Source organism: Limanda limanda, chromosome 4 (genome assembly GCF_963576545.1).
Source record: "Limanda limanda chromosome 4, fLimLim1.1, whole genome shotgun sequence".
Taxonomy (NCBI): domain Eukaryota; kingdom Metazoa; phylum Chordata; class Actinopteri; order Pleuronectiformes; family Pleuronectidae; genus Limanda; species Limanda limanda.
Window position 1 is genome coordinate 8491352 of NC_083639.1, and position 67648 is coordinate 8558999.

At 41.4% G+C, this 67648-nt stretch overlaps 2 protein-coding genes across 2 annotated transcripts; one reads left to right on the forward strand and one right to left on the reverse strand.

Moving 5' to 3' along the window:
• The first annotated feature begins 2560 nt into the window (after positions 1–2560).
• On the forward strand, positions 2561–58094 carry cacna1da (calcium channel, voltage-dependent, L type, alpha 1D subunit, a). The gene is made up of 49 exons (XM_061069107.1): positions 2561–2865; positions 3513–3618; positions 18915–19054; positions 22366–22538; positions 23146–23298; positions 24234–24430; positions 24802–24905; positions 26421–26584; positions 28665–28739; positions 30353–30440; positions 31183–31209; positions 31696–31856; positions 32181–32406; positions 32521–32728; positions 33231–33351; positions 33569–33656; positions 33903–33933; positions 34025–34179; positions 34259–34388; positions 36353–36412; positions 36492–36551; positions 38401–38507; positions 39320–39407; positions 39526–39633; positions 39724–39776; positions 39864–40010; positions 40170–40371; positions 40509–40667; positions 41112–41222; positions 42397–42480; positions 43381–43392; positions 46823–46855; positions 48218–48346; positions 48438–48503; positions 48589–48680; positions 48772–48931; positions 49279–49406; positions 49501–49597; positions 49688–49790; positions 49965–50066; positions 52111–52244; positions 53068–53184; positions 53613–54001; positions 55020–55046; positions 55753–55881; positions 55996–56135; positions 56987–57093; positions 57349–57666; positions 57789–58094. Exons 1-49 carry the CDS (start codon positions 2561–2563, stop codon positions 58092–58094), a joined length of 6420 nt encoding a protein of 2139 aa, XP_060925090.1.
• Positions 58095–61292: 3198 nt separating this feature from the next.
• LOC133000326 (parapinopsin-like) lies at positions 61293–64087 on the reverse strand. Its single transcript, XM_061070225.1, has 4 exons — positions 63757–64087; positions 63217–63545; positions 61873–62115; positions 61293–61409 (listed from the first exon to the last, which is right to left on the reverse strand). The coding sequence occupies exons 1-4, from the start codon at positions 64085–64087 to the stop codon at positions 61293–61295; spliced, it is 1020 nt and encodes a 339-aa protein (XP_060926208.1).
• Between the last annotated feature and the right edge of the window lie 3561 nt (positions 64088–67648).

Here is a 67648-nt window from a genome sequence, read left to right on the forward strand (position 1 = left end):
CTGATCCATATACAGTATATGTTCTGATCCATGTGCAGTGCACGGTGTGATCCATGTGCAGTGTGTGATCAGAGCAGGGTCTGTGCACCAGCGTCGGGGGCAGAAGGAGGGATCGAGCTTCACCCTCTTGTGTTCTTCTCGTCCCTCTGTCTCACTGGCGCTGTGGCGATGAGCAGGCAGCGGACTCTCTGTTGTCTGATGCGCACTCTCCCGTCTCCATCGTCAGCTCTTCACGATCACCATGGAAGAGCCTAATTAATGCACGCAGCCTCTACGCGTCCCTCTCCTCGTCCTGCTGCTGCTGGAGCTGGTGCATGCATTTTAAACCTCCGCCGTCACTGAGACCGGACCTGCGAACACATCACACCCGTACCCACTGGACCAGGACCCGGGGAGAAGGAGAGGAGAGGACCGCGGCGCAACCCTGAAGTCTCCAGGAGAAAAAAGGTAGAGCTCGGCGCATCAAACTGAAGTTAGCCTCTTAGCATAGCTGCCTCTCTGCATGCAGACAGTGATGATGCCTTTATTCCCATCTTTATTTCTAGAGGACAGCAGTTTTTTTTTTATATCAATGGCCACTTTCCTCTCGGCACTGTCATGCTCGGATGAAGAGGAGGTTTTTCATTATTAATCACCCAGACTCATTAGAATAAACCTGATCATGTGGACTGTCCACTGAGCGGAGGCTTGTTGTAATAACGCTGCCAGCTGTTTCTGCTGTCTCCTCTTTTTCTGCTGGGTTTCACCACATCTTACCTCAGTGGCGTCCAAGGGGAAACATATATCACCTCGCCAGATGATGGCTATTCTGCTCATGGAAACCACAGTGTTCATTTTCATGCACGGGTGCACGGTCGATGCAGCCGTGGCATTACTATCCAACCCCCCAGAAGGAAAAAAAAAAAGCGCATGTATTTTACGCATTGTTCTCGCCTCGGCTCGGCAATGAGGCAGAAGAAGCATTTCAGAGCACAAAGGAGATGTAGGTTAAAGTCTGGATTCATCACCAGATCAGCAGCGTCACATAACAGTAACACTCACTGATCATCTGGGTTTTTGTCTCTCAATGCAACAATATAAAGATGATTTCTCCTTGGAGCATCAGTGCAATGTGACCTTTTCGGTTTCTTCCTCTGCGGGGCCTGCTCGCAATTCAAGGACTTACACAACTGATGAGACCAACTGAGAGTGGCAGCTCTCAGTTCACTCATGTGTTTCCACATCTGAGGCCATATTTTTATTGTAGTTTAAGGCAAAAGCTATAGAGAGGAAAGAGGAGCGAATCTGTTTGGATAAATATGTGAATAAAATCCTGCAAGGATCCTTCTGGCACAGGGATGCTAGATTTAAATTATATAAACCACTGCTCTCCTGTTGTGAGAATTATTTTGCATTACTGTGATAATAACAGAAAGAAAATGCACCAGCGTGTTACAGCACACTGGCCTCCTTCAGGGAGACTAACCCTTAAACACACCAATGAAGGCTGTTCAATTTTTTCTAGAGCAAGAGTGCTACGGTTTATTCTTCTTTTGTATCTTCTAAGCATGCTTGACGGGGGACCAGTTCATTTCAATTAACTGTAGAAGAGTTCTTTACGTTATTCTGCCATTTTTTAAAGCATTTTTTAGGTGTGCGTGAATTAAATTCCTCACTCTCATAATGTCTTTTATATATACACTACACAAAACCTTGTCATACAGTATGACCCCAACCATTTATTTGTAAGCCACGTTATATACCTACGTCACTTGACTTCCCATGAGTCCATTCAGCCCAACAATTGCATGTTCAGAGCATCTCTGCTGCACCTCACAATCAGGAAACAAACCTTTAGATTTAACTCCATCTTCAAGATGGTTGAATTAAATTGTCAGTATTGGACTTGGACAAAGACACCAAATTCAATTAAGACAATTTGTTAGTATTTATGTAGTCAATTTCTCAACCAGTGGAAAATGGTGTGTTTTACAAAGTTAATAAATAAATAGACTATCTATATATAACACTTTTCCAGTCTTATCAACCACTCAAACTTCTTTATGGTAAGAGTTGCATACACACATTCACACACACACACACATTCATACAGAGCTACAGTATGCAGCGCTCTTTCCATTTTACACCATTCACTGAATTGAGGAGAAATTCGGGGTTCAGTCTGTTCCTCAGGACACTTTGGAATGCCGACTGTAGGAGCCGAAATATTAGAAGCAGTTGTTCATGATCTATCTGGCATAGCCTTAAAGCAAATCTAATGCATGTAATGGAGCATGGTCAATCAGTTTGTTTCATGAGTGTTCCTGAATCTAATGTTGCGGTTTGAGGACACCTGTGATGTGCTCTGTCATCAAGTCATAAAGTGTGCAAAAACTGATTAATGCCGCCTGTTCTCACCTTTTTCTCATTCTCAGAGGCAAATAATGCCAGCAGCACCAGAGTCTCTCCCCCTGGTGACGTGCCAGCTCATTGGTCAGACCGCTCTGCCCTCCTATAGCCTCCCTCTCTACCCTGGCAGATCCATGCTGCTGGATGCTCCTCACAGAGCCACGCCCGCACCATGAGCGCCAACGGGCCCACCCCAGACCCAGTCCCAGCCCCCACGGCCCCAGTAGCCCCTCCCGCCGCCACCCCTGCTCCGGCTCCGGCCCCGGCCCCGGCCCCGGCGGCGCCCGCTCCTCCTGCCCCGCCTGCCCCAGCGACCACCACTATCCCAGTAGGTGCGTTGGCACAGAAGAAGCGGCAGCAGTATGCCAAAAGCAAGAAACAGGGCAGTAATGCAAACAGCAGGCCACCAAGGGCTCTGTTCTGCCTCAAACTCAACAACCCCGTACGCAGGGCCTGCATCAGCCTGGTGGAGTGGAAGTATCCTTTAATTGTGGCCCTATGTGGGGTTGAGTGCATGTATGAGTGTGCATGAGTGTGTGAAATTGTTATTGTTAAATTAATAGAGTAATCAATTGACCGAAAATTACTAGGCAAATATTTTGATCATTAATAATTTAAGAAATGCATCCAGCAACAACACCAAATATCCTCTGGCTCATTGTGGGGATGTTGTTCTTTTTATTCTAGAACAGAATCAAGTGAACATCTTGGTGATTTGGGTTCTTGGTCAATACAAGACATTTGAAAGCATCACCATGGAGACCTCATCGATGTTCTTATCAATTAGTCAATAAAATAGCTGCCAGACTCATCAATAATGACAATCATTGTTAGTTGTTGTTCTTCTTGTCTAAAACTCATGTCGGATCTTATTTGTAGTAATAATAATGGAGAGAATGAGGTCTCTAGCTCTGCAGTTACATCTGGGGGGTAACATCAATGTAATCCGGTGGTTTTTGGAGCGAGTTTTGGCTCATGACCACCTCATTACTTATCTTGTAAACCCCTGATGTGATTAGTGGTTACAGAAACAAAAGAAACCAAAAATGGTATTAATATGATGCACTTATTCTTCAATGTTCAGTCATTTTTTATCCTGTGTTTTCCCTAACTTCTCTTCTCAGGCCATTTGATATCTTTATATTAATTGCCATTTTTGCCAACTGTATGGCCTTAGCTGTCTACGTCCCTTTCCCTGCAGATGACTCAAACTCCATAAACCACGACCTGGTGAGTGGCCTTATTTTTATGTCTTTGTTATTATCCAGTCATCCATTGGGTGCTTGTTCAATCAGCGCTGCTACTTAAACTCAAAGGTTGCAATCAGAGGCGGACTGCTCTTGCCTTAATGTTGAGCTGGTCTGTTTGAGTTGACATGCTCGAAACCTCTTGTGAGAATTTCGGGTCATTAGCTTTAAACACATGATTAGAAATAATTAAAGATGATTTCCTCTGGTTCATAATCCTCTCTTGACTTTCTTCTCTATTATTTCTATATATTATAGTTACTTTGTCTTTGATATATGTTGAGATTTTACAGTAATGTGACTTTGTGTAAAGATGGTGACGTCATCGGTTCAGTATCTGCTGTGCTCAGAGAAACACCTGACAACTAACCTCATTGGTGCTTTATCATGTCATAGTTTTCCTGTACAGAGGTTTTATTCAGCTTTCTATTTTTAGAAGCTTCTCGTCATTGCACCACTCTGTGCACCTTGTGCATGTTTCCTCCTCGTGTGATGAATTATGGGTGTTGTAGTGTTGTGGTGTTGTAAGCATTGTTCCCAGCTGAGGATGAGTGTGCTCTCCAGAAGCCTGACAGTCACACACAGTGTGGTCCTTAGTTGAGCAGAATTCAGCTGTAGTGCTCAATGATTTATGAGCAGCTTATACGGAGCGTCTGCAGACATCTGATGGTCCTGAAAGCTGCGTCTGAGAGCGGGTGCACATTACACATTGTTGTAAAAGACGGGCGCTAATGTTTCTCTGTTGGTAACACACCTGAAGCCACTGTGCGGGATAAGCTGCAGCCTCAGTGAAAAGTGTGTCTTGTCCCCTTTAGCAAAGTAAAGGTGCGCTGCTTCCCAGTCTGACCTCCTGCAGGGTGACCTCAGGGTGTTTGTTTACACAGCGGTGCTGCATCAGAGGAAAGTCGGCCATCTGGGACATTACAGTGTCTCATACAGAGTTATACAGTACATTAGGCCTGGTTTAGAGGGACGTTTGGAAGAGATGGATTGTCTTGATAGTGACAACTGTTAGGCAAAGGGCACACTTCTGTTGAAATGTGACCTTAGAAAGGTTGGATATTGCTAAACTTATTTGCTGCCCTAATGTTGATATAAATATACTAAGAATAGTGTTTAAACTAAACTAATAGACGTGAGTGTGCATGCTGGACTGGAGTTGTTGGTTAAAATGCAACAATCTGAACCCTTGAATTGATATCAGCATCCATACTGACCTTTCTAAGTGAATCAGACATCAGCCAGAAATTACAGAACCATATTAAGATAAACATCATATTGTTTTGGGTCATGTTGGCTTCTTCTGATGTGCAAAGCTACTCTGAAGCTAAATCGTCTCTGTTTTATATGTGCTTCACAATCAATGTGTTCTAATGAGAACACAGTGGTAGGTAGGGATGTCAATATGTGGAAACAGGTTACAAACTCATGCTGACCCTGGTGTTACAGATAACAGCAGACACTTTAGAAGAAAAACAGCGTGTGTAATCAATATCCAGATGCTGCTTTACCTTCAACATGAAAATCTTTGCAGATTGACTAATTAATGTTACCAGGTTCCCTTTTGGCTTTTTAATCTGAATTATTAACAAATTGTCACTTTGGCTTTTCATACACCTGGTACACTGTAGGTGTAGTCTGTCGCTAAGGTGTAATAACAAGTGTGGTTATTTATTTGATGAACATGGGCGGGATTGTTTATATGTGGAAAGAAGTTAAATGGGTTTTATGTGTTTTAGAAAATGAAATAGACAGTGAGAGTTGTGCAGCTATGGTGTGTGCCTGAACACTGTTAACATTGATTTTCAAAATCAAGGCTTGTTTAAGTTTACTAAAATGTACTTTATAGTTTATACTTTTCATCTTTATTTCATAATGTTAACATGAGGTTTGCTCATTTTGAATCACAGCAGAAAAAGACAGATTGGTGCATCACTGCTTTGACTTTATTTTGACATGTTATGACACAAAGTGCTGCTGTGAACGAAATACATGTTTTACTACAAAGAATAGATGTGAGGTCAAGAGAAGCTACTTTCAGCTGCCCGGCTGCTCTGTTGTGTTGTGAATGGCTGTTAAAACTAAACAGCTCTCAGTGACAGATTACACTCACTTATATGAGCAGAGCTTTGGACTAATTGACCCTGGCTAAGTGTTGACAGGTGCTTATTTCATACTGGACAAACCATTATAAGCTTAAAGAGCATTTTACATTCTTTTTATTCAGAGTTTCAGTTTGTCATTTGTTGAAGGTTCTCTGAAAGAGAGAAAGGCCTGGAAGCATTTGAATATTTACCACCAATGTCCCAATGTAGGAATGAAATGATTCTAAAGCCAAAATGTGAAACCAAAATTCTTTATCTTGTATCTTGACAAGGGAAAACGTAACCATGACCCCCATCTCCAACCCGCTGCCCCCGCTGCAGGTGGAGTTTGTTGAGCTCTCGTTTATGGAGCGATGCATGCGAGCTCGTTCAGTCAGGCAACTCGAGCTGCACCCCTCCAATCATGCGACATACATCATGTGACATACCTCACTCTCCACAACCATCTATACTACACACCCACCTTATCAGGTGGTCTATTTAAGCAGAGAGAAATTTCCCATCATCCCCTTTGCTTGCACTGCTGCTGCAGCATTGCTACCAGTTGCTTCAGCCCCTCCACCCCCCCCCAGCATCCACCTGTAGGCTCCGACAGGGGGGTTACAAGTATTTGCTCATCACTCCCATCATTCCTGTGTAATCATATGGGGGAGTGATTAAGTTGGAGCCTAGTCGCCAAACACTAAACCTGTTCTAATGCTGCGATAAATGTTTGAACGTGAGTTGTCTGACTGAACTGTACTAATGCAATAATATATTATTATGCAGGTATTCACACTTAAAGGGATAGTTCATCCAAAAATTTACTTATCTACTCACCACTATGCAGATGGGAGGAGGGGGGGGGGAACTTCTCCATTCTGACATTCAAATCTGACTCGAAATGGCATCATTTCCACCATGTTTTAAACTTAAATATCCTATCCTCCTCTGGATCACAGTGGACATTTAGACTAAAAACATGGTGTAAATGACTCCATCATCGGCATAGTGGTGAGTCAGCATAGTGTCAGCTGTCTTGACTCAGCTGTATGGGCAGTACTGTGCAATCTTTGTAACTTAATTCTAATAGAGCAGATATAGTTCTTCTCTAAACATATGTGTGGTGGAGGTGGACACCCATTCAAAATTAACTAGAAATGCTGTTTTAAATACTATCATGAACGAGACCACTAAGTAGAGATGATAGGACAAGGTGTTACAAAGATAGATATCAGATACAAAGATATCTTTTGTATTTTGGGTTTTTATCTAACCCTTATAGTCAGGACAGATTTTTAAAGATTCTCCTTTCTGCATATACAGAGTCTTCATTACCTGCTCCATGTGTTTTTCTGCTTACAGCGATTATACTGACTCTTGTCTTGCACTAAAGACAGCTTTACATTGCTTGCACAGGACTTTTTGTTAAATTCTGCAGAGTCAACGTTAAATCACCAGAGGGTAAATAATGCAATCTCTGTCTTTTCAGCAGAGGTTGAACAATTCAATAGTTTGTAGTTGAGTGCAGGTGTGTGCCAGCTCGGCCGTAGTTGTTCCACAGAACTCACGCTGTTCTCACAGGAGGAGCGCTACAGAGCAAAACTCTGAGCTAGTGTTGCTCTTGTCGCCAGCAGGCAAGGCTGTCGGGAAGATTGCCATTTCACATACTGTGCGCCGCCGGCTCACAGGTGGACTGAGGACTGATATGAAACCCGAGGCGAGGTGCTGAGAGGCCTGATGTGTAAAGCAAGGATCAAATTATATGGCAGGGCAGCAGAACTACGCAGGCTTTAACTCGGTGACACACTCAGAGTGGGTATAACTTTCAACACACAGGGACACTGAGAGTCTGATACACACCAGCTGACTTGTGGGGCATGTGTGGACTGTTCGCTCAGTGCAGTGTCACTAAGGATTCTCAGTCACATTAGCTCCTGAAAGCGAAAAATAAGCCTGCTTCTGTTCTTTTGCTCATGCTACACTGTGTAGACAGTGTGTAGGTGCTGCACAGATGCAGTGAGATGAAACAGTGCATTGCTGCAAAGTCATAGAGGCCTTAGCAGCATGAGTCTCCCCGTCTTGTTAGTATGGCTTGGTTAAATGCAGCAGCTCATTATAAATAGAAAGCAATTTCCTCCTCAGGCGGAACACAGGGCAAAAGATTGGGGTCTTGCTACCACCAAGGGGCACAAGTGAGTAACAGGAAGTACACATGCGCACGTGAGACAACAATCTCTGTCAGGATCTCACAGTCATTTCTAAATCTTTTCTTACCTCCCTTTCCTTTTCGTCCTCTTCCATTTGTTGAGTCATTTTACCAGAATAGTAAGAAATGCGCACACATCCCATCCTTGCACATGGATGTCCTTGTCACCCACCTTGTCTGTGGGACAGACAAATCGTCTGCAACCCTCCTGCCTTTGCTTTAAGGTCATTTCTGACTTATCTGAGACTCAACACCCCGGGCAGTTCCCGCTGAAGGTAGCTGAGCAAAACGATGACCTTTTCATGGTGAACATGATTCATAAATCTTATCCTTCGTAAAGGAAACATGCGGCGAATCGCGTCCACTATCATGTAGTGTTTGCCCGTATCATTGTTATTGCATAATGCCTCAGCCGCAGAGCCATTTGTTTTATTGGGGACAAAAAGGACAGAAACATGTAAAGACTGAAATGTGTGTGTACAAAGTGATAGGGAGGTCATTTGGATGCCGTGGCAGTTGGAGTCAGCTTCACATTCAGATGCTCTTACAAATGAGCATGTCAGCATTTATTATCCTATATCATATCTAGATTTGAGGTAATTATGAAATTTAGATTTAGAGATGTTGTTGTGAATGACTGTTCTCCTCATTTAAGATTAACAAGTGAAGCTCTCTTACAGTAATGACGATTAAAATGCTTGTCATCTACCAGCAATGTAATATGTTCCAGGGTTTTCTACTGTGACAGATGGCACAGATCATTCCGTAACTCACATGACAAGACTTTGTAGAACTATTTTACAATACATACAATTACAATTTAATTCCTTATTTATCACAAAGTGATCCATAAAAATATACAATTTCGTCTTGATGTAAAGTTCTGCTTGGGTCGCAAGATTTCTAATTATACTCTGTAAAACTTGGCTTAGCCTTAGCTTTGGCTGGCTCACTGCTGTCTTTCAGCTTTTACTGGCCACAGTATATAAGCACAATCTGTTGACCAACATGCAGCTCTAGGTTCCTGCCACAGGTTCAAATACAGATTCAGGTATCACACAGATTTAGCCTCAGTTTCACTTTGAACCTCACATCAGCAGTAAGATCAGATGGTTTACCACCAATTGACTCTGAGGCCCACAGCTCAACAGCACAGAGGACGTACTATAGCAGCGTGTGTTGATATATATTTACTACGACTACTAAGTCATTAGTACATACTGTGCTCCACAAAATGAGCAACTACAACCTCAGGAGTCATTTCCGATGTAAATACCGACAACCATCATGTTGCCAAACTGGTGATTTGAAGTCAATGCCTGTTGACTGATCACGGTCACGCTGTGCTTCACTGTGACAAGCCGCCACTGAGAGGCTCCCAGTGGTTCATGTCCAACAACATTAGAGGCACAATACAGTGAAGGGTTTATTTTTAAAACATGTTTATGACACAAACTATTAAAAGTTTAGTAGTTAGTTGTTTTTTAAGCTCAAAATTAAAATTAAATTATTCCATTCATTAGTTGCCTTAAAACCTGAAAAATGTCCCTTCCAATAAGTCCAGACCTAACAACAACAACAGAACAACAAATAGCTAAATGACCCAAGAACAAACAGGTTCCTCATGCAGTTAACTGCTCACTTTGCTTTAGAGTCTCTCATGGACAAACTAAGATTAATAAAATATAGGGCTGGGCAACGATTAAAAGTTTTAATCGCGATTAATCGCATGATTTCCCTGATTAATCACGATTAATCGCATTTGGTTACGCAAAATCCAATAATGAATTAAAAAGTAGTGTATAGCGCAATTTTATTTTCAATGTTCTGCCATATGAACGAAAGTGGCATAACATTTGTTGTGCAAACAATTTTAACATTAGCATTTAATACAGTAGCAGTTAAATAAAATATTCAGTGTAAATCTCAACTTAACAATGTTATCAAAACAAATACAAAATTAAAGGTCAATGCCACTGCCAGGGCATTAATTTTATCCTCTTCGTTATGAAAAATGTATACTCCTCCCTGCGTCTAACGTAGTCTGCCGAAGCCTCGCTCCGCTCGCTGTTTCGTTGAGTGATTTGCTGATATCAACTGTGTGTTTTGCATTTAGGTGATATTTTAGACTGGAAGTACTCCGGTGATAAGAAAATTCACCTTGGCAGTGGCTTCAAATTACTTTGGTTCTGTCGACTCCACCGTCTGGAAGAACTTTAAAATGAAAATGGCCATGTAAAAGCTCCGTACCCTTATCCATGGTTGTTTATCCGCCAATTATTTTCTTTTTTCCGGTTCCGCAGCAGTCAGCAACAGACTTTCACAAAATAAAAGCCTGACTTTCACAATAAAACAATAAATAATCAAGACTGAGTTAATGCGAGATAAAATAATTGTCTGAGTTAAATAAGTGATGAGTTAACTCGATTAAAGCGAGTTAACTTGCCCAGCCCTAATAAAATAGCAAACTAGAGTAATAAATTGTAAAAATATAAATGATACGTCAACTGTATTCTGCTGCACTGCCTGGTGTATGAGTATAAACCTTACGTCTACCTTTGTCTAGGAGATTATGCTTTTGTCTGTGTTTGTTTATTTGTTTGTTTGTTTGTTTGTTAGCATGATTACTCAAAAACTGAACCAACTTCCATGAATTTCTCTGGAGGGGTTGAGAATGAACTTAGGAAGATTCCATGAATTAAAATATATATTAAGAATATAGGACAAGATGTTGAATATCCCTTGTACACTTTATATATATATACACATACATATATATATTTTCATTTATATAAATTTCAGAATAGATTTGGATAAATGGGTGAATCCAGGAATTGGTTTCACTTTCTTTTAAGTAGAGAGATAGAGAATGGACTTAAGACACAAGCTGCCACTGTGTCCTTTGAAACAATTTCTTCTCATCACTGTTTGCTACAGTCTTCGTTCATAATTATTGTATATCTAAGTCTATAGGCTGAGGAAGTTACTGACCTGGATTTTCATCAAGCAGTCAGCTGTGTGTGTGTGTGTGTGTGTGTGTGTGTGTGTGTGTGTGTGTGTGTGTGTGTGTGTGTGTGTGTGTGTGTGTGTGTGTGTGTGTGTGTGTTTGTGTGTGTGTGTTTGTGTACTGGCTGGCACAAGCAACAAGGTCTGGACTGTGGCCTCCCATAGAGACGATGGTGGAAGTATGTGTTTAGTCACTTAACGTAACTGCTCATTTGTGGCTCACACTAGCAGTGTCCCTGCTCGTTATCTTGAACGTGTATTTCTGTGTGTGTGTGTGTGTGTGTCAGTGCGAGAGAGAGCGAGAGAGAGAGAAAGATAGAGAGAGAGAGAGAGAGAGAGAGAGAGAGAGAGAGGGGAGTCAGAGCTGTGTTAGCTTTGTGTGGGCAGTGCACAGTGTGTGTGAGTGCATCCCTGATAAAGTTCAGCAGCGGATCTTGTGCGTCAAACAGACCATCTTAAAGGAAAACAGACGATTTACGGATTGATCAATTCTTTCTCTCTGGTTATGTAAATAACTGGTATGAACTGGGACTGTGAGGCAGACTGAACTCCACATTCACAGATGATATTTAACGTGTGAGACATGAACTGAGTGTGACGGCCACAGCCACAGAGCTGAAAGAGAAATATGGTCAAATTCATAGTCTCACTAAATTCACCAAAACACACATATTTAAAGAGTGTGGTCTCACTTCATCATCACAGGCTTTGATAGTTTTATTAATTAAACATAAAACAATTTATTTTAGCATGAGGGGGGTTTCTTTGTGTGAAGTTAGAGTCAATTTTCCATAAAATCTTTCTTTATTCAGAATGAGAATCCTCATCTGATCGTTAAAGCAGTTTTGCAGTTCCTGTATGATTCAGGGTTTTATATGAAAATGGGAGCGTTCTAGTGTCAGTTCGATTTGATCCTGCAGAGGTTTAATACTCTGGTTGAGATGAATCCCATTTTGTGAAAAGTCATCCTTTGTTGTTTCTCCTTTGACAGCTGGGTCCCTGACACTCAGGTTAACCCTGAATCCAACTGGGAAGAGTTGTTAAAGACTAAACAATGATGAGAGTTACCAAACCCAGACACATTGATGGAGACACCTGCACATTTTAGGCAGCTTTTGCAACTGTAGCCTCGTCCACATCTGAACCAAAAGCTGCAATAAGATATAATTTAATTAAACTAAAACACGGAGCTGATTACTTGTCATGCAGTGAAAAGCCAAATATTAAGGTGCTTAAAGTAGGGTTCTTAATTTGTTTCTAAAACACGTTTTTATCTTATTTGTTAAAATCTTCTTAACATCTCGATCCATAAGTCGTCAAAAAAAAAAGAAAAAGGAAAATAGCTGATGACTGTTGCCCTCGCTAGACTGTCACATGACCAATTGTTCCATTTGGACCCAATTATTTGTTCCATTGTTTTGGTTTCCATGGCAGCTACTGTCCGTCACGTATACATCCTTGCATGGACACACATCTGCAAGCATGACTACATGTTCATGCAGATGAACTGTACAGTAACAGAACATTATCTCTCACAAATGAACAAACACCCAAAATGCTGGAGAGATCACAAGTTTTACTTTTGTCATTTGTATTCTGTTGCCTGTGTCTATATTAAAATGTGAAATGGAGAGCGTGGGCTGACCTGAAATGCTTAACTCTGTGTCAGGTGTGTTAGTGTTTAGGTGGCAGATGTAGGCTTTGCAACATTTGCACGATTAGACGACATCAAGAGGAGCTTTGATGGTTTTGCTAATGAGCTCCATTCCCCCTTCACTCTTTAAACTTTGAAGATCTTTTTACAGGCTGATGCAGACTGGCTGACACACGGCTGGTGACAGCTTAGGCATTTTGGGAATTGAGAAAACGGCTCCAGCTTGATTCAATGATTGCGTTATATTCTGTGTGTCGATTGTGTAACTTTAGGGCAGAACTAGGTTATACATCGGCAACAACCTTATGCAACAGATACTCGTGTGATGTTGTGTTTCTTTGTGAAGCTACTTGCTTGGTGTGGTTATGACCTGCACACGTGGGGTTTTCCTCTGCAGTGGGACATCCACATCCTCACACACCTCCAGCCTGCCCCCACAGTGCTTCATACACATAAACCTGTGTGTTCACCACATACGCTATGCTACACACAAACTGTAAACATAAACACATGGGCACAGCTATATGGATTGATAAAGAACAGGGCATTAGAGCTGATGAGCTGTACACTATGTTGTATTTTTTATTGTTTTTGTTGGATTACATTTTTCATGTGTTCAAGTAGAAACAAGAGATGTTGTTTCATTCACTGATTTAGTTTTGGATCGTCAGTGTTATAGTCCATATTTTAAAATGTTTTCCCTTCACGATAACAATTCTTATACCTGAACTTTTGTGTATTTGCTACTGACACTGTATAAAATATACAACAGTTACTTCATTAAATGGGTACAGCCATGTTTTAGAAAAATAATAAGACCTTTATGAGATTGCTTGAACATCACTATTGCCCTCCGCCCTTTCAAATTGGAAGTCTTGCATACAGAACACACCACCGTTTTACTTGTGGGACTTTCCAGCTTGAATTATTGCCAAGTTGCTGACATTTTACTTAGACCTTGCAAACTCTATGCTACCACATACCACCTCTTCTTCACCGCTCTAAAAACAGTCCTTGTCAGTGGCAGTACAGCACAACTGGTGTTTTGAAGCGGCAAAGAAGAAATTGCATGTTGTATCTGGGTGAGACTGATATATTTTAAACATGTGGAAATTGATTGGTACATAGATTTGCGTGCTCACCCATGCTCAGAATAAGTTACAATAAATAAAGCATCTATATTTAAGTTGATGTACAAACTGAATCAACTGGTGGTGCAGCAGACCTTATTAAAAGATGCAAAAGACAAACCCCATGCATAACACACACTGGAACAGCCATCCCAACATAGTCTGCTCACTCAAGCGCACTTACTTACTGTGCAAACCTGCAAGAGTAGGCGGTGAAGAAGCACTAAATGCTGGCTCCCCTCACCCCCCCTGGCTTAGCTGGGTGGCACTGACTGATCTATACAGACAGGAGAAGGCAAGGGAGCTAGGGAGGGATGGAGAGAGAGCGTGGGGGGAGGAGAGTGATGCGGGAAGTCCTACAGAATACACGCGTGCTCATTGTGAGCAGAATCAGATCCGAAATGACATTATTACGTTTCTGTGACACTCAGGAGATATCTGCTCTCAAACTGTCCCTCTGCTGACGGCTGCAGAGTTTTGATTAGTTTAAAGTAATGTGTTGGCTAGTGTGTGGTGTGTCGGTGCTGTTCTACTGTCCACTGTGCTACATATGGCTTGCTCTGACATTGTTATTGTTGCGTATAGTTTGTTGTGTTTGCACTGCCAAGGCGCGCACAGATATCAAACATGCATGTTGTCACTGTGACTCATGTGACTAGGTTCGTCGCCACACGCTCAGATGTGATCTTTCAAATACATACACATGTGGCGATGAGACACTCTCCGACTTAATAAAGTAACTCTCAGAAAATAAGTCAACTAGTGTATTTCCCAAAACACCAAACAATTCCTTCAAACAATTCTTCCTGTATTTAGCCTGTGAGGTACGGTGATGAGTTTTGATTCCCGCGGCCTCACTTCAGGAAACTTTCATTTAAAATGGACTTTATTCAGATAATAGAAGATCATGTTTGATCAGTTTTAGTGACACTGCAAGATGTTCCTTGTCCCAGTCCCTCTCCCTTATATGCACACAATTATATGATACATTTTCCGTGTCTAGTCTGCAGGAGGATGCACTGGGCCTCCTGAGCACTGCAAACATGCGTGTCTGAATTGTAAATAGGTTAACATAGCTGCTGTCTGCCTGGCTCAGTCCTATGGCATGGTCATGTAGAGGAAGGCATCATGAGATGAACTGAGACATGAACACTGACCCTGTGGGAGAGATAGGGGCCTGTTCAGCTGTGAGAGCACAGGAGTATCGTGCATTATGCTGTGTGGTCTCTTGCTCTGCATGAGTTCATTGTGTCCTGTGAATCTGCATTTAGGGACATGTACGTGTGTGTCTGTGTGTGTGTGTGTGTGTGTGTGTGTGTGTGTGTGTGTGTGTGTGTGTGTGTGTGTGTGTGTGTGTGTGTGCGTGATTGCATGATGTATCTTGTTGTGATAATGTGACAGCATAGGAGTAAGTGAGGTGAACATATAAGTGCTGATAGAATGCATATGGTGCAGTATAGTGAGAAAAGAGGACATGTTACAGTGAGTCTCTTTACAGCGCAAATAAATGAAGATGAGTCAGAGATATTTATGGTCCTCCCCAAAGGCCTCTGTCCTCACTGTCATTCTCTCTCTTCCTTTTTTTTTCAACCACTTTATTGGAATGTTATATTTTTTAACATCCCTGGAAACAAACAGGAACAATTCAAAACACACACACACACACACACACACACACACACACACACACACACACACACACACACACACACACACACACATACTGTACACACAGACAAAGGCCCTGATTGTTGCATCAGTGCAGATTCATTTTTTTTTCATCTTGTTAAAAGGTGTCAGATTATTAGGTCACTCAGGCTCCTCTAATTGTAGTCCAGTAATACTTCCATAGTTTTCAGCTCTGAGATTCATCTGTATATTATTATTATTATTATTTTGATTATGTATTTCTTTACTAATCTCGCAATTTATATTTTAACATTGTCATTTCATGACATAAAAAATAATCAAAATATTGAGAGACTATTTTTTTCCAACAAAATAATATTTCCTCTAAAAATCTTGAGAAAAAAATCAAATCCCCTCAACCCAGAACTGGGTGAATCCAGAAGGAAATAAAAAATATCAGACACGTCAAAATATTGTATTCATTATTCACTAAAACATATTTTTTTCCCAATTTAACACGTTACTGCAGCAGCGGCTTACAATCTTCTTTTGGTCTGTAAATGTCTCTGAAATTGTTCACTCGTCCCTCTGTCACTATTTGTCCATCTTTGTATGAATCGCTCTGTTCTCTGTGCTCCCCCCCGGCCTGAGCATGCTCATGTCACAGAGGCAGCAGCCAAGAGCTTAACTCAACCTTTTTACTGCAGTAACAAAGAGGGCCACGTCTCTTATTCTGGGCTAAGTGCTTCTCACAATCTGCAGTAAATGCTTGGGAAAACAAGCCCCGCAGCCCACAGTGCTCTTGCGCTGCGGTTATTGTGTCCACAGAGAACACAGAGCAGAGGATTAAGGACTCCCTCAGGTGGAAGAGGTTATTATGTTTTTAATAATATGTTAGTGTCTGTGCATTTGTCTGTATTGTATATTATAATAATCTATGGAGGTCCTATGGGAAAAGCGAAATGACGGTGTCTTGTACCTTCAGTGTAGAGTTGTGCTGATGGACTGATAATGTAAAGACCAGCCTATAGGCAGAGTTTACATTGACCTGCCTCTTGCATAAAGGATGAAGAGGTCCTCTCTCTTGTTTCATATCCCTGGGGAGGTCCCAGGACTGTCCTAAACTGCTGAGTCACCCTGTGGTGTGTCCACCTCCAGCTTCTCACACATCTCACTGCATTAACATGCACACAACACCTTTATCTAAGCTCTGTGTGGCCCAGTTGTCAGTTTCACTCCCGGCCGACCTCGACCTGATGGCTTCATGTTCCTGTGTTCTCTCTGTCTTTGAAACAACCGCAGGAAGCCACAATGTTGAGTTACATCACTGGCTCTAATCTGTATATGTCTTCTAAACACAGCCATTTTATTTAAATTCTTGTTGTCCCGTTTTAACCTCCCCCGAGGAGGCAATGTTTGTCTGTTGGTTGGTTGGTAGTGTTATTTGTCAGCAGATTAACACAAACTATTTAGGGGACAGATGTGTATGAGTGTGTGCAATTTGGTGCAGTTCCAAATAAAAATCAAAAATAGCAGATTTAAATTTATATCAGCCTCTGTATAGCAAATACAGACACAAACCTACCCACCAACGTGTAGCTGAAATATTGAAATGCATTCTTAGCTTAGAGAGCTTGTTTGAATTTAAGGAGACTGTTGGGCCTTGGTAAAGGTATTCACTCTACTGAGAGCCACTTTGGTTTATTCTCAGCATCACTCAGATACATTGGTGCCTTGAGAGCTCACTCCCTGGCTGTTCAGACTTGTGAATGAGGAATTTCCACCCGTTTCCTGCTGTTTTAGCCCCTCACAGCACAGTAAAGGTTGAGTGGAGATTCAAAATTACCCGCAAGTGTGAAAGTGAGGGTGAATGGTTGTTAATGTCTATATGTCGGCCCTCTGATAGTTTGGTGTCCTGTCCATTGAAAGGATAAGTGGGAAGCACGGACAGACAGAGGGATGGATAGTGCAGTTGTCTTTTAATTTGTGCTTCTGACTTTTCCTCTTCCACAAAGGCACATTTCCCATTCTCACATAGTTTTGATTAATTTCAAGGATTTAGTTTTGTTCATTCTGGATTATGAGCAGAGGGAGAGAGGCTCAGAGGGCACATGCACGTCAGGGGCAACTATGTTCTTTGTAGTGTGTTCTAGAGACAATGTCAAAAAGTCAGCTCAGTCTACTTCTGCTATCTCTGGTTCTGTGAGGTTCAAAATATAAGAAGCAGACATTTCACTGTTCTTATTCAGGAATACTCTTGTGCATCTGTTCAAAGTTTCTCATATTGTGTGAGTATGTGCTGAGACAAGTGTTGGAGACTGTGAGAACCACATCAGCTGAGAATGAGGTCAGGACAAGGTGAAACTTAGCTGCTGTGGTTGAGTAATGTCGTTCAGTACATTAGAGGGACACAGTACGACAGAATGAGTGTTTTTGCATTTCATATTGGTCTGGTTTTTCAATGTAAAAGAAATTCGTGTGACACTCACCCACAATGTTGTAAAGACTCATGCTTGTAATCTTGGACTTGATAAGCCAATGTTTATATATATACATAACTATGTGTGTGATCACATATGTTTTTCTTCTGTGCACCCTTTACTTGGTTCTTAATTTAGTTTAATAATCTAATGTTTTCATAAAAGTTTACATCATAAGTATTTGTCAAAGCGAGGTCACGCCCCTAAGGCCCCACGCTCTCTTTTTACCAGCTGATTTTGCTCTTCATGAATTCTATCCCATAACATAATACTGTATCAGCTAAGATGTGTCCTCGTAACCTTCATCACTGAATCTTCTTCCTCTGACTAATAATTATTTTAATTATCTATTGATCAGCCTGACAATTTCCTCATTAATTTATAATGAATTAATGAATCAAACAATTCAAGGTCATGGTTCCATCCTCACATGTTTTATTTTATCCATGCAGCTGTCTGAAACCCAAAGATATTCAGGTTATATTCATGAAAGTCAGCAATATATATACAAATATATAAAGTGTATAAGTGTACTTGTATACTGGGAATACACTCAGCCCATGTTTACATCAGATGATATTTTTATCCACTTATTTCTGTGTGCTTCCATATATATCCTTCAGTGTTAGTGCCAGTATGTTTTGACCCTTCACAGACTTAATGTAAAGATGGACGAATTGCACCACTTCCTCTCACTGTCCCGAGGTCCCAGATATGAAATCTACCATCTTGTCAAGTCGGTGCAGTAACAATTTGGGGATGGAAGCAATAAATTGATAAAAGCTATCTTTGAGAAGAGTTTATTAGATGTTATTTTGGACTTTTTAGTTTGGTCCATGTCCCATCTGCTAACATGGAGGAGACAGGGTTTATGACCTATGCTCCCTATACCAGGGGCTGATCAAGATGCTTGTCATGTCATCCATCTTTATTTTCACAGTCAATGGGTCCAACCAAAACAATACCCTCCCATGTCCATATTTAATGATAGTCCTTTATGTCTGTATCCTAATAACAATCTGTTCTCTCTTTTGTGTGTGTGTGTGTGTGTGTGTGTGTGTGTGTGTGTGTGTGTGTGTGTCCACAGGAAACCGTTGAGTATGCCTTCCTCATCATTTTCACAATCGAGACCTTTCTGAAGATTATCGCTTATGGTCTGGTAGCGCACCAGAATGCGTATGTGAGAAACGGTTGGAACATGCTGGATTTTGTCATTGTCGTCATAGGGTAAGTTTTCAAGTTCTCGTATTTTTGAACATAGTAAACCTAGTTGACATCCTATCAGATGTGTCTGTCTGTTGACCAGGTTGTGAGGTTTTGTTATGTTAAAAAACGTTCTTGCTCTTCGAGTTCACACTTTCAACACTTGCAGTTTACAGTTTTTCAGAGAGGGTTTCGGTGTTGAAGTTAAAGTTGCTTAATCCTTTGCTCCAAGTGGCCGAGTGCTAATAGAGACCCTCATACACCCACACTATCTGACCCAGAAAAGACAGAGAGAATAAATCAGAGCTTTACCACTACTGGAGTGAGTCACCATGCATCTCTCCATACTTCATCTCTTCTCCAACACTCCCATCTTTCCCTCTCTTCTCTCCGACTGTCTTTTAGCTTCGTCTCTTCAGCTCTTCCTCATTGCGTTTTGATCCCTCAAATTGTTATATTTGATGATTTACACTTCCCCACCTCACTCTGCCCTCGTTCCTGTCTTCTCCTCCCTCACCGATTGTTATCTGCACCCTTACTGCACCTTATTTTCTCTCCTCTCTGTCTTCTTACCTCTCTCTCCCCTCTCTCTATCTCTCCTCTAATGCGCACAGTCCAGTGAGTAGCTGGGTCACATCTCTGTCTGTATGCGCCAGCATGCAAGGTTGAGCTGCCATGCAGCCAGATGCAAAGACGCCTGCTGCTGCTGCTGCTGTGAAGAGTGACTGTTGCTAAATCCATGAAACGTCACATATAAAACACACTGCCAGTATCTGATGTGAAACAATAACTCAAAATCTCTCTGAAACAGCTTTATAAAAGGACAAAGTTCAGTCCACGTCACAACAAGCTTTGATATGATTGTGTCTTGTATTCATAGATTATAGCAGGTCGGTTTATGGTTTTATGGAGGTTAGAATAAGGTTGTCATGTAAGTTTCATATTTAACTTCATGAAACATTCTTCATAGAGAGAAAAGTGTAGTAATGCAAGTTAAAGGCATGTAAGATATCATGTTGAATTTCAGGCCTATTTGAAGTGGAGGTTTTGGACGTTACCGTTGAAATTTAAAGTTTTAGCTCATTAACTGCAAATAATATAAAATACAGCGTTTCCCCCAGAATGAATTCCATCTTTTGCGTTGCACGTGCATGAGTTCTCACTCACAACAGATTCAAAGTGATAGAAACAAAATAGCGAAAGATAAGTTCTCATTTCAGAGAGAGAACTGCATTTCCTGCCACTTGCTGGTACGTACACAGCTACAACTAAAAGTCTGACTGTCTGCATGGACGGTAAAAACTTTGTTGACGGTAGCGTAAGCACGCAATGCCAGTTTGAGCCTGTGATAAAACGCCAAGCTGGAGATCTCTTATGTTATTAAGAAAGGATGTGACCGGCTGCCACAGTTTCAATAATTAATGGGAAAGACCAAAATGTACAATGTGGTTTATTGTCTTTATATCCCACACATTTTTGTTTTGGTTCACTCTCACCACTTTTGTTTGGTGCCACATTGGGCATCTGTGTGCAGATAGACTGACTGTTCACCAGCAGCAAACAGCTTGTAGGCAAAAGTAGCTTAAGAGAAAAAAAGGAGTTGGTGAGGAGGAAAATAGATCTGCAGAGGGATTAAATATTGAACATGGATTCATCTGGAGGCCAGAAACATGCTACTTCATATGATTTTAGGCTAAAAATGATACATGTTTGAAAAGACATAATAGGAGACTTGATCTGATTTCACTGGTGAATCAATCAGATGTATCAGCTACATAAAGTTGTCTCTCCTCAGGTATGTTCAGTTGAACAGTGTTGCCATGTGGAGGCTTTTGATTAGAACGTGATTGGATGAGTAATGAAACCCCAGTGGCAGCCAGTCAATCTTACAGCTGTGACTTAGTGCAACATAAGTCTGAGCAGACTGTGCGTATAGCAGCTTCTTTCCCTGTGTTGAGCCCACAGCTTTGATATGATGTGGTGAGATGGGTTTTCCCTCTTGGCTAGGTGAGTGGCGTCCAACCCACTGCAGTGAAGTGTCTTCCATCATGATTCAAGAGATTTGTTCACTGCTGATTTTAATTTGTGAGCACAGCAGGAGCCTGCGTTCTTGCTCCATTTATCTCTTTACATTGAGGCTGAGATATTTTACTGCTCTCTCAGCTTTGCCCCTGAATGTCTCATGTGTAGCTTAGAAGTATGTTACTTAGTGATAATCTGCTCAGGAAACGTAAGAACCGATACATTTTTTTCACGTTCTCAAAGACACTATGCACTTAATCTGAATATAATCTGAAATGTGGTGGGTAACTCGTTTTAAAAATGTATTTATTGACTATAATTAACATATGTTTGAAACTCGTATACTGTTAATAATCCAAGTGTATCCTGGTGATATCAGTATGGTTTGTGGGTGGCTGTAAAAAAAACTGGTGACACTACTTTCCAGTTTCACAGTTAAATATTACTTTGGTGGTTCAGCAACAGTAAAACAAAGACACTAACTGTTTATTGAATAGAGTGTGAATAGTGTGAGGACACTGAAAGTGTGAGAGAAGATTTAAGTTTTTATATCTGAAGAGAATGATTGATGAATGACGATGGTATTGTAGATTTGATACGATGCACTAATTATTTCGTATAATATCGTAAAATGTACAGTTTTATGTCCTGAGCCCAAGGAGACCAAATTTTTACTCTGCTTTGCAACAAATAACATATTTAGAAGCTATAGTTTCCATTTCTTTTACTTGAAAATTGACTGAAAGGATTAATCAAAATAAGAATAGCACGCAGTAGAGCTCATAACCCAATAGTCCCCTTAAATTCAATCAAGCAGCACCAAATTGCATACACTCATAGATATCAGTTCCCTCAATGTGCCTGATTGTTTTCATCAAGATGTGGAAATTACTCTCTGAGAAATTAGCGACAATGTTTGTACAATGTCCTCTATTGCAATGTTACAAAAAGTGGGGAAAACATTATCCTGGCTCCAACCCATCATCCGGATTCACACATTATATTTAATTGGCTCTTCCCTGACAAATACCACATCCTTTCACCAGGTTCTGTGGAAATCCAGTCAGTAATTTTTCTGTAAACTTGCTTAAAATTAAACAAACCAACCAATATACAAACAAACAGAGGTGATTGATTGATTATTTTTCTGTGGAATGACTAATCCATCAATCGACATTTCTATGATTTCATCTCCTCCAATCATTGTGATTCGGGTGCTGTGAAAATTCAGCACATGGCTCATATGTCAACACTCAGGTTACCGGGTGTCCTCAGGATAATAGTGTGACTGTCTTTTCTTTGTTCTCTGACAGACTCTTCAGTGTTGTTTTGGAGCTTTTGACCAAAGAGGATAAGCCAGACGGTGACGAACTCGAGGAGCATCCGTCGATGCACGGCCATGGAGGGAAACCAGGTGGATTCGACGTTAAAGCCCTTCGAGCCTTCCGTGTGCTGCGACCCCTGCGGCTGGTCTCAGGAGTACCCAGTAAGAACCGGACCCGCTGAGCTCCACACACCAAAACACATGCAACCCACATGAATCAAGCGAGACCCAGTACATTACATTTACCACATATTATTTTGTATATATATTGTTAATACACACTTCTTTCCAGTAAGCGTAGGTTGAAAGGAAGAGTCCAGATGGTGTATGTTCAAACCCTGAGGACTGTTTTTCATCTGGACATCAAAGCCCCAGAGACATAAGCTCTGTGTGGAATAAAAACAAACAAAATCACAGTAAACACTCCTGACACATTGATATGATACATGTGATTCCAGATCAACAGAAACATGTACTGAAACCTGATCAAAGAAGGAAAATGTATTGAAGTAATAGGTCACGCATTTAAAAAGATTTTATATATTTTATTTATATATGGATTGCATTAAACTGCATTTAGACGATAAATAGGAAGACGTTGCAAAATATCAAAGTGTGTGGCCCTCTGGATTGTCCATGCAATAACAACGAGAATAGAGACAGTTTGTTGCTACATATATAATATACATACATATATTATAATTTGACTGTGTATATGTTTGTACAAAGACCAGTCAGGCTTCATCTAATGTGTTCTCTTCTTGCATAGGTTTACAGGTGGTGTTGAACTCCATCATTAAAGCCATGGTCCCTCTTCTTCACATTGCTCTGCTGGTCTTGTTTGTTATTATCATCTATGCTATTATCGGCCTGGAGCTTTTCATTGGGAAAATGCACGCAACCTGCTATATGCCTGGAGCAGGTACGTCCTCATCATTGTCTGTATTTGATTTATTGTATCAAGCTGTTATTTTATGTTTTCAGTAACAGATATAAACATGCATTTCAACTTGATTCTAAAGATAAACAAGCATATGTTTTAATCCAGCAGCATATGTGACCAGATCAATAGAGATCTTTTCAACCTTGTGTCCAAACAAGTAGACACAATTGCATATTGCTCAATCTGAATCAGAGAAAGTCTCAGAAAGGCTTTTTTACCCATTAAGCTCTCAAAATATTATTTAAATCACAAGACATGATCAGAATAGTTCTATTTTCAACACAATGACAGAAAGGACACTTGGGTCCTACAGCATTTTAAGTTCCACTAAGGACAAGGTTTACACAGCCTGTGAGTTTCTGTCTAAAAACACATGCACAATTTGCTGGGATTTTCACAACATCTCTGTTGAAACCTTGTGGCTGATAAAATGAAAGTAGTAGTTCATGAATTCATCCATTCTCTATATCACGTATCCATTGGGGGTTGTAGAGGGGTGCTGGAGCCAATCCCAGCTGACATTGGGCAAGGCGGGGTACACTGTTGACAGATGACACATTGACTCTCATATTCACATTCAATTTAGAGTCTCCAGTTAACCTTACCCCAATCTCAGACAACAAACTGGGATTTTGACTTGAGGTGACAGCTATAGCCACCCTACCGGCCCCGGTAGTTTTATTTTAAGAAGGAAATGCACCTGTTCTGCATTAAAATGTCCCCAGAGACTACTATTATAACATGATTGTGAACACTGATGCTTCGTGTGTTTTACTGTAACAGGGTTCTGGTTCTGTGGCTCTTACCTGGAGATCGAACCACTCCAAAGATTCTGGAGATAAATATTTCTAAAATACCTGTTGTGAGTTGATTCATTCAGATCATTTTGAACTTCTTCTCCTCTCTTCCTGCAGTAATGACAGCAGAGGATGACCCGGCTCCATGTGCAATCTCAGGTCACGGGCGCCAATGCCCCATCAACGGCACAGTGTGCAGGGAGGGCTGGCAGGGTCCCAACGGTGGCATCACCAACTTCGACAACTTCCTGTTCGCCATGCTGACGGTGTTTCAGTGCATCACCATGGAGGGCTGGACGGACGTGCTGTACTGGGTGAGCTCCTCCCACTTTAATAACCTGGCCTTCAGCGTTTAAACGTGCGTTCAGATCAGACACACAGCGGTGATGTGACTGACACGCTGATGAGGAAGCTGCTGATCATTTCCTGAGGCGGCTCTTATCACTCGGACGTGATTGATTGACTAAATGACTGAGAGCATTCAGCAGCTCCTCTGACAACGTGACGCACCGACACTATTCCTGCTAATTGTCTGTTTTTCTTTATCTAAAGAAAAAGCTATTGTTTTACCCGTGTTCTCTTCTTTTCTGACAGTTTCTAACTTACATTTCGTTCTTTTCCTTCTCTATATTCCTCTATCTCTCCCTCCTCTCCTTCGTCCGTGGCAACGCTCGTCTTCCTCCAGATGAACGATGCTATGGGCTTAGAGCTTCCATGGGTGTACTTTGTCAGTCTTGTGATCTTCGGCTCCTTTTTCGTTCTTAACCTGGTTTTGGGTGTGTTGAGCGGGTAAGCACCTTCTTCTCTCTACCGACAGAGACCCTCAGCTTGCCCGCTTGCAGGCTGGAGGTTCTCTGTCCCTTCATGTGTTTCCTGTCGCGTTAACCAGCTGCATTTTGGTTCCTGTAGGTCAATGACGCCATCGGATGGGAGACGCCTTGGATTTATTTTGTTAGCCTCATCATACTCGGCTCCTTTTTCGTGTTAAACCTTGTGTTAGGTGTGCTAAGTGGGTAAGAGGCAACGTCTTGCAGTGGGTTTGCAGTGTGCAAAGCGTGTATATATGCTGTGGGTTGTTGTTCACCCCGCACGGCTTGCTGTGTCAGGAAATAGTCTTAACCCATAATAGAGTTTGCTCTTTGCTGAAAATTCTCCGGATGTGGGAAGTACACAGATCCTGACAATCGTTTTTGCAAAACTAAAAAAATATATTGCGTTAGCCCCATCGAGATAAATGCACATTCTCTCTCAGGCGTTGTCCTCTGTCCTCTGTCGGCGTCAAACTATAACGTCCTCTCCACGGCAACTGCAAAGTGAGCCTTTCCTCCCCCCCAGCCCGCCATCCCCAACCCACCCAACCTCCTGTGAGAGAAATTAATCTCATTCCTCGCCCTTCACTCCCTCTGCGCTCCTAAGCTTTCTCAAACCCCACTTTGCCTTCCCAGTGCTTCAGAGTGGGGGATGGGGTATTACAGTAGAATTAACTCTGGATGGTTGACCAGCAGAGCCTAGTTAAAAAAAAAAAAAAAAAGCCAAGAAGGTTGTCATAATCATCAACTCTCCTGCGGTCCAGACGGCTAATTGAGATTGGCGGGGTCAGATTTCGGAATGCAGTCTTACAAATGCTGCTTTCTCACCTGCTGTCATCCAGTCTTATTGTTGTGTGTCAGGTCAGCTCGTATTCTTTACTCGTTCATCATCGGAGCTCAAATAACCCCATGACACCTATCCTGCCATACATGTATATGCAGAATGTATATAATATCTAGGCCCTGTCTACTGAAGCGCTTCACATATCGCTGTTTCCGCAGTAGCAGTAGTTGTTTTATATAATGTTTGAATTTTGATGTGGCGCAAATGTTGCATGTCTCTCGAAACCATCTGTCCACCTAAATTACCTTTTCTGTATGATTAAGATGCTCGAAGCCTGAAGGATACGCTACTGTACCGCCAGGCTCTAAATATAGCCGCGTGTTGTCTTTCAAAGGTGTACATCTCCCTCCAGTGGCTGCGCTTCAGAAAAACACACACAGCTTTGAAAGCCTGTGTTTGAAGTGTGTGAATATGCAGAGCAGAATCTGGACGACGAGAATTAACAGGAGATACACACACAGGCTATCTTCTGCCAGTGCAGTAAAAGCAGAGGGGTTTTTCACTTTTCGGAAGGACGAGTTGTTTATTTCAATTTTCTGTTTGCTGTGGAAGTTTGTGTTCTTTTTGAGTGTATTTATGTGGTGATTTTTGCCCTCCTGCTGGTTTGAATGCATTTTTGTGTGTTGTCTGTGTGTGCCTCTGCAAAACCAGAGAGTTTTCCAAGGAGAGAGAGAAGGCCAAAGCTCGTGGAGACTTCCAGAAGCTGCGTGAGAAGCAGCAGCTGGAGGAAGATCTAAAGGGTTACCTGGACTGGATCACTCAGGCCGAAGACATCGACCCCGAGGACGAGGCCGATGAGGAGACCAAGCGCAACCGTAAGTGTCCTCTCCCACTTGCTCTTTCCATTTGTTAAGAGTAACGCAAGAGCCCTTCAATACAGAACACTGATCAATATATTCAAATGTTCTATCCACCAGTGTGTATCACTATTGACTTGGGAAAGATATCATTTCTACATATAGACTTAATATGTCCTATAGACTAAATCTGAAATGTGTAGTGGGAGATTTGTAAAAAGAACATGATGGTTCTCATATTCATAACTCAGTAGTTGTTTTTCTCTAAATTCGTGTTTCCTTGTGAGTAATGTGATCTATTTCTCTGATTGCTCCAGATAGCAAGTCAATCTTGTTGATACATATCACAGTTACAGAGGGTTTACAGTTGAAAAAAGAGCCAATGCATAAATCTGACCCTGCACGCAAGTCTTCAGCATCTTTCAAAAGCAATCTTGGAACTGTAGGAAATCCCTGACTGAGGTGGAAGTAGATAATGTAGCTCGATCAATGCTGCAAGTAAAAGATCAGTTGCACTTAAAGAAATCTCTGAGCCCATCAGCTAATGATGAATCAGCCTCTGGGTGAAATGGCCAATATTCTGTAGACAATGGACCGAGACGCCATCTTCTCGCTGTGCGTCGTTTACAGTCCACGAGTAGAACTGGTCTCCACATAAAACACGGATATTAAGGATATAACTTTATTTGCGTCATCAAGTGTTTTGGCCTTGTAATCAACAGGCCGAATTTGAGGTTAGGCAGAGGCTAAAGGTAAATCTGACTAGCTACTGGCTATGACTATGACATCCATGTGGCTGCTCAGTAGATCAGACATCATTACATCTAAACACTGTCCCCTGTCAAACTAGAAATAGAAACTAGAAGATCCCAGTCCTGTCCCTCGCCTACATAGTCACATACAGAATGTGTTTGCAGAGATTAAATAAAGTAATTGCTAAATATCTCCTGGGACGAACACTGTAGCAATAAGAGCTAAAACTGTAATAATGATAATGCAAAAATGATTTATAATATTTGTGCCATAGTCTGTGATAGACTCTTGGCCAGATGCACTGAATTTCCCCTAAATGCTTGGTAACAATTTCCACGCAGAATTTTTTTGTAATATTTAGGATATTCTCTAATACCAGGTTGCAAGTAAATATTACTGGCAATTCTAGATTTTGGACACGATATTGAAATAGAATTTCACTCAGACTACCTCTGCATCTATAAAGTCCACTATAAAATATTTTCACATTAACATAATATTTCGTCCATCTATGAAAAAGAGATCGCCTTTTCTTAGTAGGGGTTAATTAAAACATGTGTAAAGTGTTTGAAGCAGAGTGTACAGACCGGTTTTATCTCCACCATCAATGGACAGTGTAGCTTTGACAGAAATGGAGCATGCTGCGACGCCACTGGATCTTCATCTGAGGAAGGAAGAGAGAAAAAAAAATCATGTTACTTGAGCAGTAGGAAAACTCTTAATCCAAATCCTCTTTATATAAGCAGCACACATGATGCAGAGGAGAAAGTGTGACTGCTTCACCTAAGAATCTGTATATTTTTGTTGCACTGCGCATTACAATCTCCCCTCATTTTAAATGTTCTCCCTGTTCATTCACTGTTGCCTCTCCCACTTGTGTCCTCCTGTAGTCAAACCTCATGTCCTGTGTAAAGTCAAGTGTGAGACAGACGTTTAAGTTTTGCAGGTGAAGGTTCTGTGTTACGTGGAGGCAGGTCCATTCTGCTTTTCAACATCCATCCTGGCTTTCGGTGTCTGTCGACGATGTGCGGGCCCCTTTCTAACATGTTATCATGCAAAAGCTGTAATTAGCGCTGTAACATGTTGGTACAGGGCCGTGTCCCCTGCAGGTGTTTCCTGTGACTAACAGCTCTCCATGTCGTTCTTCTGCCCTCCTCAGTGTCTGCAGCCCCTGTGGCTCCTGCTGCGCTTGCCATTGTTGGATATTGATATTTTGAATACTGTTGTTGTCCTGTGGTGCTTGTGTGCTCTGACCCATTTTGATAGCAGCCCATTCTCGCCCCCCATGTCCCTCTGCTGTGCCGTTGTGTCTGAATGCATGGGCTTGCATGCATTACACATGAAGGGGTGACTCTGGCTGACCTTACTGAGAAGAAGAAAGGAAGGTTTGGGTGGTTCAGCCAGTCGTCCGACACTCATGGTAAATCCTGTGGTTTCCCTCCATTGTTCTCTTGCTATTATGTGTCTGTTTACATGTTTTCTTACATATGTGTGTGAACGTATGTATGTATGCGTGTTTGAAGCACAATCAAATCTCAAAAAGAAAACTTGAATGGCACTTAGTGTGGTGATTACTTCCGCCAAGTCACAACAGTCCCCTTCGAATAATACAAGCCTTATAGATGAAGCCACATTACATTTCTTAGCTACACTTCAAAATTATTTGGCTTCTTATTCCTCCTCTTTCCACCATGTTTCATGGAAACCTGTTAAGTAATTTTTAAGATAGAAATTTGACTAGCTGTATTATCTGATAACTACTCCACTACTCTTTTGTTTTCCATCTTTCAAGTTCAAGTTCAAATGTTTTTGTAATTTTAGCTATAACTTATAAGTCTTGACAAATACAAATTAAGAAAAATAATTAATATAAATCCTTAAAAACATGTTTTAATGTTAACAGGTTCAGTCGTCCATTATTGTGGCTGCGTTCTTCACAGACACATTTTTTGTCAGTGAATAGTCCAAGGAGACGAGTGAAATCAATTTGAAAGAACAGCAGCAAAAAGTCCACTTGAATCTTCAGAATTGACTCCTGTGTGTGTGAGTGAGTGTGTGTGTGTGTGAGTGTGTGTGTAGTATCTCATCACTGTGCCTTACTACTGTGTTAAACCCTCACGTTTGAGCATCAGAGCCTCTCAGTCGTCTTTATTCCTTTTCCCCTCCTGTTTTTTCCCTCTTTTAAAGTCTACCGGTTCTAAATGAAACCATGTCTCCGTTAAGTGAGTGTGACGTGGAGCAGTAATACAGCTGCCACGCCCTGTTGCCTTCCCACGTCCCATTTGAAAAAGCTGGAGCTCAGTATGAATATAGGAAACAGGGCTAAACCCAGATCACTACTCCAGCAGTCAGCACTATTTCCAGAGCTGAGAGCTGTCCTAACACTCAGGAATCAAAGCCAACACATCTACATAAGCTAAGCAGCGGCGGCAGTAGCACACACACCGTGCGAGCTGAAGCACTGAGACGTTTCACACAGTTAATCATCATCCGGCTGCACAGACAGTCTTTGCAAGGAGCTGGCAGTATTTAGAGGGTAGCGTTTCAGCGACAGCTTTAAGAGCTCCGTCCTCCACACCCTGCTCCTTTCTCCACTCCACTCCTCATTGTGTGCATCAGTCAGCTCCGGTAGAGCAGCTGTCCACTCGCCTGTCCCGTGTCATCTCCCCCTCAGCACTCAGTAAATGATACTGATGATGACAATGATGCACAGCCACAGTGCCGCTTAGTGGCCTCCTCCCTGTGAGGTAGTTTTAGAGGTGAGGCTATGGAGTTAAAAAAAGTTTCACCTTTCGTTTATTTAAATCACTAGTTGGGATGCCTTTGTAGACTTTATAGTGTAAAAAGATTTGTACAGAATGTTCTATCTTTCCTCTTCTTTTTGGAAGAACTCCAAACTGATGCAGCCTCAGTTTTATTTCTTTCCATACGCTTCTTCCCCCTGGGATGCTCTGCACTGTGAAATATCTTGTGCCACTGCAAAGTGCATATGATTATATTTTTTGTAAGTGTCTGCTTTATTTGCTGCTGCAGCGAGCGTCCCGGCCAGCGAAACGGAATCTGTGAACACCGAGAATCAGAACGGGGAGGAGGAGAAGACGCCGTGCTGCGGAGCTCTGTGGTGAGAACACACAGCAGCTACATGACCACTGTTATTACACTTAAATGTAATAACAGTGGGGTTACTACTTCAATAAAACACATGGATCACTCACATCACAGGCTCTCAGCACAGTCATCACCACTTCAGGCTTTTTTTCTTCATAGTGCAAGTTACTCTTTTATATTTATGTTGTGTTTTTAGTAATAATGTCCCTGTTTCATGATTTCTTGTATTTACTTCATTCCTTATTTATTTATAGATTGATATTTTTCTCTTCTTAGATTGTATCTAGTTTAAAGTTGTACTTTTATCTTCTCTTTTTTTCTTTCCCTATAGGTATATTTAAGTTGTATTTCAGACATGTAGGTCCATATCAGTATATAAATCAAATATAATCACACTTCACAATATAGGGACTGTGTATATACAGACTTATGTGTTTATTCGGTGTATTGAAACATAATATTATGTATGTTATATCAAATTTCTCAGGAGAGCAAGAAAGGCTTAAGCTCCCAAAATCCTGAAGGCATATAACTGTTGTGTTCCATATTACCAATCCCATGACAAAATAATTATATATTAGGTTAAAGCATCTTACATCTGCATGTTTATATTTTCTTCTTCAACTGCTGTTGAGTGTTACAGGAGGACACGTATAAATGACTAATCAATCTTTTTTTAATTCGCACTAACAACTTTCAATAACTCAACAAACAACCTGTGATTTTAATATTAACTGAATTCTTCTTTCTTTCAGTCAAAAAATTTCGAAGTCTAAGTGCAGGTCAGTGAATTTGTGCCTCAGTGTCTCTGCATGTTGAATGTTGAATAACTACCCCTATACAGTGGTACAGGGATTTAACTACAGTGCGTTAGTGCCTGCGTTAGTTTGTACCTATTTTTTTATTTGTAAGTTTAAGGTTTTATTCGACTCTACCAGAGATGATTCATTAACAGCTTTTAGAAAGTCAGCATGTACCATATGGTATTTTTAGAGAATCGCCTTACACAGTGTTTTTCAGCTCGTTTACTGAACTGTGTGACTTGCAGAAAGTATAGTGATGCAATTCCCTCATGGCCCTTCCCCCTTAGCCCACTGCATCTCGGTTATTAATGGGAACAAACCTTAGTGATTTCATAAAAACAACCGCTGATGTTTAGATTTTATTGTTTAGACATTTTAAGTTTGAAGCCAGAGCTTTTGTTTTTCTAAAGCACTTATAATGGCGTTCTTCTTTGTATTAATGTTTCTCCCTCCTCTCTCCCTCAGTCGGCGCTGGCGCCGCTGGAACAGGTTTTGCCGCAGGAATTGCCGGGTGGCTGTTAAATCGGTGCCTTTCTATTGGTTGGTCATCATCTTGGTGTTCCTCAACACCCTCACCATATCATCAGAGCATTACAACCAGCCGTCGTGGCTGACACAAGTGCAGGGTAGGAACCACACTGCAGTGCTTGTTATTGTTAACTGACATTATTACCTAATTATCTCAAAAAGCTAAAACACAGATATGGGTCACAGTTGTTTGAAATCTGTATATCTGTCTATAAAGATGGACAACGTGACAGATCCCCAAAAGTAAAGCCAGAGCATTTCTATTGCCACCTGGTGGCTAGGTTAAGTATAGCTCATAAATAAATAAATCCTGTGCTTAGTTTAGACGGAATAAAGAGTAAATTTGAATGACATATGTACGTGTTTTAAAAGCACTGATACTTCTGTGCTGTGAAATAATCAATCTCTTCTGTGGTTTTCAGATGTGGCCAACAAAGTGCTGTTAGGCATGTTCACGTGTGAGATGATGGTGAAGATGTACAGTCTGGGGCTACAGGCTTACTTCGTGTCGCTGTTCAACCGCTTCGACTGCTTCGTGGTGTGTGGAGGAATCACTGAAACCATTCTGGTGGAGTTGGAAATCATGTCTCCCCTCGGTATCTCTGTGTTCCGCTGTGTGCGTCTGCTGAGGATCTTCAAGGTCACACGGTGAGACCACACTTTGTTTGTGTGTGTTAGCGTGCGTGTGTGTGTGTGGTGCATGTGTGGTGTTCAGCTAATCGTCTGTCTATCCTCTTGTTTTTCCTCGACCTCTCTCTGCAGTCACTGGCAGTCCCTGAGTAACCTGGTAGCATCGTTGCTCAACTCCATGAAGTCCATCGCCTCCCTGCTGCTGCTGCTCTTCCTCTTCATCATCATCTTCTCCCTGCTGGGCATGCAGGTGTTTGGCGGAAAGTTCAACTTTGACGAAACTCTGACCAAGAGGAGCACGTTTGACAACTTTCCCCAGTCTCTTCTGACTGTGTTTCAGGTACAGTTCAAATTATAAAATTATATAATAATAATATTATATTATATTATAATATATAATTATATAAATCTACAAACTGCAAACATCCAGATTTTGCCATTGGATAGAAAATAGACAAAATGTGATGTATTTACATTAACGCATTTAGAAAGAATTAGGGTTTAAGATTTTACTAACAACTGAAGAGATAACAATAAATGAACAATAAATCAAACAAGCTGAGCTAAGACCATCAGTGTGTGGGTTGTCTGATAAGTAACAAGAAATTGCAAAAATTAACTTTCAAACTCTTCTTTAAAATAATTTACTATTGTCACTAGTATATAGATTCAATCAATCAATCTATAAATCAATCAATCAATCAATCAATCATCAAACATGATTAATAACCACTCAGATTAGTCGTTTTTCTACTGCAACATGTTAAAAAAAGCAGTTGTCAGCACATTTGCTCTAAAACTGTGACATTTGACATTGAAATAAGTATCATGATTGTTTTTAGATCCTGACCGGAGAAGATTGGAACGCTGTCATGTACGATGGCATCATGGCGTACGGAGGCCCTTCGTCCTCTGGGATGATTGTGTGCTTTTACTTCATCATCCTCTTCATCTGTGGAAACTGTATCCTCTCTCACTCTTGCTAACACACCTGACGCTGCTCCAGACGCTAAGTCTAAGTTCATTCATATATGTGTTTGGAACGTACATGAAATCTGTTGATGTAGTGTTGATACCTGTATGAATAACGATACTGATCTGTTTTCAGTAATTGCTAAGTGTTTGTATAGTTACACTCAGGGGTTGAAGAGAGTTATCCTTCACTGAAGCCTTCGCTCAGATATCCTGCTGAATGTCTTCTTGGCTATCGCTGTGGACAACTTGGCAGATGCAGAGTCTCTTAACACAGACGGAGCAGACACTAAAGGGTGACTGCTGATCTCCTGCTAAGTCTTTGTGTGACAAATATGATTTGAATATTAGTTTCAACCAGTGTTTCTGAAGAGAGGTTGTTCTGTCACTCAGGGTTTCAACTAATTCACTGTAACTGCGCAATAATCATTTCTGCCATGGAATTTCAATTTAATATAAATATTCGGTTAACATTGTACAGCAATTTTTCGTATTCTTATCTTAGATTTCAAACATTTACAACAAATATGTGTGTATTTCAGGGCCAAAAAGGAGGAGGAAAAGGAGGAGAAGGTATCCTTAACTTCTTTCTAACACTGAGTCAAAGACAGATTGAGATGTTATGTTCACTGACTCACTTTCACACATCCTGCTTGACTGTAAGGAAGAGGAAGAGGAGAATGATGACACGGCAGCGGAGGAGGAGGATCCAGAGGTACCGTCGGGGCCTCGGCCCGTCCTCTCTGATCTGGTGAAGAAAGAGAAAATCACTCCTATCCCAGAGGGAAGTGCCTTCTTCATCTTCAGCACTACGAACCCGTAAGACAGCATCACAACAACATCACCCACGTCACACAGGCAGAGAGTGTCTGAGGTCTGTGTTTTCTTTGTCCTGCAGGGTGCGCGTGTTTTGCCACAAACTCATAAATCATCACATCTTCACCAACCTCATCCTGGTGTTCATCATGCTGAGCTCCGTCTCACTCGCTGCTGAGGATCCCATCCGGAACTTCTCCGCTCGCAATATTGTAAGTTTTCAAACCGTCCTTGGAAATGTATGGTGATCTCTGACAGATTGTAGCCAAGAATATTGGGTCAAGTGATATTATTGAGAAATTATTTTTGTGATAATAGTAGAAATTTTGTCATAAATGTTTGGTTCTTGAAATGACTTTGCTGGTGCTAATGCATTTCTTAGCTGATTCATTTTAAATTGAATACTTTCAACATGTATACTGACCCTTGATGTAAGTTAATACATTTAATTCTTACCATCATGTCCGTGTTTAAATAGCAGTTCAAGTAAATATTTGATATGCAAGACAAATGGACAAAGGTTGCCGACAACAAAGGTGTTTGAAAAGATTTGAAAAAGTTATATACAATCTTTAACTTTACAATAATCAAACCTGTACACTAGCAATTTAACTATAGTATTGCATAGAGGATGTCACCAGGAATATTACATTAGGTTACGAGTGTGAAAAAGACGTGTTTGTGAGTCTGAACTAATCTTTTAGAGGAGAGAGGCTAGAGCTGCATTTTCTGTCCTTTGCTGCAGTTCTATAAACCACAGTGAGGGTGAGAGAGAAAGAGGGAGAAACAAAGTGAACAAATTATTAAGAGAGAGAGAGAGAGAGAGAGAGAGAGAGAGAGAGAGAGAGAAAGAGAGAGAGAGAGAGAGAGAGAGAGAGAGAAAATACTGGTTTGTTTTATTGTCATTGTCCAACAAATACAGTATTTCATCCTTCCTGCCCTTGTCCTGTGACCAAGATCACTTGTAGATAGTTTTCCAGAACAATACATTCAGTTTATTTGCCGGGACAAAGTTTCGCTCTTGTCAGGACGCCGGGACAATTCTGTTAAATATGGTCTGTGTGTATTAAAAGTCAACGACTGGTCACTTTGCTCGGTTCCTATATAGTCATGATTTAAGGTTTAGATTGCCAACAGCAACACTTTAAATCAAAGAAACGACCAGAGTCACATGTTTGATTGACAGTAATGTTTTTCTCCTATAATTGCTTTTTTCCCAACAGACTAGCTTTTGAACTGCAATGATTTGTAACAGCTGACTCACACATCTGAGAAGTCAGAGTGTCCTTAAATGCACCATGAAGAAGAGATTTTACAAATAGTATCTGGTTTACTCACTGAAGCACAGGTAAAGAGATCAAAATATGTAAAAGACACAAAAAGGAAGGAAAGAAGAAGAAGACTTAACAAAAGTTGAAGGAGTAAAATAACACAATTAAATAAAATACAATGATGTTTGATCTTAGATTTTGTAAAAATACTTCGGTTAAAGACACTTTTTTTTAGCTTCCATTCTGGATTCAAAAGTTGCGATGGACAAAAGATCTAACAGCTAAAAACTGTTATACTATATACTATACTAAAACATTTTGTACTATATTGTAATGAACAACCTAATAATATGTAGGTCTGTGCACTTAAAGGTCCAGTGTGTAAGATTTAAGTGAAAGGGATCTATTGGCAGAATTTGAAGTAATCCTAGTTTTGTTTTCACCAGTTTGTTTCATCTAAATTGTACAAACTGTTATTTTATTTACCCTAGAATGGGCCTTTTATGTTTACATACTTAATATTGACATCAGGAGTGCATCGTCTCTACGGAGGCTGCCATGTTTTTTACAGTAGCCCAGACGGCCTCCTGTTTATATTTTGAGAGCTACAACACGCAAAACAACAGGCCCGACCCCTATAACACAAGGCTGTGTTCTCGATGTGTTGTTTTCTGTGTATTGTACTTATTTTTATTTCATTTTGCACAAAATGGTTCATTGTTGACCTTCAGTTTTGTGCATGGAAAATGACAGAGAAGTAGTGAATTCTCTTTTTGCTAGTAATTAAATATTTCTGTGCCAGAAGATGCTAAAAATGTTCCTCTCTTATTCATTTAGTTTTTTATATCATGTATGAAGCTGCACAATGAACTGTCTTTGTTAAACATCTACGTTGCTTTTTGCAGATACTTGGTTACTTTGACTATGCTTTCACGGCTATCTTTACTGTTGAGATCGTGTTGAAGGTAAATGCCATGTGTCCCCTGTCCGTGCTGTGACTAACCACACCCCCAATAATATTCCAAACGTCTCGTTGCCTTCCAGGTCCTAGGCTATGCAGATTATGTCTTCACTAGTATGTTTACATTTGAGATCATATTAAAGGTAACCCCTTAAAATGACAACGAGAGCCTTGCTGCATTCTCTCCTTGTGTGTCACCTGCCACTCAGTAAAACCTGGCTTGTTTGTTTCCTTTCTCTTATTTACTTTTTTCTTCACGGCACCTCTTTTAAAAAAAATACATAAAAATATTTAAAAAGCTGAAAACTAATATTGGAGATGTAACATTGCACACACAAACACAGACCCAAAGATTTGTCCAAGTAACACTAATCACACAACTCCTGTTGGGGGAAGGAAACATGACATCAACATTACATTCAACTCACATGGGTTTCACGTCATTGGGGCAGTCATCGCTGAAATGATTTTCATGACACAGATATGATGCAACCCTCGGTGCGATGCAACACAAATTTGACGGCTGTTTCAGACATTGTTCAGGCATTGGCTGAAGTTGAGTTAGGGGCAGGGACGCTGGGAGTAGGGGTACTGAGGGGGCTGCAGCACTCCCTACAGGGAGGAGACTAGAACTGCAAGGCGGAAAAAGTAATTATTCCTCGAAGAATATTCATGGACTAAAAATAACATTTTTCTTTTTTATAATATTTTATCTGATTTAAGATAATTTAAGATACATTTATTTGTCCCAAACACATGCACAGACATGCACAAGAACATCAGTGTATTTTCTGTGCAGATAATTTGGCACAAACTGAAAGGATCAACAATTTTATTTAGGGGTTAGATAGGTCTAGCATAAACTTATCCAATACCTTTAATGGCCCTAAAGCTATGGGTTTGCTGTCTTCTGTAATTTACAATATTCTGAAAACTGGAATAAATGGCTGTTGGCCATTGAAACCACGAATGTTATGCTGCCGCATTTAATAAGACTTCTTTATGTGCTTTCTCTCAGGACCCCCAGCTCTGAGTGTCCCTGGTTAGGGGTAATTCTAAGTGGGGGAGGGTGCGGGTTCAAAGACGTAAAGTCAACTCCAGTCAAAGCTAAACGCCATGCCTCTCGTACCGACTGCTCTTCAGATAACCCATAAAAGAGGGGGCAAAACCAACCATGTTCCTGCCGAGCATGGTTCAGTCTGCTTTCCCATGACTGAGTGCATAGAAATGTGGAATTGTGTCTGCAGCCGTTTGGGCAAAAAAGAGCTCCTGCTGCTGTGTGACTTGAAATTCTCAGCTGCTCTCAGTTAGCGCTCCCCTCTCTCCACCTCTCTGCAGGGCTCCACATTTCCATGCACTCGGAAAATTAATCCTTTACTTTTATTATTTGGAGAAGAGTTTTTTTGGCTGGTTTCTTCTTCTCTGCCTGCTGAACTCTGAAGTTTTGGGAGCTGCTTCCCCTACATTATAAATATTAAAGAACATGATGAAATGTGCTTTAACATGACGGTCCACATGAATGTGACAGTAAGGCCATTTCGACTTTCCAATCACTAGAACTAGAACTCTAGCAGGTGGTAAATATCCCTGACGTCACGGCAACAAAATGCATGTTTTATTGCCTTAGTCGATTGTGAAATGAATGACTTACTACTACATTCATGTACTTAGGGGCCGTGGGGGTGGCGATGGTAGATTTAGCCTCCTGTTTCACTGCTCTGAGCTCGCCACCCCGAATCAGTGTGATCTAAAGAGTGTGGAGACGTGTGTGTGTGTGTGTGTGTATGTGTGTGTGTGTGTGTGTGTTTTTGCAAGGTAGTGAGTGCTAAGATAAAATGTTTGTCCTTTAAACGTGTTTGTACCGTATGTGTGTCTGGGTCCTATCTGACCATAACCGTAACCTGATTGTGTGTAATTTGTGTGCGTTGGATTAAATGTGTGAGTGTTTTTCTTTCTCATTTGCCCCTCTAACTTTTTCCAATTTCTCCTCAGATGACCACGTACGGAGCTTTTCTGCATAAAGGTGCATTCTGTAGGAATTATTTCAACCTGCTCGACCTCTTGGTGGTGGGAGTGTCCCTCGTCTCCTTTGGCATTCAGTGAGTACAAACAGGAACCTTTGACTTCTGGCCAAACAGTTAAAGAGGCGGCACGACTTTTAAATAAACTCAACCATAGGGTGTATGTAACGATGGACCATGAATCTCCACTTCCTCCCAGTATCATTAAAACAAAGGCTAAATATCACTTATAGCAGGGCTGCCATTTTGTGCTTTTCGAGTCAGAATCTGTGCAGTAGCGATCAGGGGATGAAGCTGCAGCAGCAGGGTCCCACCAATGCATGTGCTCGCCCAATCTCGAGTCAGTCTCAGCTGTCAATCATAAAGTTTCACCCCGTTTTCGTTGCCTAAAATAACTAATTAACTTGCTGGAAAAAACGAAAAAAACATCTGTGTTATAAGAACAACCTAAAAAGACAGAAGCCATAGTTGAGAAAATGTTAATCGACGTGTGCTATGACAGCTTTTAGTTTAGTTTGCTCTATGTCACCTTTGAGGAGCATTCATGTCTTTATACACAGTTCATGATCTTGACCAAAGAGCTCCAGGAAATACAGAGACACAGGAACAAAATGTAGGATCTGTTGAATCTTGTTTCTCTTTAAGAGAAAAGACAAAACATGTCAGATAACAGGCAATTTTTCGTATCAGAAATCAAGAACACAGAGTTTTAGCTTAAGTCTGATGTTTGACTGAATGTGATGAATGGATGCAGAGAAGAAATTAAGAGATAGGAGATTGACAATAAGAGTGTTGTATTTATTTATTTGTACTTCATTACACAACTTTACTGACTTACTGGCTCTCTTTTAATCACGTGTGCATTACACCCATTTGTTATAATTTTTCAGATCCTCAGCCATCTCAGTGGTGAAGATTCTGAGGGTCCTCCGTGTTCTTCGGCCCCTGAGGGCCATCAACAGAGCCAAAGGCCTGAAGGTGTGGCCTATTCACAAGTTATCCTGCAGCTTGTTCACTCTTGTAAACGCAATCTTAGAGTCGTCTGTTCATTGGGGATGAACCAACCTTTAAACACTTTTACCACTCTGTCTTACAGCACGTGGTGCAGTGTGTGTTTGTGGCCATCAGAACCATCGGTAACATCATGATCGTCACCACTCTGCTCCAGTTCATGTTCGCCTGTATAGGGGTGCAGCTGTTCAAGGTCAGCAGTTACCCAGGATGAGAACGATATTGGATTAACATTATTTTAATATTCAGATTCAGAGAGAAACTTTTTTGTTTTCCCCCACAGGGAAAGTTCTATCGCTGCACAGATGAAGCCAAGTCCAATGCAGAGGAGTGCAAGTTAGTTTTAACTTATCTAGTACAGCAAATTAAAAACATGCACAGTCCTCAATTAGATCTTAACCGTAACACATCACTTTCTTATAGGGGCACCTACATCCTGTATAAGGAAGGAGACGTGAACCAGCCAACCATCCACAAACGAATGTGGCACAACAGCGAATTTAATTTTGACAACGTCCTGATGGCGATGATGGCTCTGTTCACTGTGTCCACTTTTGAAGGCTGGCCTTCGTAAGATTCAAACTTTTTTCTCCCCAAGTTAAAGTCAAATCTCTTTCAAATCAACACCACCTGAAAGCGGCACTGAGAGAAACACACTGATGACATCTGTGTTTCGACAAACCTTTGCCTGTCTTTACACACTCTCCCCTTCATTTCTTCTCCTCTCAGGTTACTGTACAAGGCCATCGACTCCAACAGGGAGAACCTCGGCCCCATTTACAACTACCGTGTGGAGATTTCCATTTTCTTCATCATCTACATCATCATCATCGCCTTTTTCATGATGAACATCTTCGTAGGTTTTGTGATCGTCACATTTCAGGAGCAGGGAGAGAAAGAGTACAAAAACTGTGAACTGGACAAGAACCAGGTGAGAGTCAGCAGCGTCACAGAGTCTGGGGCAAGCAGTACAAATTATGCAGTTTATTTACATCTCTCTTGTGGCTCAAAACAATAATCTAGTTTAGATTTCGGTTTTTAATTTTTAATTTTTTTTTCTCTGTGCAGCGTCAGTGTGTGGAGTACGCTCTCAAGGCTCGTCCACTGAGGCGGTACATACCTAAGAACCCATACCAGTACAAGTTCTGGTATGTGGTGAACTCCACTGGGTTTGAATACATCATGTTCGTGCTCATCATGCTCAACACGCTCTGCCTGGCTGTGCAGGTAAGACGTCAAGTTACATCTCTGAAACCAAGGATAGAAATGGGAACAAACTTCACCATTATTTGAAAAAAAATATATGCATAGATAGATAAATATTTGTCTTTTTTAATGCTAATTAAAGTTGAAAGCAGTGGACTTTCAATATTATTGGGTGAACATAATATGTGATATGATCTTTTATTATATTGGCATTTTGTAGAATATAGAGAATAAAAACATTTTGAATTTGGTGCCCCCTCGTAACAGACTCTTAAAGACGCAATCATAAACGGCAATACAAGGAAAGTGGCTAAAAATGTAAACTTTTAGAATTATTTTAAAAGAATGCTGTGAATGCATTAAAATATAAGTTATTAAGTAAGGAATTAAGTCAGGGCTTTTGAGTGCTATATCCAATTTTTCAAATGTTTTTTTTTCACCCATTCCTTTGTATCTCCTCTGCAGCATTATGGTCAGTCAGCGACATTTAACTATGTCATGGATATTCTCAATATGGTCTTCACTACTGTCTTCACTGTGGAAATGGTTCTTAAACTCATCGCTTTCAAACCCAGGGTGAGTCACCCCGGCAAATACAATCATACTCACACTACTTCCACCAGATCACTAACACACACTCACTCAAACAGAGACAGAAATAATCTCACCGAAAATATTTATATTGTTTATTAAAGAAATGTTTAAAATGTTCTCAGATATTCTCATTCACTTCCTTGCCAAGGGTGACGTCTGCGTAGCTTAGCTCTAAGACTGGAGATCGGTTTGGGTTGTCTGACGTTAAAATCAAATGTTCCTGATTTAATAAGTCAGTTTTAAAGATTAAAGGTTGTTTTTAGTTTGGCTAGCTTCACCACTATGTCTTTATGCTAAGCTAAGCTAATCGTAATCGTGTCTTCACATTTAACAGACAGATATGACAGGGATAATGACCCTCTCAACCAACTCACAAACATATGTATTCCGAAACATTTCAAATGATTCCTTTGATGTTCAATCAAAGAGCAGCATATGAACGTGTTTTCATTCTCCCCTCGACTGTGCCACCTGATCGCCAGCTGTGTGTTGCGAAGAAGGACAGGCTTCTAGTAAGAGACTGAGTGTGGGGTGCAGTGTTGATTTTTTTTGGAATATTAGTATGAGCATTAGCATCAGTCTGGTGTGCAAACTCTGCAGCTCGATCTGTGTAAATTACTGCATTATAATCAGGAGCCCTCCAGCTGAAGAAGGCAGCAGGTTGGTTCCTGTGTGTTTAAAATTAATGACATACTTTAAGTGGATTACAATTTCAGTGAAAGAGCAAGTCACTGTTTGTTTTTGCTGATCTTACCCTCCACTCGCCAACCACTCACTCCACCTCAATCAGGGCTACTTCGGAGATGCCTGGAATGTGTTCGATGCCCTGGTTGTGATTGGCAGCATAGTAGACATTGTACTCAGTGAGATTGATGTAAGTAAGCTCGGCTACGACTCGCCTCGCTGCTCTCTGTGGTTCCTCTGTTCTTCCGCAGCTCTCGATGGCAAGTCTTCTGTTTTATCTGATTTCTCTTAATGCTTTATCTCCTTTTTTCTCTCTTCTTGTCCTCCCCTAACCCTGTCATTTCATTAAAACATTAACTCATTCTCTACACTCCTTTTATTTCCTTCCCTTCCCTGATTCTCTGTTTTCTCTTCATGCTCTCTCTCATTTATTCCCATCTTTACCCCTGCGTGCTGTGTCATGCTCTAACAGCACTATTTCGCTGATGCTTGGAACACTTTTGATGCCTTAATTGTTGTTGGTAGCGTCGTCGATATTGCTATCACTGAAGTGAATGTAAGTATTACAATTTTCTTTCTTACAAGTCGAACTGAAGCCGTATAGAAAAGCCACATGACAATCAACAGTATTATTTGTATACTTGTACTTTTGTCCACCGGTTCAGTCATTCCCAAATATTTTTGTGAACAGATTAACACCAACTCTTTCTCCTCTTCCATTTTTTTTTAAATTTAAGGTATTGTAGATCCCTTAAAGGAGACATATATTCAATTTCAGTTTTCTTAAAGAGACAGGAGCAAACAATGTGTTGTTTCAGACAGAGGCTGAAACGAGGAGCTGCAGCAATGCACAGTATGAGGAAAATGATGTGTCCTAATAGCATGTAAACCTTGTCAAGTAATAACGTAAATTAAAGTTATTAACCAGAATATGAGCAAAATATGTCTCCTTTAGGTGGTTATAGTGTGTTTCTCACAAAGGAGACTTCTCTCATGGGAACCACTTCTCTCGCATGATCAGATGTAACCCACTCTTTAAAATGCTATATTTGCTAAACTAAGAGCATGTCCTAAGCTTGAATTATCATTTGTGTAAAGGCATTGGTAGCTGTTGAAGTGTCATTGGCTTTTTCTGTAAAGCTTCTGTTTGATCTTCATTTATATATCCTGTTGTTATCAGTGAACATCAACACCAAACGAATCTAAAAGTCTGTCATGCCGAAGTTTTGCTTCTGTTAAATGCTTCAGCGTCAGTGTGTTGCAGTGCTGTTAGTTACAGGAATCATGTCAAAGTTTCTGGTGACGCGGTTGATTATTAACCCTGTGACTTGGCACTGAAATTGTGTCTCAATAACAGATGTTGCTCACATTTTCTGAGAACTGTATTTGGTACAGATCAGGATGATTTTTGATGTGGTTTTCTAATTCATACTCTTGTTCGTTTTTTTCCCCGTAGAAACTTGTAGAGGCAAGTATGGCAATGAACAAATATGTTTGTGTGTAACCTGTGGTTTATAACAACTTTATCTTCGGGACCCCCTTGACAGTGCGATGGATTAAAAAACTTAATTAGTCATCTAATGTTTTATTGACTCAGGAAATGTGGACATTTCAAATTTTCCAGTTCAGTAGATGTAGATTATAATTTAAACCTTCTTTTAATATTGACTAAAATAAATTTATGTCATGGCTCAATAAAATAGTGGATGACTACTTCTCTTCTTTAACTAACTACTAAAACACTCCTCTCTTTGTTGCTTGGCTCTTCACTAAAACATCTAAAATGAAAAATAGAATGTGTTGCAATATGCCTTGAGATTCACTGAAACAAAAATGGGAAGGATTTGTCCAAGAAGCAAACAAACACCAGGGACGCTCAGAGACAACATTTCAAGTTTCCTGGGATTAGTTTGTGACAATGGGTCTAGTTGTAGGAGAACCATAGACCGCTGACCACTGCCCATCCTTCCCCTCCTGGGCGCTCTTGTGTCTGAGCTGCAGTGCTGTTTTGCTGGAGTGATTTTTCATGTTTTTCGATGTTTTATGAGTTTGTGCTACAAAGTGTGTGTGTCTGCATGAGTGTATTTAAGCATTAACTTTGTTTAAAACAGACACAGTGGTGTGGTTAGGTTTTTTATTATTCTGCATGTGTGTGTGTATAGAATGTACTTGTACCTTATAGTATGGTGTGATATACATGTGAGTGTATGTATAGATAATTATGTTGTTAAATGTTGGGATCGTTGAATTCACAAGGGCCGACAGTGGTTCTTGTGAGGGATCTGGCTTCGACGTATCATTTGACATGTGTTTGTGGTTTACATTGCATGTGGTTGTTGCTATTTGTAGATCAGATATTATATTGCTCCATTTAATCATATCAGCTGATCTACAATGGGTTTGATTGTGTGATTTTTGCTACTTGCTTGTTGTTGTCCATCTCAGTCATGAGTTGTGTTTACTTTCTCACCTGGCCACTGTGACCTCTCCAAATGCATGCTTGGTAGCATCAACCATTTACCTTATGTTCCCCTAACATCCTTTCCATGTCCCCCCCGCCTGCTTCTCACAGATGGCGCTCGGCCACCCACTCCATTCCCCTCCGGTTAGTTGTCTCCATAGAGCCTTGTGAAGTTTGACCTTTCTCTGTTGCCATACCCCTCAATCGTTACCTCCAGACAGAGTGGCCCTGGAGCTCAGAGCTTGGAAATGTCCATCCTACACAACATTAAGGGCAATTTTTATATAGAATGTGTGAAGCTCAATCTCTAAGAGAAATCTAAATAAAAGTTTGGATTTCTTTTAAAAGGCATTGGCATTAACTTCCCTTAAAGTTGTGTAGGTCGCTTTACATGCAGCTGATACTATGTATCCAAAATCAAGGAAAACAGATCAAATCATTTAGTGTCCTGGATATAAATAAGGATTTTAACCTTATAGGCTTCAGCTATGCTCAGCAAATAAAACTCTTTCACCAGGTAAGATTCATTGACCAACACAATCATCAGCAGACCCTAAAGAGAGACCCTACATTAGCCCTGGTACTATTCTAACACATACAGTGGTTTAATGCAGCTGAGTTTGAGGTTCTTTGATGATCTTGTGTTTGTGTCTCTGTGAGTGATTGTCTCTGTGTTTTGTTCTGTCTTCCTGTAGTGAGCTCTTAAAGCTCAGAGTGGAACTCATGTGTAGCGCAGGTGTGTAGACTCCAGTCAGGTGCATGAACAATCCTACCCTGACTCTCCTCTCTCTCCCTCTACACACACACCTCTCTCTCTGCCTGTCCTCTTCTCTCCTCCAAGTCCAGTATGACGCAGTCTCTCTCTGGTTTTATGCTCTTGTTCCCAGTACTGGCCTCTGTGGTTTCCTCCTCCTCTTCCTCTTCCTCTTCCTCTTCCTCCTCCTCTTTCTGTCTGTCTGTCTGTCTTTCTCTCTCTCTCTCTCTCTCTCTCTCTCTCTCTCTCTCTCTCTCTCTCTCTCTCTCTCTCTCTCTCTCTCTCTCTCCCCCCCCCTCCTGTCGCTCATTCACCTCTTTCTGCACCGGACTGTGAGAGCGCCCTGCTATGGCAGTTTTTTTTGCCGGGCACCGTTGACATGCATGAGTCGCTGCATTGCTATGACTTTCACTGGTGGCTCGTCATCACCCCAAAAATGTCTTGCGTGTGCATTGCAGTGCCCCCCCCCCCCCCTCCCCCTACTCCCGCCAGCAACATGGAAATGCTGAAACGCATGCTCCATCGATGCTGTGGCCAGGATTACCTAAAGAACCTCCTCAAGCTCATTTCTACATGATATCATTTCTGCTCATTCTGCACCATACTGATGGTTTGTGAAGTTTTGCGACGAGGTATTTGAATGAAGCCATATCTGTCTGGAGTACCTCTCTGTGTGCAGTCTTCTGATACGACTCCTTTCAGTGTTGACTTAAGCTCTTTTCCTTTTGCTGTAAAATCACATGAATCATCACACAGGTTGAGTCCAATGACTCCGCTTCATTTTGCACTATTGGACTTTCTCTGTGTACAAAATGCTCGCTGAAGACTTCTGATATATAGTTTCCTTTTAATGAAATGATTTGCAGATCGATAACCTGTGTGTGGTCTTGGGTGAGCGAGTGTGTGGATGAAATTACCTTATTACTTTTATACCACTTCTGTTAATTAAACTCACTTAAAATGATTGTTGGTAAACCGACAAAACTGTTGGTTTAAATCATTAGAACCCAGAGGGGAGTGAGCGTCTTAAATGTACTTCGTCCCTTTGACAGAGGCCATTAATGATGCATTATGCACAAAAACATTATTTATTTTCTATTTGCCTGAATCTGAAGCCTTAACGAGGACACACATCACAAGCCGAGGCTCTGTGAGAATAGTAGACCGTGCTTAAATCATGACATGCATTCACAACATCTGTTATGTCGATCAGTTAACTTCTCATTAACATTGTCTAAAGATCGCCAACGACATCTCAGCCATGAAGTCCATTTAATTCCATTAGGAACGACCATTACACTGGGGCAGTGATAAAGTTGTGTGCCAGTCATACATGTAATCCTGTGTATTAAAGTTACCTCATGTTGTCCGTCAGCCTCACATGCACATAGGTATGTTAATCTGTAAACGTGTTGTGTGGCAGTCTTTTGAAGTGCTAAGATAATGTTGTATGTCTGTCATCATAATAAGTGTAAGAAGACAATAGGGTGTTAATACATGTCTGTCTTTGTCCTAGATAAACAACAAGGCAGTTTTGTCTCGTCAGTGAAAAGAGTAGTGACTTTGTTCTGTCTACGTCTCGACTGACGTCTTCTAGCGTTGTGTGATAAAGACTGAATTTGAAATGTGTGTGAGACCTGTGGCCTGTGTACAAGTCATTAATACAGGTCTTTGATTTTAAAGCCAACAGAGACTCCTCAGGTGGATGAGATGGGGGTAAGAAGCTCCGCCCCCCCCTACCCCCATGACAGGGCCATGCCATGTTTAGATTTGCATTCTTTTCCTTGTTTGGTATTCTCCTATTTTGTACTTTGCATCCTATGATCTTTTGATTATTTTGTTTTCTTTCCTTTCCCATGATAAGCTTTCCAATCATTTTTTCCCTCAATTTTTTTATTTTTTATTCTTTTGCATTTATCCTGAAATTTTCCTAAATGCTTGGAGTTATTTCTAAGGAGAGTGTGTCGCTCAAACGTGACGCTGTGTGTCCCGTCAGGCGGGAGTGATTTTGGGGCCGCTCCTCACGTTTGCACTGTTGACACAGCTACATGGTCTCTGCCACCATTCTTACATGTAGGGTAGTGACCCATGGATGACCCCTGGGATCAGGTCACCCAGCTCTGACCTGTGAACCTCCCGGCCGACCCAATGGGGTTGGTCCCACTGTGACTCCGCATGCAGTGACTCTGGACTGAGGGTGCCATGCTTGTTCAGATATGTCCTGTCAAATATGGACAGGTTTCTTTCCAGCATGCTCGCCTTCTTGCTTCCTCCCCTGTAGGTCTGTACAGTGACAGGGCTCCTGACCGTGCTTTGGAGACAGACGGACAGAAACATATCAGCTGCAGCTGCACTGCTTTAGAGAATCAACTTATTTCGTATAAATTTCTGTTTCTATTCGATTTTGATCACAGTCTGTACATAAAGATGGACGAAACTTCTCTACTTCCTCTAGTTCGACAAAAATAAAGCAAAAAATCCTAGATACGGGTGCCGCCATTTATGTCATATGCAGATTAACCCTAACAAATATTAGTGTTATAAGAACTACATAAAATGACAAACGATCTTTGAGAAAAACAAAAACAAAATTATTTGTACTTTGACTTTAGTTTATGTTTGATCTGCCGACGTGGAGGAGGAGAAGTTTATGACCCATACATTTATTTGAAGTGAACGATGACTTTTTAGTTTGGTCCATGTTCCATCAATTAACGTGGTAGAGGCAGGGTTTATGACCCATACTCCAACCTGCCACCAGGGGGCAAACAAGATGATTTGGCTTCACTTTTAGGGGAATAATATTCTCCATCTTTATGCATCGTCTATGATTTTGGCTAAAAGAAGACAATTTATATGGTATGTGCCACCACAGAACTTCTCAAATTCAACACTAGGTTCACTCCTGTGTTTATCTGATCACATAATAACGCAGTGTGGCTCTCTCAGCCCATATGTATCTGGTGCTGAGGTCTGACTCCGGCCCTCATCATCCTGTAAAAGCACAGCCAGGTCGTCTGTGTTCACTACCCACACTGTCGCTCCGCTCGCCTCTGACTCTGCACCGTCTCTCCTCAGAACACAGAGGACAGCGCTCGCATCTCCATCACCTTCTTCCGTCTGTTTCGAGTCATGCGGCTGGTTAAGCTGCTCAGCAGAGGGGAGGGCATCCGCACCCTGCTGTGGACTTTCATCAAATCCTTTCAGGTGAGACGGAATAAAATACATCTGATTGGTGACTGAGGGAAGTAGTTCTGCCATTTTTATTAAACAGTTCCTTCTTCCCTCTCCTCTGTAGGCTCTGCCATACGTTGCTCTTCTGATCGCCATGCTGTTCTTCATCTACGCTGTCATCGGCATGCAGGTTGGTGACTAAATATGACTGAATTTTTCTATAATCTGTTTTCCAACAGTTGTTTTCATGTGGACACTTTTTGTTTTTGCTTCAGGTGTTTGGAAAAGTTGCGATGGTGGATGGCACACACATAAACAGAAACAACAACTTCCAGACGTTCCCTCAGGCCGTGCTCCTGCTCTTCAGGTGTGTAGATACCTACGCTCAGGGGCCACACACTCACGCGCTGGGTTTAGTTTAATGGAATCTCTATGTTCTGCTCAATTGTTTTTTCAAGGTGTGCCACCGGAGAGGCGTGGCAGGAGATCATGTTGGCCTGTATAGCGGGAAAACTGTGCGACCCAGAGTCCGACTACGGTCCCGGGGAGGAGATGACGTGTGGCAGCGGATTTGCAATCATTTACTTTATCTCTTTCTACATGCTTTGCGCCTTCTTGGTACACAATCATTAAACCTCGTTATTTCTTAGTTTTTCTTATTTACCCAGCTAAAATGTACAGTTTGTGTCAAGAGAGGTTTCAGACAGGAAAGTCCAGTTTTGTTGAGGTACACAGCTTTAGGACTAAAATCTGATTGTTTCAGCACAAAATGTTATTAGTTTATTTAGCATACACATGACATAGTAGCTGGGTTCCTAGAAAATTATGAAACATTTGGTTGAAATATCCTTCCCTAGCACGATTTTTATCTACCCACAGTTTTTCATGCCTGTAGAGACAAATGAAAAAGTACCACAATGCTTAACAGATGATCTTATATCAGACATTTTCTCTTCCGTCTCTAGATCATCAATTTGTTTGTGGCTGTCATCATGGACAACTTTGACTATTTGACACGTGATTGGTCCATTCTCGGTCCTCACCATCTGGATGAGTTCAAGAGAATCTGGTCAGAGTACGACCCAGAGGCCAAGTATGTGCTTTGTTGCCTGCTGCATTGCAGAACATTTTACATTCATGTTGCTGTAACTGTTTTCATCTTACATTTGTTATTTTCTCTCGTGCAGAGGCAGGATCAAGCATCTGGATGTGGTGACTCTCCTGCGTCGCATTCAGCCGCCTCTTGGCTTCGGCAAACTGTGTCCTCACAGAGTGGCCTGCAAGGTTTTGTCTTCTACTGTCTCATCATCAAAAAGCATTGATCTTTTATCTGTTCTATGGTGTTAAATGCCTCGGTTTCCTCTCCTCCCTCAGAGGCTGGTAGCCATGAACATGCCTCTGAACAGTGACGGCACAGTCATGTTTAACGCCACCCTGTTTGCCCTGGTGCGAACGGCCCTGAAGATCAAAACAGAGGGTATGAGCCGAAAATGAATCACATTACCTCTGATAAAAAAAAAGAACTGCACTACTCTGCTGATGCATTTACTCCCTGTTCTCTGTACACGTTAATTATGAGGTTGTGTGAATTTAAAATGGATGCAAGCTGGAGTGCAGATTTCTCAGGGTCGTGTGTTTCCCTGTGGTGCAGGTAATCTGGAGCAGGCCAACGAAGAGCTGCGGGCAGTCATCAAGAAGATCTGGAAAAGAACCAGCATGAAGCTTCTGGATCAAGTGGTGCCTCCTGCTGGTGGTTAGTGGAATCGGCCTGCGTCTTTCAATGAGATCATACACCTGCTCGTCCTGTAATACACATACCAAGCTAAAGCAACCTGCACAGAATCAAAACACAAACACACAACACACACACACATGCAGACTCATTAGTGTACTTCTATCTTCGTGAGGACACTCCTAAGGCCTTACCCTTACCTTAACCATCACAACTAAATGCCTATACTTAATCCATACCCTAACCCTAAAAACAGGTCTTAACTTCACTTTTATGGACTATGCAACCCAGCTCTCACTGGAGATGAGATGGGGTACAGCCTGGACAGGTTGGCAGCATACCCCATGACCAACATACAGAGACAAACAACCATTCACACACAAGCGCAATTTAGATACTCAAAATAACCTAACCCCAATCTGCACTGGGGAGGAAAACCCAAGCAAACATGGGAAGACCCTGCAAACTAAAAAAAAGAAAGAACCCGACTGAACCGGGATTGTGCTTCTTGCCTTGAGGAGACAGTACTTACCAGCGCACCACTGTGCTATGCTCTAAAAGGTCTCTGCCGAATGACCCTCACAGAGATATAAGTACACACACACACACACACACACACACACACACACACGCACACACACACACACACACACACACACACACACACACACTCACAGAGAGTGTAAGCTGTATCATGTTGTTTCTGTTCTGCTCATATCTCCTGGTTGCCCCCTCAGCAGTGTGTTTCTTATCCATGTGTGTTTGATCCACACTCCTCCCTTCTGCCCTGGATGCTGATGGAGACCACTGACTGTCCGCTGGGCTTTGGGCTTGCATGGCCTTGTAGACCACAGTGCAAGTGCATGCTCTGTCTCTCTCACTAATATCTGTCTCTCTCCTCTCTCTGTAATCGCTGTCCCGTTGTCACCGCTTGAGCTTCGACAGCTTAATGTCCTCTCACTTTCTTATCTCTGTATTCAAAACTCTGAAACACTTCAGAATATTCTGAAGCAGTTCTGTTTTAGGGTGGTGGCATGGAACTAGTGTTGCCTCTGTCTCCTATCTCTGTCCCCGGCGTGCTTGCTCAAAGTGATTCAGACCCCTGCTTCAGAATGATTCTCACAAATTCTTTAAAAAACAAAACATTATGGGACCAAATGCAAGAACACAGCCATGCGCAGTTTCAAATGTAGTTTTTACTGACTTGCACACAAGAAAAATGCAAACATAAGCATAGACAGGAAAATTTGCACAAACACACGGAGATGAATGATGCAAAGATCTGCTTGCTTGCAAGTTAAATATTATCTGAAGTTTGGGTCACATTATCTTGCAGCCTGAATGTTACTACTAGCAAACTAGTTTATTAATTTGTAGTTTCTTGGCCTATTTTAACCTTAATTCTATTCTTTACTATAAATAAATTTAGATCCACTAAATCTGGATTGGTATATATCAACCGAAGTGTTGAAAAAGGCCTTAGCTCACAATGTTAAAGAAAGCAAATCAAATTTTAATGGATTCTTTCACCATGTTTCTTGATAATCCATCCAGTCGTTTTTGCTTAATCCTGCTAACAAATACAAATTTAAACATAACCTCCTTGGCAGCAGTAACATTTGGAAGTTTTTCCATTCATAATCCCATCTTCCTGAATTATAATTATTATTCATGTCCATTTGCTCATTTTAAAAAGGAACATATAATGGAGAAGATTTCACTTAGATCATCGAAAGCTTTTCAGTAGAAAGTAGAAATACACATAAATTGAAGTTATTTTAGCCTATATTTGATTTTCTGTTCTTTCTGAAATACAGTGAAGAATCTGCGCTGGTACACATTGAGGTACAGTATATACACCATCAAGATGGATGTATATCATTTGAAATAAAGTAATTTGTTTGATGGGGTTGCGTGCCTCACTTTTCTTCCTGACGTGATGAAAGCCGCAGTTTTAAGAGAGAGTGGACGAGGGAGGAGAAGAGTCTCTCCTTCTCTCTCCCAGCGTTCTGTGTGCCTAGTGACCTGCTGACACAGGAAGCATTTGTGTGGTCTGTTCACTCAGATGATGAGGTAACCGTGGGGAAGTTCTATGCCACCTTCCTGATACAGGACTACTTTAGGAAATTCAAGAAACGTAAAGAGGAAGGCCTGGTGGGTGCTCACCCCACGCAGAACAACACGGCCATCGCTCTGCAGGTGAGTCCCAGAGTGTGTGTGTGTCTATGAGAGTGTGTGTGAAGAGAGCTGTGTGATAACCTGATTTTAAAAGCACTGATGTATTTTGTTATGTCGAGTCCTTGTGCATTCCATTCAAATATCACTAAGTCTGCTAATAATGTGGTTTATAATCCAGCAGGACATTCATGATGTTGGTGTCCAGTACAATTCTGTATGCTCCTAGTGTGTGACCTGATTTGTGTCTCTGTGTCTTTTAACTAATCATATATGTTGATGTTAAGCGTGTATCATCATCTCCAGCCATCACCCCATGTATTTTCTGTGCCTTACAGTTCACTCATCCACTCATGAAACTCACAATGCAAAGCTTGTTACCACTTCTGTTACCTTATAACGTCTGATACATGGCCTCAGTGTATCACCATATATCATATTGACAGGAAACGTGACCAGCGTGTAGTTTATTTACAAGAGACTCTCTGTGCCGATTTAGTTTTGTTCACCTGCTGAGGAGAGAAGTTTGTTTACTGCACTCACTGAGGCCGATGTTAGAGAAAGCACAACTGGATGCCACACAAGGCATTCCAGCCGACGCAGTAATATCCACAGCAGGCTGCATTCAAGAGAGCACATCTGTTTGTCTGTGTGTTCTCATCTCTCACAGTCTGTCCCTAGTATAAATGTCAGGTGTTGCATTTACTCCAGCACAGGTGTGTCTGATGGTTGTGACTGCATATGCATATGATGTCAGTTTTTTTATTTTTTTTTTAAATTCGTACTGTGAGTTGTGAATTGAAGGTCCCAGCTGTAGTGCTTAGTCCTCTTGTTGTCATGGTTACAGGCTGGCCTTCGCACGCTGCATGATATCGGGCCAGAAATTCGCCGAGCGATATCATGCGATCTGCAGGATGACGAGCTAGTAGACTTTATTCCCGAGGAAGACGAGGAAATTTATAGGGTAACCTGTTTTAATTTTACCCGACAGGACGAATGTTTGTGGCTAAACTAGCATGTTGTGCTTGAAGTTACCAACTAACGCAATTCCATGGTTATACATGAAAGTTCCCCTGTACTCAAGAGAGTATTAAGTTAAATCTGTCATAGATGAACTGTTTCTTATTTTTATCGCCACATTAAGTATATTTTTTTCATTTGGTTTAGTTTTGCTAAGATTTTTCCCCCATTTCAGTTCCAACAAAGTACAGAGTGCATCCATTTTGCTTGCATGCGTCATAAACCATGAAACCAGCTTCTCAACTTATTTTTGCTCATAAAATTTCTGAAAAGAAAATCAGCTCGCAGACTTAACATCAATAGCACGTGTGTTCTGCTGCTCTGTGAGAAGTCCAGGACTTTGGAAGTTTTACTTTGAGCGTTCCTCCACAGCGTAACGGCGGCCTCTTCGGTAACCATCTCATGAACGGTGGTCACCGGCGCTCCAATGGCCATCAGACCAACGCAACACAGCGCCCCCTGCAGGTGCAGCCTCCGCCTCACTATGCTCACATGGAGCAGCCGGTGGGACGCCTGTCTCGAGCCAACGCCATGTCCCAGCCCAACCACCATCATCACCACCACCACCATCACAACCGACACCACAACTCCTATGGCAAGTCTCCCAAATCCACCAACATCAACCTCAACAACGCCAACGTGTCCAGTTTACCCAATGGAGGACACCACCGCTACTATGAGCACGCTCCTCCCAATGGCTACCCAGGTCTACGCAACTCCTACTACGAGTACGACAAGCCCCGGACACCCCAGGGTCAAAGGTATCCACACATCGATCCTCACCCTCAGCATCATCATCATGATCATCCTCAACCTTCTGATTCACACAATCATACCCATTTTGTTTGATTAGTTGCTGCCATATTTGACCAGATGTTAAAAAATACATGTGAACTAGAAATCACACCAAGTTCATGACTGTAACATTGATGGAAAACTCAACTCATCACTTCGGACAGGTCAAACCTGAACATTCAGACTCATAGAACAATTGTAGAACTTAAGGGGGAAAAAAGGGCCGAATAAATTGAAATGTCATTCAAAAGATTATTTTACGTCTTTTTAAAGAAATAGTTCCACATTTTAATAACCCCTTGTTGTTTTTTTATAGCGCAGAAGACTAATTCAAACTAAACTTAATTTAACTTTGAAACTAGTTTCATCCAGAAGTCCTGAATATGTAGTCATGTCCACACACTGTGTATTAAACAACCAGCCTCCCTGTAACACTTTTTTCATTCAGCTATGGCAGCAAATAACTTGGAACTAATGGGCTTTAAAAAACAAATTGTGATTAGTTTTCACTGAAGTGTTGCATAAGTATTTTATTTCCACAGGCAGGAACCAGCTATTTATCAAACTCTCCTGTTTCACAACCCGCATTGTAAACCTTTCCGTCCATAACGGATTCACAAGCGGACTCTCATACTGACAGTTTACTACACAAGTGACCAACAGTAAACTTATCCCCTGATTTTCCACTCTCTCTTTAGTCCACGGCTCCAATTTCATCGCTGCCACTTCACAAAACTGAATTCTTAGCTTGTCTCTGATCTTTAAGAGTAAAAAATTGTCAACCAACACTGGGGTCGACGTCCACCATCATACTCTCTCCTCCTCATACATATATATGAGAATGCTGTATATGTTTCATATACTGTATAATATATATATGTACCCACGCTTTCTCCTCCATTTTCTCTGTGTTTCTCTCCTCCTCCCTTTTTCCTTCCTAACCAAAATGCTTTCTCTTGACCATCCCTCTGCTTTCTTGGACAGAAGGCGCTACTATGAGACCTATGTTAGGTATGTTGTTTTTCTAGGATTGGCTCCAACAGTCTGTCTCAACCGTAAAAAGAAAGATTTTTATTTTTTTAAATCATTGTTTTATTTTGACTTGGTTTTGGATCAATGAATGACTGCATCCCTGCTAAGTCAGTGTTATGAGCTATATGCTGGCTAGTCATTTGTCTGGTTATTAGTTTAATTGCATCGTTTTATTTATACTTAAAAGGAGCAGGAGAACAAACACAAACGTGAGTGGCCAGCATATTGCTGAGAGCAGGCCTGCTTCGTGCATGTGTAAAAGTGATGTGCTTGCTTTGAAGAAGGACCCAGAAGCTCAAAAAGAAGGAAGTGTATGAGAACGTTCTGAAAATTCTCTCTAGTCACCACTAGTTCTCATTTACACTCCTATGTCCAAAGTTGCACAGCCCGACTACACCCAATTCACTTCAAGATTCTTAACCAGACAGAAATCTGTGTTTGGATAAATCTGATGAAGGACGTCAAAGTGGGATGAGATCCAAAAATGACGTTGCGATGCTCTTCAGCCCAAAACTTCTGCCGGTTGTCTCTGTCTGACTGTGGTTTAGATTAGTAAGGGTGGTCAGTTCAATTGCTGCCCCCTGGAGGCTTGCGTCTGCATGGCAGTGCATGGCCCTTTTCCGTTCCCCTCCCTGAATAGCCACTGTGTGCATGCTCTGACCCCTGCACCCTGACCTTCCCCCAGGTCCCACGGAGGGGATGCCCGCCACCCCACCATCCGCAGGGAGGAGGAGTTGGAGGAAGATCGCTTATCTGGGGAGTATTACAGTGGCGAGGAGTTTTATGAGGATGACAGTATGCTGTCAGGAGAAAGGTACGACTCTCACTGACTGACTGTCACAATTTAACACATGTATTTTTAAACCCTGGATCCTTCACACAATTTAATCAAGTCTCTCAACAAGCTCTCTATTCAATATGTCGACAGGATTCAGAACTGTGACACAGAGTATGAGACTCCAAAAGGTTACCACCACCCTGACACTTACTATGAGGACGACGAGCAGCCTCTCTACCGTGACTCGCGGAGGTCACCAAAGAGACGGCTGCTTCCTGCCACACCTCAAGGTAGGCTCCTCATCCTCATCTGTATCACGGACTGTATCTAAAGATGGATGACGCTTTTCCACTTCCTTCCACTATCCAGAAAGGAAGCCATAATGTCCTCAATCTGAACATCGCCATCTTTCACATTCTAAGAAGTACTGATCTGGTGATATAGCCGCGTTAGGTCCTGTCGTTACACATGCTCGATCAATCGCAACTCAGGCTCAAACGAATTAAAACCAAACTTACTGGAAACATGAACACTTGAAAATAAATCAGTGTGATAAGAGCGACCCCAAAAAACTGAAACAAATATTGAACGTGTGTGTCTAACATGGAGGAGGCAGGATTTACAACCTATACTGCAGCCGCTTTGGCTTCCTTTTGGGGGAGGTATAATGTTGTCCATCTTTAGGTTCACTCTATGGTCTGCATACGTACCTGCAGCAGTCATATGTAACATTAACAGTAGCATATTTACTTTTCACTGTGCGTATCCAACAAACGATAACATAAGATTGGAAAATATACATTTTAAATAGTTTAACAGAAAAAATAAACATGTTAATGCAGAATGACGAACTGTCTTTTGTGTATTGTTTATTGTTCCTGTGATTTTGAGTGCAATAACCAATCTGGCCATTCAATTATCCAGTTATCCCATCATAGCATCAGCTATAGGCTAGCTATAAAGCCTCGGTGTTATATACAGGCAGCCTTGGGAGTAGCCATCACAAATCTCCTTTCCTTCACTAAATGCACACACACCAATTCTTATATGATTTATCCACTCACCCAGTTTCACAGTGTGAAAGTTTTGCATGTTGCTGACGTCTCCTGCATGATGTCACTCACAGCACCCGCTTGTTCAGGCCACAGGAGGCCATCCTTCAACTTTGAGTGTCTGCGCAGACAAAGTAGCCAGGACGAGCTTCCACATCAGCGCACTGCTCTTCCACTGCACCTGATGCAGCACCAGGTAATGCAGGCAAAAACACTGCATGCCCATTGACACTGCATTGTGTTTCGTCTGGTTTGAAGTGACCTATTCCATCAAACTGTAGATTTAAATAAACTGATCATGTCCCTTTTTAATGAATGAATATGGCAGACATTTGTTGAATCAAAGTTACTCTTACGATACAAATGAAAACTAAACTTTTTACATACTATTGCTAAAATGAGCTGCCTGTCATGAAGCTCTGTGTAACACCTGTGTTCGTGGCCTCCTCAGGTAATGGCTGTAGCAGGCCTGGACTCCAGCAGAGCCCACCGCCTCTCCCCGACCCGCTCCACCCGCTCCTGGGCAACTCCCCCTGCCACCCCGGCTAGTAAAGACCAGTCGCCATACTACACCCCTCTCATCCGTGTGGACCACCCCCACAGGGAGAGTGTCGCGAGCAGCCAAGTGTCCGTGCGCAAGAGCTCCTGGTACACAGACGACCCCGACTTCTCCCAGAGGATGTACTCACCTGTCCATCTGCAGGTGCCACCTGAATACCACAGCCAGTACCACCAGAAGAGAGGCAGCGCCACCAGCCTGGTGGAAGCGGTGAGTTTGAGGGTGTTGAGAAGGGACATCTTTTTAGATCTTTCCTCTTGTTCAAACAAAAATGTGGCAAGCAAGATAATCCAAAATCCAACCTATTTTTCTTCCTCATATACTTTGAGCAGGTTTTGATATCTGAAGGTCTCGGGAGATACGCCCTGGATCCCAAGTTTGTCGCCGCCACAAAGCACGAGATAGCAGACGCGTGTGAGATGACGATAGACGAGATGGAGAGCGCAGCCAGCCATCTACTGAACGGAGGGATTTCCCGGGGCGTCAACGGGGTCAACGTGTTTCCCCTCCTGACACCAAGGGACTATGAACAGCAGGACACTGCAGCCAGCTACAGCGACGAGGAGCCAGAGACAGAACTCAGAGCTCCTTACGAGGAGGACCTGGCAGACGAGATGATCTGCATCACGACTTTATAGCAGTGGCTTGAGAAATCTGCAAATTAGAACCTTTGTGAGACTACAACCCTTGAAACTACAAAAAAAAGAGTAATGCACCTGTTGGCTCCAACCAAAAGAAGTGCCTTTTACCATGAAGAGAAAAGGTATATTGAGGAAAGACACGTAGTCCCGTTCATTTAATTCTTCTCCGCCTGCCAGCATGAGGACGTCACAGCGCAGAGCCACACTCCACCCCCGCTGTACACAGAGGGACAAAGGGTCAAAAAGGCCTTGACCTGGAGGTGACGTACTGGTTCAGCCTGCAGCCAGTCACAGACAAGGACAGTGATACCATTGAAAGATGGACCAATTGGCAAAGGTGTGAGACGCTGTATAGGGCGGGTCTCTAAGGGTGATGACAATCAGATGTACGATGTCATTGCCTCAGTCACTTTATTAAGGTTCGGCATATCATGCAAGTTTTCAATGCAAGCATAGAAAAGCATATCTCCTCCTTAGTCGTTGGAACGAGTTGATCCCTCTGTTGTTGGAACAGATTGTGGAAAGGTCGCTGCAGCCGAGTCAAAAAGGCGAAAAAGCACCAGTAGAGTTTTACCAGATTTATGCAGGAACAAACCGTCCTACTTAAAGCATCACTCAACTTGAGATATGTACTTTTGAAGCGACAAACGCATTTGTGATAAATGCACTAGCCGGCAGGTTATTTTAAATTTTAGAATATCCTGATTAATATTTCATAGTTGATATGCTGTAAATTGTATTATACAACAAAAGAAACTTTGTAAAGAGATATTCTATATTTTGTAATTATGTATCATTTAAAAGATCAGCAATATGGACCCTTGTGACTCCCGTTATGCTATAAAAGCGAATTTGCATTTTATTAGGTACAATATTCTGACATTTCTTTGCCTTTTGTTTCTTTGCTAATATGCACCCTTTGTTTTGCCTATGAAACGGCAGTTGAAGAGGTTCCACCTGTGCGACAACACTGCTGCACAAGATATGCAAATGGCTTTGATTTCTCAAGCATCATGTGCTACTTCATCAAACCAACACCAGTTGCATAAGGTTAAGTCCCCTTTAAAGGAGAGTTTTTCAAAAGCAAGCCTCAAGGATCCAGTGCCGAAATTTTATACAGATGTGACGAACACATTTGTTTTACATCTTTTGTGCAGGGCATGCACAAGAATTTAATGCTGCTTTTTTGAGTTGGTTTTCAGAATCTAACTTCTCGGTTTCGTCAGCCCCAGCTGAAATGCCTTTTTGCTGCTGAAAGGGAGAAAAATGACAGATGGTGATAACAGGGATAAAAATTAATATTCTTCATAGCGTGTGCTGGGATTTTCCATGAATCTTTGTTGATCATGGTGTGATTCCATAAAAAAATGTAAAAAATAAAACCTTTGTACCTAATCTTCACAGTTAAATCGTAGTCTTCATGTAGTGTGCGAGGGCATCGGAGCCCGTGGTGGCAGGAGGCGGAGCATGCACACATCCAAAGGTCAGAAACAGCCCAAAATGCATTGTACATGGAAGGACAGAGGGTTTCCTGGTGTCAGGACGCTGGAGAGAGGCTAAGCAATACCCCCCACCCCCCCTCCCGCCCCTTTCTCTCTCAGTCTGCCTGGTTCCTGCGTACAGAATACCTCGTTAGGCAACGGTGACAACATATCATTGTCTCAACCTATCTGTCTGTCCACAGTGGAGTGTGAAAGAGATCACGTAGGGTTGAACTTGGACTTTGTGTTTTTTACTCTAACCTGAGACCAGGAAGGAGAAACTCACCCTGGATGCATGAAGAGGAGCGACTGACGCCCGCAAGTTGGAACCCAAACAACAAAACATCTCTTATTGGTTCTCACTTATTGATCACAATGTGGCTAATGGACTTAAATACCTAAATGGGCTTTTTCAGGCATTACCATGGAGAGTTTGAATTATCATCAAGGATATTTAGGGTGATCTGTTTTTCATGAGTGTTTGATTGGCAGCCGAGTGCAGACTTTGCTCTAACTCAACCGAACACTGTCATCAAAATGTAGGTTTTCCACTTTGTGTGCACATTGAAAGGGCTCTTTGAATTGTTTGTGAGTAAAAAAAAAAAAAAGTGCTCTAGTCCTTTTTGTTGACAACCGTTATATAAAAAGGACCAATGCACAAAACAGGCACATTGTACTATTCGTAGCAATTACAGTACTGATGAACTGAAGATATGCATCGTTTTGTAAACACTTTTAAAAGTTGTGTTAAACTAAAGATGAAAAAGAACTTACTTTTACCTCATGTCAGGGATTCCTGAAAAAAAGAGAATAAATGATTTGGTTCAGTCTATACCAATGGTATTTAAATATTAGCACATAGCTGTTTGTCTTTGCACAAGTAACTGTATAGTGCTTTTGTTTCTCTTTTTTCTAAACAGATTTGTGTATTAAGGTGAGAAGATTTTGTACTTTTTGTGACCGTGTGTATGGTTTAGTGGAATCTATATTTGTCATTTACACCACACCTGCTGGGAAGGAAAGACTAGAAAAAAAAATTTTCAAGGTGCACTGTTCCTCTGTTCATGGGAGGGGGAAAAAATATAATGGTAAAGAACAGTTTACAGAGAAACACATTGAGTTGAACATTTCTTTTAGTTTTCTTCATATTGTTCTGATTCTAATTACTATAACAACTATTAATGTTCTGAAAGCTGTATTTAAATAGAAGACAATGTAAAATATGTACAAAAGTATGGAAAGACCCATGGTAATGTTCTCTACTTGAAAGTCTTGATATTTGCTCCTTAATGTTTTTATTCAGTACAACATGATTTATCTTAGTAGCAAATGCTTTACTATAACCTTCTAGGTTTTGTATAAATACTTTTTTTATTTATTTTGGCCTTGACTTTATTTGAATCGATACTGATATTTAATTTTCTATTGATCATCATTGAATAAACTTATGCTTAATTACTGTTCTCATTTATTTGTTTTCTGCAAAAGCACACTGTTCACTCTTTTCACACATTTTGACCAATAACATTATTGATGAACTCATCAGATATATATGTTAAAACCACATCACCATTTAAAAAACAAAAACTCTCCCACACTGTAATTACAGCAGATCACTGATGTCCTTGTAACAGGTGACAAAAAAATGTGTGTTTAAAGTGAATTAAACACGTTTCAGACACAAATGTTTTCAGTTTGTAGAAGTGTTGGCTCTTCAGCTGGGAGAGACTTTGTTCATGGCAGTCTCCACAGTCGTTGCTGCCTCCGACTCGTCGTCCTCATCCCAGGGCTCTTTCCCACACAGCAGGAAGGGCACAGCGTACTTGCGGAACTATAGAAAAACAAAATGACACAGAACAAGTTTGGCGAAGAAGTTTGTCTTTTTCCCCTGCATCAACAAACATTCACACATAGTTTATCTGTTGGCACAAGGTGTAATAAATCCAAATAATGTAAATTATATCAAGAATAACATATATGTCAGATTTATCAATCATTATTTTTGATTATTGCAAAATAAACAATATATTCAAATCAATTTTAAACATTTAAAAATGTTGTTAGTCTCAAATAATAAAAAGCCAGTTAATTTAAATATTTTCTTTATAATACTATAACTACTAATATCCCTGCACTGAGTATCTCTTCAACGACAATGTACTTTGTTGTAATAACACTAGATGGTGCTGATGCCCCAGAAGAGAGAAATTTTTTATTCATAAGCATTTCCCTTCAGTTTATCCTGCAATCTGACTAAACTCCATTTTACATTTATCTGTATGGGGGAACATTACCTGTTTGTTGAGGAAGATGTAGATGATAGGATTGTACACAGTGCTGCTCTTGGCCAGGTAGACGGGCACTGTGCCCACCAGCGGGGGGATCTCTACGGCAGGGTTGAAGACCACCAGCATGGCCAGGCCGGCATAAGGCAACCAGCTGATCAGAAACGTCAGGACCATCAGAATCACCATGAACGCCACCTTCATCTCTGCTTTTGCGACTGCACCGCCCTCCAGACAGGCCATCTTAGATACCTGAAACAGACAATGACAAGGCAAGTTTGTGTAATATACCTTGTTATTATTGCAGCATGTTATAAGGCAGTGCCCCCCAGACTTCAAGGAGCTTCTTGGTTTGAATCCCTGTGTGCTCAAATGCTCACCTGGGTTAAAGTCTACACTGGTTTTGAATCAGAACATTGGCAAAAGGAGCCACAAAGCACACAGCGAAATAAGCCAGGATGTTGTAAACCAGGGTCTTTCTGTGAGGTGTTGAATGTTCGTTTCCGTGGTCGTTCTCTCCTCCCACAGTCCAAAGACATGATTGCGGTATAGTTAATTGGAGAATTTTATTTGACCATATAGGTGTGAATGGTTGTTTGTGTCTGTATGTTGGCTGATGACCTGTCCATGCTGTACCCCACCTCTCGCCCCATGTCACCCCAGCCCTGCCGTGACCCTTAAAGGTCAAGCGCCTATATAACTAATTTATGAATGGAAGTAATATAGCATTTTATTAGCTTAATACCAAGTGTGGTATTTTAGCCCAGTGGTTCCCAGCAGGAGTGGCTGGTCCCCTCTTTGGGGTCTCAAGATAAATCTGCAAGGTTGTGATCTGAATAATGGAGTAAAAGAGAAGAAGAAACAACATTCTGCTTTGCAAGTTTGTTTTCTTTTGGCATTTGCATAACCTTTAACTAAGATTTAGAAGAAGTAAGAACAGAAATATGAGAAAATGACCCATGCTTGCTTTTTTGTAATGGATCATCAAAGAAGGCTGAGAGCCAGAAAGCATTGCATTATGTTTTACAGGTATATCTTGTTTGTTTTTTTGTCGAAGTGTCCTTGGGCAAGATGCTGAACCCTGAATGGCCCCCCATAAATGACAAAGTGCTGCGATTAGATGCACTGTATGAATGTGTTTATGAATGGGTGAATGTAAAACTGTACTGTAAAGCGCTTTGAGTGGTCATCAAGACTAAAGCGCTATATAAATACAAAACCATTTACCATTTACCATTTCATCTGAAAAGTAACCACTAATTGTACTAATCAGATAAATGTAGTGACGTACACATTTCAATATTTCCCTCCTAAAACTAACAAAGTGAAAAGTAAAATAAAATGTAAAATTACCTGGTGTAACGTCCACAGCAGTTTTGCGTAGGAGAACACAATGATGGCACAAGGAACCGCGAAGCACACTGCAAAATAAGCAAGGATGTAAGAGACGTTGTGAGGGTCTTGGTTGTGCCAGTCCGGTGCGCAGGAGGTCCCGACCCCCTCCAGCTCGTATCGGCCCCAGCCAAACAGTGGGGGTAGGTTCCAGGTGAGCGACCACAGCCAGGACAAGGCAATACCTCCCATCGCATGCTTCTTTTGGAACGTCATCTGACCCAGAGGCTTACACACAACGAACATCCTCTCCACTGCGATCAGAGCGACAGTGCACAGAGATGTGATGCCTGCAGACAGTTGAAGAAATGTGAAAGGAATATTGCACAATTTAAAATTATAAACTGACATTTCTCTTCATGTTAATCGAAATAGTTTGAATACAAAATTATTTATTGTGCACATTAAGAGATAATCAGTCACATCAGCGTCTATATTTGTATCATAACTGTATTTTTTAAAGAACTACTTCACAAAAGTTGGTCTTGTCTTTCCACTCACCACACAAGGCCACTGCGAAGCCTTCCATCACACAGCCTGTTCTGCCCAGGGAGAAGTACCCCTGGGCATTGTTGACCACAGACAGCACCCCTCCAGTCATGGCTGTGCCCAGGTCAGCCACAGCCATGTTCACCAGAGCGTAGTTGAGTGGCTGCCTCAGCTGCTTGTGCATCAGAGACACAATAATCACTGTAGCGTTGAGTACGATGGCCGGACCAGTGAAAAGAGCCATAATGATGGAGAGAAGGATGAAGCCAGTGCGTGACAGAGGGGGATCCCCCGGTGGGACAAAGTACAAGGACGCATTTGGTGAAAAGTAAGACGGCTGCATGGACGCAGAGGTTTTAAAAAAGTGGTCGGATAGTGCCTTCTCCACTCGGGACTCCTATATCCACGATATCTAACAACTCCAGTGTGACGGCTGAGATTTGAAGCCTGGAGTCCAAGAATAACTCCTCCAGATCTGGACTTAACAAAGAGTAATTCCTTCAAATGATGATCCTGGATGCTCTCAGTTAATTGTAAAGGTACTTACCCAGGATGACTACACATGCGCTCTTCACTGGGATCAGTCCAGAGAGCAAGACCAGTAAAAACAAAGAATTCACCAGCTAAAGGTTGATGGGAGCAGATCATGTGTTACTGGTACTTTCTCTAACTACCTGTTCTGACTTTTCAGTATCAGTATTGAAGCCAGTTTATTTATGGAGGACATGGAAGACAACATATATCAACCAAAAGTCTTTACAGTGCCAAACAATTAACATAAAAAGAAAACTACTACTTTCCTTCTTTGGTGGCAGGGACTTGTCAAGATGGTAAGATGCGGCATCAAGCACAGATGCACAGTTCTACACTGAAGTTGAACAAATATAATATAACCTACAGGCTGAATTTGGAATGCCGACTGTCCCTGCGCAGGCTGGTTGTAAATATGCAAATCCCGTCATGGAGAGCATGATCATCCTCCTCCCAGAATAACTCACAGGTTATTTAAATCTGTTTTTGTACATCATTACAGTCAAATTATTTTCACATCCCATTAAGAACAGATACAAGTAAGTTTATGATATATGCAGTTGCACTTGACACCTGCTTTTCTTTTTCATATTATTACCTATGTTTTAATTGCTTACAGGCTTAGCTGTAGGATTTATTTGCGTCATTTTATCTTTTCCATGCAGTGTTATAATTGAAAAAGTATAGATTAGAGGATGAATAATATTTTGTTTGTAGACAGTTTTCCTTTTTCAATTATTGGTCCTGAAGATGATTGTGTTTTCTTTGGGTTAGTGAGATCTCATTTAACCCCTCTGGTATTCGAAAATACCAGAGGGTATTTAGTTTTGCAGTTATCTTTTCACCATAACTGTTACAACATTACACTACCGTCATGTGACCATATGAATGTGGATACGCAGCCCTGGGTGGTATAAGTCGGACGCTGGAGGTTGTCTGATGTGTATTATTCCCGTCTACTGAGGGCACAAGGTGAAGTTAAGCCCCTGGAGTTATGACAACAGGTGCCCGATGTTTCACCTTCTAAGAGGATCCTGCCCAATCAAGTCAAGATGGAGATTAACACTGTTTGGGTTTAGAGTTCATCAGCAGTCTGGTTTTGAAAGCTCCCTTTCATAACATTGTTTTACAAACCCTCTACTCTTATGATCAGTTGTGAAGAATATTATGTTTTCGACAATGCTCAAAGACACATTTTACATAGGTTGAAAACAGAAGAAGCAAATGACATATAGAACTGCAAATACATAGAAATATAAAATACACATTAATCACAGCTGAGGCCAGAGATAAATTACTGACTTAGTGGTTGTGTCATCAGATCTGTGGAGTTGAAGAGAGAAGCAGAGTTGTCTGACCGCGACCTGGAGGGGGGGCAGATCAGGCTGCTGCACAGACAGTAACCTCTGAAAGCTGAGTGAACCTTACACATTAAAGTTTTGTAAAAAACGACTCATTCCAAGATGAAACATTAACTGCCTCTGAGACAACACAGACAAGAACTCCCGTCGAAGAAGCCTACAGAGTTTGGAAGCTTGTTTGTCAACAGATCTTTATAGCAGATGAAGATAATCGGGTATAATATAATAATAATAATGACGTCTCGGGTAAAAGAATGTAAGCTTAAACCAATACTCTGCAACACAAATCCAGTACTTGTCATAAACATCATGTGTTTTTTTTACACCTTTTCGAAATATTACATTTTATGAGCAATTTATATGTTAGCACTTTTATCAGTTTTTTGTGTTTTTATTGCACTCATCTGTATTTATCTTTTTATGTATGTACATACTGTATGTCTGTCATGGGCCTTTTCGACCTATTTTATCACATCCTCTGGTTTGGAGCAAAATCTTTAAAAAATAAATAAACGTGGGTAGTGATCTTTTTCACATTTTGTGGAAAGTAAATATCAGACAAAAACTATTATTCAAAGCAAGGTATTTTCTGTCAGGCCTAAATAATGTATGTCAGGTTGGAATAATCAAACTTGGAAACCCCAATGCACTGCACTGTGCGGGAGATCTTCGACCCCACAGCAGGACAGAACAACATCATGTCAAACACTGAGTTATTGACCAAGTTTCTCCATATGTGATGTAGCTGTGTTCATTTGACCTATAACACTCTGTAGGTGGAGGTCAAATCCAACCAGCTGGACAACGAGAGAAACTCCCACACACAGGTTGCTGCAGCAGCCATAGAGAAAATATCGACTCATTTGTTGAAGGACTTGTATCCCAGTCATTACAAATAAGAACTTGAGGACTTTCTTTTGTGTCTAAGCACAAACAACTACTTCTATTTCCTGCTGATGGTTCATTAAAGCATTGAGGCTGCTGAGGGGCGCAGACACTGGATGATATTGTCCGTCATCCAACATGCAGACGGCTTATCGGCACGTCCCAGACAGTACGGGCTCCTCACAACTTTGATGTACGATGCAATTACTAAACTAATAAAAGCGTCAAGTGGAAACACTGCTCCTCCTGTGCTGGTGGTGGTGATGGTGGTGAGGGAGGGGTGTGGACGGGCAGCAGCCCCTGCATCATCCGGCCCGCTGCCCTGACATCATTATCGCCTCCTAATCACGGCCCAGAGAGGAGGAGGAGGGGTGCGTGTGCAGCTTGTGGTTTACTGCCCAGGTCAAAAAGTTTGAGGAGTGAAGTGTGTCTTCAGTAGAGAGACACATCTGGAACCGTCTCTGAGGTCCAAGCTGTGATCAAGCTACTGGTGAGTGACGCCATCTATACGTCATTACTGCTGCTGGTGCTGCTGTCATTAATAACATCAGTGCATCTTTATCACTCTTATTAGTTGTATTATTATTTTTATTATAACAACCAGTCTGACATAACGAAAAGATTAGTCTCTCTCTCTCTCTTTCTCTTTCTCTCTTTCTCTCTCTCTCTCTCTCTCTCTCTCTCTCTCTCTCTCTCTCTCTCTCTCTCTCTCTCTCTCTCTCCTCATCACTCTTATTAGTTGTATTATTAGTTTTATTCTAACAACCAGTCTTACATAACGAAAAGAGGAGTCTCTCTCTCTCTCTTTCTCTCTCTTTCTTTCTCTCTCTCTCTCTCTCTCTCTGTCTCTCTCTCTCTCTCTCTTTCTCTCTCTCTCCTCATCACCCAACCGGTCGAGGCACATCACCACACAAACTGAATCGGGTTCTGTTAGATGGAAAATGTTTCCTTCTCTCCACAATCACCAGGTGCTTGCTCGTTGTGGGAACTGTCGATTTGGCGCCTTCAATTAAATAAAATCATTCAATTGAATTAATGTGATAAACAGATTTCAGCCAATCACCGACAGAATAAACTGTTCCTGGACTTGTCTTCTTCCATTGTGCTGCTGAAACCTTCATCCTTCC

Excerpts from the sequence above, each read along its gene's own strand:
- cacna1da (XM_061069107.1), top strand. The coding sequence starts at position 2,561 with ATGAGCGCCAACGGGCCCACCCCAGACCCAGTCCCAGCCCCCACGGCC. Across the intron at positions 33,352-33,568 it reads CCTCTTCATCTGTGGAAACT|ATATCCTGCTGAATGTCTTC; the intron begins GTATCCTCTCTC and ends GCCTTCGCTCAG. Across the intron at positions 48,347-48,437 it reads CTTTCATCAAATCCTTTCAG|GCTCTGCCATACGTTGCTCT; the intron begins GTGAGACGGAAT and ends TCTCCTCTGTAG.
- LOC133000326 (XM_061070225.1), bottom strand. The coding sequence starts at position 64,087 with ATGCAGCCGTCTTACTTTTCACCAAATGCGTCCTTGTACTTTGTCCCA. Across the intron at positions 63,546-63,756 it reads CTTCGCAGTGGCCTTGTGTG|GCATCACATCTCTGTGCACT; the intron begins GTGAGTGGAAAG and ends AACTGTCTGCAG. Across the intron at positions 62,116-63,216 it reads TGCTGTGGACGTTACACCAG|GTATCTAAGATGGCCTGTCT; the intron begins GTAATTTTACAT and ends TGTCTGTTTCAG.